Source organism: Jaculus jaculus, chromosome 3 (genome assembly GCF_020740685.1).
Source record: "Jaculus jaculus isolate mJacJac1 chromosome 3, mJacJac1.mat.Y.cur, whole genome shotgun sequence".
Classification (NCBI taxonomy): Eukaryota; Metazoa; Chordata; class Mammalia; order Rodentia; family Dipodidae; genus Jaculus; species Jaculus jaculus.
In genome coordinates, this window is record NC_059104.1 from 152,612,375 (window position 1) to 152,684,463 (window position 72,089).

Here is a 72,089-nt window from a genome sequence, read left to right on the forward strand (position 1 = left end):
CCGACTACAGACATACAGCACATGGGCAGGGTGTCTCAACCTTCTTTGTGGATGAAGTGCTTTGTTTCTAATGAACCCTTTGTTTGAAGGTAGCAGGGAGAAGAATCAAGATAAATGCAAAAGTAGCTTTTGCCACTGCCTCACAAACTCAGGATATGAATGTTATTTCAAAATATAGAGCTGGAAGCATCCTCCATGTGTCTTCTTGGCTTTCCTCACTTCTCATCTTGAGAACTTAGATTCCATGGTTTTCTGGCAATGCAGTCTCTTATAATTGTCTTCTTGGGCACCACCATCTGAGAGCAGGCTGCTTCTGTGAACACGCATGGAAATAATTACAGAAAAACGTTGCCAAGACGCATTGGCCAAACAATAAATGACAAAATGCCTTTGGGCATAAATCTCGAAAGGGCACATGTGAATTGTAAATGACACCACACTGTTTCCCTCCCAAGAACAGTTTTTTTTGTGGGGGGGACTGGTTGAAGCTCTGGAAGCTGAGGTGGTCATCTCTGTAATGTTCATCAGATGGGTTACACTTTGAAATGGAACCAACATTGCTCACACAGCTTGGGAGCCACTGTCTTTTTTTTTTTTTTCTTTTTCCCCACTTGAATACCAGCTTCTCCAAAGAGAGTATAAATTTCAGATATGTTCTCTTCCTGGGCAAAAGTCCCATGGAAAATGATTCTTGAGTGGACATTCAAATGTGCCAGTGACCTACATAGGAAGACTTTGAGCCCGTCAGATTGCCTTTGACACTCAAAATCTGGAGGAAAAATGGAAAATGTGTATTTTGTATGTTGTATTCCAAAAAGCACTAAGAATTTTTTCCAGGACTTTTTTTTATAAAAAGGTGACTTCTTAGGGGTTATTTTCTTTGTTTTTGTGGCTTTGCCAAATGCCACACTGAATCTACATGTGGTTATTCATGAACTAGTTAAGGTGTGAGAAGATTGTGTTTGGTGTTTTAGTTTAGAGTTATGAATGATTTGAGGCAGTAGCTTTAAAACTTCAGACTCAATGAAATGGAATATGCCACTTTCCTTGTGGCCAGGGGTGGACGTGACAGCTATGGGATGAATAATGTTGATTCGTCTAGATGGTTGAGGAGGGCAGAAAGAGATGGCATTTACCTTCTGGAGACCCATGATGGATGGAGGCACTCACTGATAATGTGGGCTTTGTGTCTCTCTCTGCATGGGAGCTTTCCTTTCCCATGTCCTTGGTATCTCTACCCGCAGATAAAGATCGTGCAATTGTAATGGCCCCTGGCTATAGTTCTTGGGATATCTGAGATTTGTCAGACAGTACAAAAGTGGTTTAGTGTGATGGCACATGTCTGTAATCCCAGCACTTGGAGGCTGGGGCAGGAGGATGGTGCATTTTTAAGGTCAGTTTGGGATATGTAGTGAGACTCTATCTTGAGAACTAAAGCTGTTAAACAAAAACAAACCACCACCACCAAAAAAAACCCATGAGGGTAAAAGAAGCCTAAAATCTTGAAAGGCCCTCAGGCACATAAGAGTTAGCATCATGACCAAGCTTTGGTTTTGTGCCATGAAGAAAATCAAGACATAGAAAAACCATGAGGAGATGGCTGAAGAAAGAGGAAGAACAGGAGTGATCAAGGAGTTTGTGTGATTTAGAATGCCTTTACTTTATAGTAGGTTATAAAGAAAAGCGGGGGTTGTGGTGGGAGAGAGGAGGCTTATTAGAAGATATATGAACCATCCAGGCAGACAGAGAGGGCTGAGCAGCACTTTCCCCTCCTGGTTCTCTTTTCCTGAGCTTGCCTTCATTTGCCACAGGCCTTCTCCATGCAGCTGAGGAAGCTGTCAATGGCCAGGTGTCTGCGGCTCTCAGAATTCTCCAATCTACCTGTCAAGGGAGAACTAGCTGATCGCCTATTTGGGATCTCCCTGGATCAGCTCACTCCAAACCACACTGTTGCATGAACAGTGCAGAAGTCTAGTCTGGGCAGAGGAGAGACAGATCAGGACACTTAATTGGCAGACCCCCATCCCCAGAATCACTCACTCGAAGTCAGGAGATGGTTCCCCCTAGGAAAACTGTGCTGAGAGCACATCACAGGTATGGAAAGTCTGTGGCAGATAGTGACGGTGGCCATTAGAAGGCATCATCTCTATCCCTTTCTCAGAAAGTTACTTCACAGCTATGGCCAGGGATCTACTTCTGCGGCAGGGTTATTCCATGCTCTGAAGCTCGGTGACAACAGTGAGGAGTGAAGAATTGCCTAAGTTGCCTGTCTATGGCCCCGTAGGAAAAGCAAGCTCAGAAAGTGACATTTCTAAGGCTACCATGTGAGTCAGAGATGGAACTAAAATCTGTAAGAGTTTCTCAGAAAGAGGTGATCGGAGATGGCTGTGGCCAGGAGATGCCAGTGGCCAGGCTGCTTATGCGGGGAGGGGCTTCACGGCCAGCTGTTTCCGGCGGCAAGTCTAGCCCTGTCTATCTCAACATCTCTCTTAGACTACGGCTGGCTGGAGCCCTGCGTGGATTATCCTCCAACTGGTTGTGGAAAGGCTCCAGTCAGACTGGGGGAATGGCAGAAAGCCGGCTGAATCCCGTCCAGCACCTGAGGCCCCAAGGAAAGTTGCAGCTTGGTGAATTCCCAGCACTGGGATATCATGCCCAGAGACCAGGGTAGGTCAGAGCCCATTTGGGTGTCAGATCATATTTTCTTCTGCTCTGGGGTTGGCTGGGGCTGAGCCTCCACATTCGAGAATGAAAGGAAGAGATGGTGAGCTGCAGATGGTATCATCAAGACAGGAATGGTGGAAGAACAGAGGGTCACTTCTCTGTGACCTGCACCTTCATATTTCTCTTAATTCAGTTCTACTCTGAAGCTAGAGGCTGTGTCCTCCCTGTTTTGTCATTGAACCACCTGCTTCAAGTCACCCAAGCTGATGATGGCTAGAAAGTTAGCATCTCAAGGGCTGGGTTGGCTCCCCAGGCCCCATGGAAGCCTCCGTCTCCCAAGGCTGGCTTCAGAAGGCTAACCTTGCACTTTAAGTAGATTCAGCTATTTAAAACTCCCGTGACTGCCTCAGGCAAGCTGCCTGCTCTTCAGTTTCCTCCTGGAAGCCCCGTACTTCTGGAATCCAACTTCTCAGCCTCTGACCCACATTGTTTTCCTGTCAACCACAATGCATTGTCCTTAATTAACCTGGAGGTATTAATGCTGAGGGTACAGATTAGAAAAGCTGTTGTTTCCGAAATTACATTTCACTTTTGCTCCCCTTCTAGGAAAGGTTGGGGCAGCCAAGAATATACAGGTCATGTTTCCAATTATAAAACACCAGTGATGCTATTTTTCCTTCTGCACTAATAAAAATAGAAGCAGACAAGGGAAGCGGAGCTGTCTGTAGGAGGCCGGCAGTCACCAACATGGCTGCTTCCATGCCAGTTGTCAAGCACCAACTGGTGGACTTGCTCATGTGACAAGATGGAAAGTGCCAAGCAGCCAGAGAGAACTTTTATGTAGCAGAGTCACTAGGTGGCACTCTCAATAAAGAAGGATTTAACAGTGCTTCTTGCCACCAGACCTGAGAAAAAGTCAATTAATCAGAGAGGGTAATATGTGATTTAAAGCAACCAAAACAGCAAAACAACTATTGGCTTAGACCATAAAACAGTGCAGTATCAGGCAAGCTGTATCGGGCTTTTGAGTTCCTAGAAAGTAGATGCTTGGCAGTGGCCAACGTGAGTTTGGGTAGTCTAGGCAGAGGACAAAGTTTGGACAGACTGTCATGCACAATTGTGCTTTATTTGTGGAACCTATGTAGTTCCCTTCTGAGGTTTCAGCCTCCTACGAGAATAAGGGAAAGTATGAAGTTGGAAAGGAATAGGGTGATGTGGTCTAAGGTGTTCAGGTTTTACCAGGGGAGCCTAGGAGGTGACTGAAGCGGGAGAGTGACCTGGTGTTCAGGTTACAGGTTCGATGCTAGACTTACTGGGGCTGAACCAACTCACACAGATGATGAAATGGAACTCGGGGAAAGGCTTAAGGGGGAACTTCTACCAGAAACCTTTCCCACTGAGGAAGAGCAATTGTTGGTGCCTGTCTCCCTTAAAGCAACTTTTAATGTTCCGTTAGTCCTCTAGATTGCTCTGGTCATCTAAGAGGAGACTATTTGTTTGGAGATCATTGAGATATTTTATACAAATGCAGCTACTCCTGGACACAAAGGACAAACCACTCTCGGAGAAGCCCTCAGCTAATGGTCAGTGGCACTCAGTGTAAAATGCTATTTCTAGACCCCTCCAAAAGGGAGTTAGCCAAAGCACCTGTTTCTTATTTTCGCCTTGTGTTTTATTAAGCTTCAGCTATTCGCAGTCATAACTGGTTTTATCGTGCTTTCTATTCAGTTCCTTTCCTTCCCCATAATCCTTTGCTGCTCACCTGCCAGGGTTTTCTGGGATTGTCTCCCACTCTGCTTGCACATTAGCCTCTTGTTGCCTCATATGAAATATTATCCTATTAACTCCAGTCTAGAGAAAGTATGACTGAAAAGATATTTGGACCCAACCTGTTTTTCTAGAAGTGACACCAGCACCATCTGGTAACTCGTTAGAAATGTAAATTCGCAAGCCTATCCTCACACCAGCCAATCACAAACACCGGCTCAGGGCAGGTAATTTATGGCTTAACCAACCTTTGGGTTGGCTGAGGTTCAACAAGTCTGAGAGTCTCCACTTTAGAGAATCCTGGGTTTTTGTTGTTGTTTTGCTGGTTTGTTATGTTCTTCCAGGTAGCGTCTCATGTTAGCCCAAGCTGACCTGAATTCACAATGTTGTCTCAGGGTGGTTTCAATCTCACAGTGATCCTCTTACCTCTACCTCCCAACTGCTGGAATTAAAGGTATGTGCCACCATTCCCAGCTATAGAATACTTTTGAGGAAAGGTCAGACATGAATTTCCAGAACCTTCCCATGACCCTGTCTCTGATGTTGCCCTCTTAGGGAGGGGTACATCCTAAGTTTTCAACATCATTTACATTGAGTCCCACAGGAAAAATCCTGCTGCAGGTCAAGATAAACCCACAGGGTTATAAGATTGTCAGGAAACCTAGTATTGAAGATAAAACTCTCTTAGCTATAGTTTCCCCCCCCAAAAAAAAACCCTTCCAGATTTCGTTTCCCCAAGCTATCCGCAACTGCTGGTGACAGCCACCACAATAGGATGTGTGGCAGCAGGACACCCATTTACCCTTATCATTTGTATAGTCTCTGTAACATTATTAGGAGAAGCTAAATAGGTGAGGAGCTAGTGACATGGAGAAGGGGGCCTGCCTTGGAGGTGCGTACTAATTTCCCCCTATCTTTGGCTCTTCAAATGATGTGTCACAGGTATGTGAAAGACTGCTGCAAACACCACTGAGCTTTGGTAACACTGACTGTACATCTTCCCGAACTCCACTGTCATATTGTGGTAGAAGAAATGAAGCTAAAAGTTGAACTGAGTCACTGACTTACTGAAAGAATTAATTGCTGAGGAGGTAAACTTACCTTTGTCAGCAGATAGAAAACTCCCAAAGAGGAAACAGTGCAGAAAGGGCCCCGAGGAATGAGCAGAAAGAAAGCCAGTGTAGGCTCAAACAAAATAAAATAGTGTTCATTGTTGGGGTGGCCTGACTACGGAGATGATGGATATCAAGTTCTAGGCACTTGATTTTGTGTTTTCTCTCGCCTTCTCTGTTGACCTCTGCTTCTTCTGAAACAGTTTAAAATCCTCCTACAGGCCACCTCATGAGTTTATGCTGTTCTATGTTGCTTTCACTCTGGATTATCCACCCCGTCTTTAGCCTCAGTGAAGACTCACTTGGTGCTCGCCTTCCCCGTACAACTTGGGCACCTAGCTAGCATTGCTCTTCAGGGCGCAAGCCAAGGCCACGGGGACAGTGGAGCTGATCTGTGCATGTGACAGATGGTGCAAGGCTGGCCAGACGGCATGTGTTCAGGAGCAGTCAGGTCCCATTTGCTCTCCAGTCATGGAGCGGCAGAGAGTTCGGGGAGCGTTGTCGTAGTGCCACAGTCACCGTGCTCTCGTCTCCCTCTCCACCCAGCCAGGCATTCCTATTCTTTGCCAGTCTCCTCTCGCCCATGGCCCCTGAGCAGCCTTCCAGACAGGGCAGAAAGAAGGAATTGATGGAGGCAGAAGACACGAGAAGAGCAAAGCACAGAATTGAGTGCATTCAGGATCCGAGACCTGGGCCCATATCCGGGGATTGAGGTTTCTACAGGAGCGGGTGATGGTGAGATCTCCCATCACTTCATCTAGAAATCACTAAAAATAATAGTGAACTGAAAAGCCAGGTGTGGTGGTGCACGCCTTTAATCCCAGCACTCTGGAGGCAGAGGTAGAACCGCCGTGAGTTCAAGGCTACCTTGAGACTACATAGTGAATTCCAGGACAGCCTGAGCTAGAGTGAGACCCTACCTGAAAAAAAAAATTAAAAAAATAAAATAAATAAAACAATCATCATAATAGTGATCTAAGAAGGTGATAACGTTGCCAACCAGTATGCCAATGGCTGCTGGGCAGGAAGCCTAGGCATACTTGCCAATGATCACACGTCACCTCCATCCCCTGATGCCCAGATGGAATTTCCTGGCACCTTCTGAGATGCTCCCTGTGTAGCAAGTCCTCAGATCCTTTCACCTGGTCGCTGTCTCTCAGAGTTTATCATTTATTACCATGTGCTCTTAGCCTCTGCTCTCCAGAGTGAAGCCAGGCACAGGGGCCTAATGCAGAAAGTGGGAGCTCTAGAAGCAGCATCACATCTGCAGCTTTTACTAACTTGTTTAGGATTCTTGGGGTTTCTTAGTTTTATCCATCTCATCTGCACTGGAAAATGGTGATCAGAAGAGAGATTCTTTGCTGATAGCATTAGCCATCTCTCTGCCTCACCACCATTACACACTGCCTCCCCAAGGAGGGCATCCTGGCTGAAACGCGGTTGTAGTCTCTTCTCTTCCCTCCCTTTCTCGTTATTTGGTTAATCCCCCTGCAGCTGTGACTTTCCATTTTCAATCTCTCCTTGCTTCTAAACTCGGGGATTTATATTTCATTCCGTGGTGCAAAGGACAGTGTGTGAAAGAGGGAAAGAGTTTAATTGAAGTCAAGTAAATGAAAGAAAAGTTTTGGGGACCAACCCTGCGATTATTTTCCTTTGCTTCTTGTTTAGACCCAGAATGTGATTTTCTCTCTCTTTTTTTTAAAAGATTTATTTATTTATTTGCAAGCAGAGAGTGAGAGAGATTAAGAGAAAAGAGACAGACACAAAGAAAATGGGCATGTCAGAGTCTGTAGCCATTGCAAACGAACTCCTTGTGCATCTGGCTTACATGGTTCCTGGGGAATCAAACCTGGGTCCTTTGGCTTTGCAGGCAAATGCCTTAACTGTTAAGCCATCTCTCCAGCCCCAGAATGTGATTTTCTTACACTCCTGTCTGCCTACCCCAGGCCAGGCATATCCACCTTTCCATCTTTACTCTTCAAAGCTCACAGATTCTGTTGTGCATTTCTGTGGGGCTTGGGTAAATGCCAGTGTTAACCAATTCCGGATCTCTAAACCAGCAGATTCTGACAATATGAAATAGCCAAAAGGCATTTCTCACAGTGTTGGCACAATGGCGCAAGAGTCTGACAGCTAAGTGGTGGGGTTCCATTACTGAGCAAACAACCAACTCGGATCTCAAAGACAAGTCCAGTGAGACCTGGTCAGGCACGCTTTCATACCTCTTCCTCCCTGACCCAGCAAAGCAAACTCTTTGATACTATTTTTTATTTTATCATTATTATTATTATGATGATCATTATCTCAACAAACTTGTCCTTCTCTTGTGGTGTGTAGCAATTTCTTTCTGAACAGAAACATTCCAGCCTGGAGGAAGGCTCCTCATTAAGGCTGAGGAAGTAAACGAAATTTACAAGAGTTGGAAAATAACTTACAAGTTTCAGGAAGCTCCTGGAAGAGAAGGTTCGCAGGCCCCTCTGCAAGGTTACACAGGAGGAAGAACTGCTGGGGAGGCTTTCCTAGCAACTGAGCTGCCTGCCAGTGATACACTGAGCATCAGGGATGTGGCGGCTGTTATCACCCACACTGGGGTGGGTGTTCTGATGATGTAGTGGCTTTTGAGCCATCCATACTCCTGTAGGTAACCGCAGTAAAGTCACTGATTCTCCAGGTTACACTTCAATGTAATCTTTACTTGGGGCTGTTGTCGATACCCAATCTGGGGTGAATAGACATTAGCTCATATCTCTCCAGGAAAGTTAGCACAGCACCCTCACTTTATCCCTGAGTAGATCCCTGAAAATATTGAGGAAGGGTCATTGAAAGAGACCTTGGGGGAAAATTACATAAAATTATTCTCACAAGTAAGAAGTGAGTAATTATTAGCACATAGATATTTATGCTAAATGGATGGCAAAGTACTGGAATATATTATAGAGTGTCTGTTTTAATATCTGGATCTTGGCCGTTGCTAGGTTGCACGGGTACTTTTAATAACATGAAGGGAGCCAGAAATACTTGTAGATAGCTCCCATTGAAAATATTACTGGCAAGAAAAGGGACATATTGCTGGCGAGGACAGTGGGATATTATAAGCTTTCTGTTGCTCATTAAAATGCATCTTAGCTGTTCATATTATGAGAACTTCAGTTTAGAAATTTTCTTCAAAATAGATGTACTTTGTGATAACGAGACCTGGGTGGTGAATAGCTCTATCCCCCTGAAACGGAACTATATTTAGCGTCATTCAGTCTTACTCTCTTCCACCCTTCTTGATTCAGGAGAACTTTAATGAGGACCTACTAAGTGCTCAGCACTTTTTAGACCCTTGGGACACAGATGTTCTAAATAAGGTGGTAACGGGACTTTTTATTGTCAGTTAGTAAAGCATGTGATTTTTTTCCTTAAGGACAAAACAAGTGATGTTCCTTTATTTCTGCTCAAGAAAGTATATTCTCTTTTCATTATTTGCATACAAAATTGTGGAGCTTAAATTAGCCCATGGTCAATAGAGGAAGGACAAGCTCACCACTGGTTTACTCTAGGAAAGATGCAGTAACAATTAATTCAAATATGCCCTAGTACTGCTCTAATTGGGTCTGAATGAATCTCATGGAAGCACAAAGTTAGTGATGAATTTTAACTTGGTGAACACACAATAAAGAAAACTGGCAACTTCAAAGAAGTGGTGGTATTTGAACAGGATTTGAGAGAAGATGAGGATTTCAAGAGAGGGAAGGTGGGAGGAACATTTTGGCAGAAAGAGAAGGGTGTCTCATCAGGGGAAACGTGAGCATTGGTTCTGTAACCGCCAACATTCATTAAGCACCTTGCCTGCACTTTAACTCATTTAAAACTGAATAGATACCATTGTCACCATATGGAAAAGGGCTAAGGGTGGTCAAATAACCTGGTTAAGGTCACAGGGTTCATAAGTGCGAGGGATTTGTGCTTCCAATCCATAGAAACCATTTTTGAAGCCTGCACTTTCATACCTTCTCCCTGGGGTAGGCAGTCTGGCGTGACAATATGCATGGGATGGAGAGGGAGGCCAGACTGGGAGGTAGGATGGCCCCAGACCACGCATGGGCTTAAGTGACACATTCATCGTGTTTATACATAACCTTGAGATGATAAGAAACTGAGGAATCACTTCCCACGGGGGAGTCCTAGGTCCTCAATCCATAATTAGGGAGGAAATTCTGGTGAGCCCATGGTTTCAGAAGTTTTGGTCTATGGTCATTGAGTCCTGTGGTCCTGGGCTCGTGGTGGTACAGGACACTACGGCGGTGGTGTGTGGTAGGCCTGCACTCAGGTTCTGTATCAATGGTTGAACAGCACCGTTTAAAACCTTTGCCTTAAACCAGGAGCGGTGGCGCACGCCTTTAATCCCAGCACTCAGGAGGCAGAGGTAGGAGGATCACCCTGAGACTACATAGTGAATTCCAGGTCAGCCTGGACTAGGGGAGTGAAACCCTACCTTGAAAAACAAAACAAAACAAACAAACAATCAAACACCTTTGCCTTTGCTCCACATGTACAGATTTCTCTTGTCATTCTCTAAGCACTATGGCATACTACTTGTGTGACATTTATGTAGTGCCAGACATTACAGTTAATCTAGAGGTGACTGTCAGGGTACACAGGAAGTGGTGGGGGTGGGTTTTATGCTAATACGCTACCATTTGACATAAAATGTGCCAGCACCCTGACGGGGTCCTGGAGCCAATCTTCCATCGATACCGAGGGATGACTACACTGCCTTTCTTCCTTTCAAAATGATTTTCATAGTTGCTTGTACTGCTTAACTCTTTGTAGGAAAGTCATTACGAATAGTAGTAAGAAGACCTTTTGAGAGCTACTTCTCCTTGTTCCTTACACATGCTACTTGAAACCTTTCCATGCTCTTGACTGTGGCTTCTTCTTGTCCTTGTGTGGGAGCATTTTGTCACATATTTCGCCATGCTTTTTACCTAGTGCTCATCCTTAAGAAGGTCCATGATGACTGAGGGGTTTTCTGGGATAAGGGACTTCGAACTTTATTTATTTCCTTGTGAACGACACTGTTTATTCACATAGATTAACTGTACAACCTAACAGATTTCATTAGGAGGTTTTCATACATGTATGTAATGTGCTCCCATTTACTCTCAGGATAGCCACAGGCAATCAGGAGACATTGCTTTCCTCAAGAAGGAAAAGCTGGCCCCTCGAAAGCCAGCAGGTCACGGCTCCTTTCTCCTCTCCCTACATGTTCCAGGGGATGACTTGGATTCTGGTTATCATACCAAATTTTGATACACAACAACTGTTGAAAACATCCACTCAGATATGGATGGCCATTATTTTTACTGTCATCTGGACAGCTTCTTGTAGAGTCTGGCTCCGTGTTCTGTGAGTTTGCACGCATGTCTCTAAAACTAAGTCTGGCCCCTGTTTCCTGTTAAGCTTCTCATCTCCTGTGCCTGGCCTGACCTTCCTTCAGACCGATGGCTCAGTTGCCACCACTCATTGAGATCCCCTCAAATTCCACTTCCCAGGAGGGCTCTTTGCTGACTGCCCCTCAAACTTTGCAGCCCCTTTTCCCACTGACTTCAGTAGTTTCTCATCACACCCTGTGTCTGTCTCCCCACCATCCTGGAGGCTGCATGAGGACAGGATGGCCTTGCTTGGTTTTGCTGTGTAGAATGTCTGTACATACACTGCCTGCATGCTCAGTGTCTCCTGCAGGGTCTGGCAGAGGCTGAACACTCAGCATGTTCTTGCTAAAGCACAGTAAATGCTCACCCTTGCTCGTTTCTATTGCTATTTTACTGGTATATATTTTCTCCCAGTTTCTTTGTCTGTGAATCCTGACTGATACAGACTCCAAGCTGAGAATGAGTGTTCCTCTGGACAGAAGCCTCCATAGGTCCACAGGTTCTTGATGGAACAAATAAAACACCTCACTGTGATTTCTGTGTAGTTCTTTCATTGCTGGCCACGCGGCTTTGCTTCTACTTACGTTGAGTTTCATTTGCTTTCCAGGTTTGGTCTTCATATCTTCAGGCATCATCAGGGCTCAGTCACATTATTCTTCTGCCCTCGCGGTGGTGGCAAAGGACACATCCATGTCCTAGTCACCCACGGTACTCCCATGAATGCAATACACTGTCAGGCAAGATCCCTGGGGAGCAGATAAAAAACAAACATATGGGGCTGGAGGATTGGCTTAGTGGTTAATGTGCTTTCCTGCAAAGCCAAAGGACTCTGGTTTGATTGCCCAGAACCCACATAAGCCAGATGCACAAGGTGGCACATGTGTCTGGAGTTTGTTTATAGTGGCTAGAGGTCCTGGCATGCCCCTTCTCTCTGTCTGATTCTTTCAAATAAAACTTTAAAAAAAATACAGATACCAGTTAAATTGGGAAATCATCAGTTTAGGCTGACTTTGGAAACATCCTATCCAGCCACTAGCAGAAGGTTGGTCTTTCTTTCTTTCTTTCTTTCTTTCTTTTGTTCTTTCATTCTTTCTTTCCTTCCTTTCTTCCTTCTTTCCTTTCTTCCTTCCTCCCTTCTCCCTCCCTCCCTTCTTCCCTTCCTCTCTTTCTTTCTTTCTTTCTTTCTTTCTTTCTTTCTTTCTTTCTTTCTTTCTTTCTCTCTCTCTCTCTCTCTCTCTCTCTCTCTCTCTTTCTCTCTCTCTTTCTTTCTTTCTTTCTTTAATTTTTCCTGTAGTTAATCATTGTCTTTCCTAGAAAAGAAAATGAGCAAGCAGCTCTGTATGGATGTGTTCCCCAGGGAAGCACTCTGTCTCTCAAGTGAAAGTGAGCTGAGCAGAAGCCCCGAGAAACCTCACTGTGGTCTCTAGGCTGACAGCTCTGGTAGCTTTTCAAAGTGGAGGTGTTTGCTGAGATTTATTTCTGGAAAACAATTTTATTTATTTTCTTCTTGAAGACGGATAGAAGTGATTTGTGGAAAGTTTGGAGGAAATAAGGAAAATTATCTGAAATAAAGCAATTTGGTTTCCTTCCTTTGGGAAGAGGTTTTCTTTCACAAGCATTTATTGAAAAGTCATCAATATTAATGTGTGCTTTCTCAGAGCTCTGAGATATTCAGAGCACTTTTCAACTTTTGTTTTTAAAACCTTATAGACTTCCTCTCCAAGCTTTTGATTTGGAAACAAAATTCTTATTTATATTGGAGAATTCTGTTATAAGCCACATGGGTTTCTGTAATAGAAAACGTTAAATGAGGAATGAATTTCCCTCCTAGACCTACACCTGAATGGGAACACCTACCTTTCACCCCATTTTCTGACCTTTATATTTTATTCCCTGTCTTCATTGTGACAAAGAAATGATATAAACTATAGCAATACACACATATTCCCAGCAGTATGGCCAGTGATGAGTGTCTGCAGTAAATGCTATCCATTATATATATAAAAGGATATATATATATATATATCCTTTACTTGCAGCTGACAGGAGCAGTAATCTGTGGGTACAAACACAAATGCTTAGAGAGAAACTTGACATGCATGTGTATGGTTAATAAAATGAGCATTATCTTCCCTTACAATGTCTAGGACCACTTGGCTAGCAGTTTCCATCTTGGTTTACCGTAGCAAACACGGGCGTTCCTACGTGGAGTGGACATTAAGCCCAATCAGAAAGTAGTTGATTGTGTCCATAATACGACACCACTATTGTATAGTAGGCACACCTTGTCTGGCATGCTAATAACATACCATGTAGTGTTCAAAGCCAAGCAGGACCATTGGTGACAACTCCCCCCAACAGCACTGTGCATGCCAGTCAGTAGGTAGGAAGCTCCCAGCCCAATCCCAACTCAATTTTTGATCCAAGAACCAGAGTGTGTGGTGTCTTCAGCAATAGGAATTTGCCATCTAATTATGACATGTAAACAATAGTGGTGACAAAAGACTGTATAGTGAGTTAAACCTCAGGGGTCTCTCTGGCGATTAGCTCAGAGAGGCAGGTCATGTCTAGCAATGGAGTTTTTATTCACAACCTTGCTGGGGATGGAGAGATGGTGTAGCAGACAGCTTCAAGTTCACTGAGATGAACTTCCAGACCAGGCACAGTTATAGAGGAAGGGATATTTATTGAAGCCTACAAATCCAGGGGAAGTTCCATAAATGGCAGAAGAAGCTGGCCTGCCTTCACAGGACCAAGCAGAGAGAGAGAGGGAAGTATAAGTCTAAAGCCACACAGCACAGCACACTGCAGGAACTCCAGCTAGGCACACTTTGCATATCTTTAGATTGAAATCTGAAACCCACCACCACACCTTAAGATTCACCCAGTGACACTGCCGCCAGCCAGGTGGCTGCAGATGAAAACTACAAACAAATTAATAAAAACCCTGAATATATTTGGGGCCATCTATTCAAACCACCACAGATGGCTTAGTGGTTAAGGCGTTTGCCTGCAAAGCCAAAGGATCCCAGTTTGACTCTCCCGAACCCACGTAAGCCCACACATCTGGAGTTTGTTTGCAGTAGCTGGATGCCCTGGCACACCCATTCTCTCTCTCTCCCTCTTTCTCTCAAATAAATAAATAAAATATATTTAAAAAACCCTCTGATTTCATTGTGTGCATTTTCCACCATTTAAACTCTTCCACTACTGTTTTTACTCTTCTTTCAGAAACTTTTCTAAATCTTTAAGATGCTCAGAGGTTATCATTGTGTCATCCGTGCTATGAAATGTTTTTACACAGTGGGGCCAGGACAACAAAGCATGGTCCTGGCCACGATTCCATGATGAATGTGAAGGCAACCTTGGGGAAATCTAGTGAATGTCCACTACCATCAGTTCTAAACAAGTGTGAATTAGTCTTAGTAGTAATTTGCTAATGATGCACTTAGAAGGTGGGGCAGTAAAGTTCAGCACAGCATGGAAGCAGGAAAACATCCCATACCTTGTGTATGTTGTTCTGTGAAAATAGAAATGCAGGGTACAGCTGCATCAGTGAGAGAACTACCTTATTTAGTTTTCTGTACTTCACAGTAATGCTCTATGAGCCATCTGTCCTTAACAGCCACATCTGACTGGTGAAAGGGCTTTGGGATGAGCTAGTAATCTTTATGGTTACAAGCTCCCAGCATGATTGCATCTACAGCTTTCACCCTCAGATGAAACTCACCTGTGATGGGATACAAGGTGTGTCCTGACCAGACATCTTCCTCCGAGTATCTTCCTGGCGTACAGCATTCTCTCAGGGAACACAGGCTGAGATTTATCTTTTCACCTTCAGTACTCTATCTCCATGTTCACTTACTGCTGCCCATTTTCTCCAGTGCCTTTTGGGAGATGCTACTGTGTTTGTTGAAGCCCATGTGTTTTGCATATTAGTAGGGAACCCATAAATTCACAATTCAACATGGGGCCTCTGGTCACCTTTTATGGTCCCCACTTGCAGGCAACTTGACCACCCCAGTAGCAGAGAGGCTGATGTGGTTCTCACTCCATGATGTCTCCTTCTCCCACAGGAGGGGATTGCAATGGGGGTCATATGCATGTCCCTGTCTATCCTTTCACAGGCTCACGAGTATAGCCTTTGGCCTTTCATCGACTTTTCTCCTCAAATCTTGCCACATTGTTTTTTTTTTGACCCAGGAAGACCCCTTTGTCTCCTTTTTTTTTTTTCTTGTTCATGCCATCTTAATTGCTTTAGCCCTTTATACACCTGACTTATGCACTGATGGAAGCCATGCAGGTCTACCAGAGTGCCTTTCTCTGGAAGAGCAAGTCTTGCCATAGGAGGTCAGCAAGGCCACTAAAGGCCCATACCTGTCCCAGAGACCCTGCTGAACTCACTTGTCCAGTGTGGAGAGTTCTGTCTGGCCTGGTGAGCTCTGCACCAAATGCCACCTCTCTCATGCCCAGTTCCCCCAGTCATGCCTGTCCTGGTAGCAGTATCAAGTGTCCCTAGTGGTGTTCAGGAGCCAGCCCATCAGGGACTGCCTTCCCTCACACTGTTGCAGATTATGCATTGTTTGTCTCAAGGAAGGATGGTAGTTATTTATTTATTTTTTTCACTTCCACAACACTCAGATGGATCCCATCTGGCCCCATGTCCCACAGGCTCCTGAGCCAGGATGTGAGGGGCTCTTTCATTTCTTGTTTAAAAGTCATTCTAAATGCAATCAATTCAGAGACAGAACATTCCCTGATTATCTTAAACTCCGGTACTGGGCCATTATTAAAACCGCCGTTCGCGTGCTAAATCATTGATTTTCCCCTTCGGGACTAGTGGTGGAATCTGAGGGTATCTTTCATTACTTCTGTTTCACGCTCTTGTTGTCTGGTCCTTCCCACACGTTTGAAGGTCTTGGGCTCTGAGAGAGGCCGTTAGCACAGACCTAATCCGTGCTGTTTCCCTTGCCCTCCTCAGTCATAAGAAAAGGCGAGCTAGCGGCTTTGCCTCCTTCCTGCCTTCCCATGGGTGGGAGCTCCCCGTACTCTCTCCTCTTCTCTTCTCTTACGTGTTTTAACGTCTGTCTATAATCAAAGAAAAAGAAAATAATGGCAAGCCAGCACTTCCATCTCCTCCTCTCTGTAGTTTACCTGGCAACTCCTGCTAAGGTGGAGGAGATCGCTTGCAGGCTCGTTTCTCATTGATTCCTCCCTTATGTGAGTGAGTTGCCCTGGTTAAATACCTCACACTCCATTTCCTGTCACAAAGGTGCCACACGCAACTTTTGGGGTTTGTAACACATTGATACACTAGTCCTTCAGCCATTTGAGGGCCATCCCCATGCTCACCTTGCAGACCACGTTCATCCAGGGGGAGGAAGATGGTCAACTTGGCATTCCCCTGCGGACTTTTCCTCTGGGCAGTCAGTTTAACCCTAGCTGCATGTCATTGCCTATGACGGAGTCCATGCCACCGCCACCACAGTAAAGAAGCATGCAGCCCTCTGCTGTACTGCACCTCTCAACAGGAAAGCTCTTTCTAAGCCACAGGAAGCAGCTATTCTGCACCATTCCTCCTTCCTGACCCCTTCTTGAACCTTTCGGAGTGGAGGTCATGCCTTCTTTTGTGCAATTGTGTGCTGGAAATACATAATTCTTTGTCTTCACAAGGGCTCACAGTTGAGTTTGGTTTGAGTCTCTGAAGAAACTCTGAACTCGGGGCCTTTTGAACAATATTGGAACTCTTCAAGATGGTGGAGACACTCGAGGCTGGACTAAATGGACTTCACGTTATGAGATGGCCACGAGTCTTGGCTTCCAGGAGCTTCATGTTGTGGTTTCAATCTTAAACACCCTCCAGAGGCTCATGTTGTTATTTCAGCTAGGGCCTCATGCAGAAGATGGCAGGACCAATCTTGTGCCAGCGATCTCAAGTGCCGCCAGCTCGCGTGCAGAGGTGACGTCACGCAACAAAGACAGCATTCTACCTGACTCGGCCCCTTCAAGTCATCCATTCTTTCTGCCCCCTCCCCTGGTCTTCTTGAGTCTTGGAGGGGTAATATAGATGTCTCTCATTTATGGCTAAACACTCGACGGTCATTTATTTTCAGCACTTGGACCAATTTTAAGTCTCTCCAGTTATCGTTACTCACTGCAGAAAAGGAACTTCTCTGATGGAAGCTGACAGCAATCATTATCTATGGGTGTAAACGTAATAATCTAGAGGGACATTTGATGTCACGTTACGTCCATTTAGCAAAACAGCAGCAGCAACTTCCGCACTAAGGGACTATGTTCTCCCCAACCTCAGGCATTTGAGAAGCATGGTTTCCCTCCTGTGGAGTGGACTCCACCTTCGAGTTGAAGGCGCTTGGTTATCACGCCATTACGGACATGCCACTCTTGTACCAGTGAGCACTTCCTCCTTGGCTGATTGGTACAGTAGCACACAGGGCCCCCAGAAGAGTAAGACTTTTGATAATAACTCTACCCCAGCAGCCTGCCCAGCACCTTCTGGCACTATGAGAGATAAGCAGCAGGAGGAAAGCTTCCATTCCCGTTCAAGTTGACTTCTCTAAAGCTTCTAGTGTCTTGAGCAATAGGATCTTATCATATAGATCTGGTGGGCAACCAACAGATGTGGTAAATCAGTCTCACGTTTTGAACTTTTGTACCCCAACTGGGGTACAATTTTGGGAGCATATGGAACCTTTAGGATGTCAGGGGAAATAAGTCACTGGGGGAAGGCTCTTGAAGGCTGCACCTACCTCCTTGTTCTGGTTCCTCTCTCTGCTTCTTGGCCTGCCACCAAGGGAACAGTTCCCACCACCGACTGCCACCCCCATTCATAAAGCTTTTCTTCCATGTCTTCTCCACCATGATGGACTGAAACACTCTGGAACCATGAGCTGAATTAAATCTTTTCTCCAGTAAGTTGTTTCGGTTAGATATTTTGGCCATTTCAATGAGAACAGTAACTAATACAAGATCCTAATTTTTGTTTTCTATCTTGGGCCTCATATGTCCCCTAGGATTGGTATCTTCTAGCAACAGGCCTTCTCCTGCACCCAAGCCATGGGTACAGGAATTCTCAGCTCAACATTGTCCAGAGTTGAAGAGTGTTCATTCCAGATCCTTAACCATCCTGTAGGGAATTTCAGCCTGTCATCCCAAACTGGACCTTAGCATTCTAAACCTCATGGCTTTGGGAGTCTTTCTACTAGTGCCAAGTGGACACATGTTCCTTCAAGTCCACCCCTCCTTCCACCTGCAATGACCAATATCTGTGTGGTCTACACCCATGTGAAGGACAAAAGAACAAAACCCAGTGATTTATTTCTTTCCAGGAAGCACACTGTGTGACTATGTCATCCCTCCAACAGAAACTATCTGAGCTGGGTATGGTGATGCATGCCTTTAATCCCAAGACCATACCTCAAGAAATAAAAATAAAAACATAAATTAATAAAAGAAACTGTCTGACCCCTTCCTATCCTCCAGTTCCAGAACTTTCTATGTATGTGACAAATATGAAACAGCTCTTAATGACCTAAGGCTCCTTTTTCTCCTCTTTAAACAGAGGCAGTCAGGGACCGTCCCCAAAGGACAGAGCTTACTGGGAGGACTAAGCACTGAGCAGTAGCCAGGCAGGTCATATGCTAAGTGCCAGTAGTGACTGTCACTGCTGACTTTGTCTGGCAGGCCCTGTTCACGTTCCTGTGAATCACCCCTGAGCTGTACAAAGAAATAGCAAGATCAGACCAGTGAGGACAGGGTACCTCCCCTCCAGTCTTCTCTGTAAGGAGAGAGGACCATAAGGCACAATTTTCCACCTCTTGTCTGTGGCACACCCAGGTGACTCTGTCATCCAACCTCACCAACTGACTGTGAGTAGATACAAGGCAAGGATTCTGACCACTGAGGCGCCCAGGACCCTTCTGGACATTTCCACAAGCAGGAAACAGGGGGATCACTGCAGGTGTGGGTCTTCAGCTGAAGACGCTGCCGGCGGAAGGGTGGCTGGAGAGGGTTCTGCAGGCTGCAAACCACACTCATTCTCTAGCTTTCTGCCCTGACTGCCAGGGCCACCCAGGTCAGCTGCTCCTCCCCCGGGAATGGAACAGTCTGTCTAGTGAGACACACCAGGCCCAGAGCACTTAATTACTCCCCTCTAGCCATGTACCACAGTCTTTGCTTTTATGATAAAATACATATCCTTAAAATTTACTATTTTAACTTTTCCAGTGGGAACAATTTAGTGACATTTAATATATTCGCAATGCAATGCAGCCACTGTCATCTAATTCCGGAACAGTTTCATCTTCCTCAAAGGAACCTCCTGCTCACCTAACAGGTATTTCTCATTGTCCTCTCCTTTCTGCTCCTGGCACCTGCTAATCTCTCACACCATTTTAAAATAATTTTTCAAAAAGAAAACTGCCATGTAATCTTCTATCCACTTGGTCTTTTGTTAACTATTCCATCTAAGGCATTCTTGAGCATCCCAAGGTCTATCCCTGCTAGATCCCCAAGGATCCTGGGATGCTAAGTGAATGGTCCCTCCTTTAAGCGAGAGAAGTAGCAGAGATTTCCAACTTACCGTGTTCCAAAATCTTATTTTTCTATCCAATCACCCTTCCTTCCACTTTGTCATTCTTTCCTGCCAAGAGCAGCCATGAGGAGAGCTTGTTACAAAGCAAACTGAGGGACAATGAAATTTGAAAGTTTATTTGACTGAGAAGAACGAATTAGAGAGCACCAGGCTGAAACAGGCTCCATGCTCCAGTGGCAAAATTGCAGAGAAGGTATTCATTGAGAAAAATGGAGAAGTATACTAAAGAAATTGGTTGCAATTATAGAGTGGCTATATTTGGACCTTCCCAGTGGGAAGTACTCTATTATGTTATTGTAAATTTGTAGGCCACTTTTTTTGCGAGAGAGAAAGAGAGAGAGAGAGAGGATGGATGCACCAGGGCCGCGACATTGCATGCTTGCATCACTGCTGCGTCTGGCTGTACCTGGGATCTGGAGACAAGTAGGAGTCCTTAGGCTTCTTAGGCAAGCGACTTAATGGCAAAGCCAATCTCTCCAGCCTTTTTTTTTTTTTTTTTTGAGAGAGTGGGGGGAGAGAGAGAGAGAGAGAAAGCGAGAGAGAGAGAGAGAGAGAGAGAAAGAGAGAGAGAAAGAGCTGTAGGACACTTAAGATCTGTTTGTACCTATTGTAGCAATTTGTAATAAATGACTAAATTCTGCACACCAAGCAAGGTTAAGGTTTCTTAGGTATTGCAGTTACCTTCTCAGTTCTGGGACAAAATACCCAAGCAGAGGCTGCTATTGGGAGGAAATGGTTTATTTCGGGCTTACAATTTTGAGGAGAAGTTTCAGCATTGCAGAGCAGACAGCTGGGGTGTCACATCTCCACATGAAGCTAGAGGGAAGTCTTGTGAATGAGCTAGTTCTGAAAACCCAATGGACTGGACCAAGCAACCCCAAGGTCTGCCCGCCCCTCCCCATGACACACCTCCTCCAAGAAGGCTTCATCTCCCAAAGGCTCCACCAGGTGGAGACTAGGTAGAAGTTTACTCTTAAACATTTGAGGTGGTGGGGGACACGACATTCAGCCCACCATAGGAGGCATGAGTAGTTCTGCCATTTCAGGTTCGTAGGGAGCTGGGGAGATTTCTCAGCAGTTAAAAACATTGCTTGCAAAGCCTGATAACCAGGTTCAATAGCCCAGGACCCACATAAAGCCAGACACACAAAGCAGAGTGTGAGTTTGGAGTTTATTTTGTAGCGGGAGGAGGCCCATTCTTTCTTTCTCTCTTTCTCTCCCTATCTATTTCTCTCTTATAAATGAATGAATGAATGAATGAATGAATGAATAAATAAATAAATATTTTTAAAAGTAGGTCTTCTGGATAAGGTCTCTCACTGAATCTGTAGCTCACCAGTTTAGTTCGACTAGCTGGCCAGCTCCAGAAATCCTCTTGCTTCTGTCTACAGACATACATTGCTGTGCCCGGCTTGTATGTGAATACTGGGGATGTGAACTCAGGTCCTCATCCTGGCGCGACATGTACTTTACATACTAAGCCGTCTCCAAAGCCCCTCCATTTTAATTTTCACATGTTCTAGGCGCTTCTAGAGAAGCAGGTTGGTATGGTACAAACTCTGAGAGGACCTCTGTCTGTCTTACTGTCACCAGGTTTCCTTCTCCTCAATCTCTGGAGGCTTTCTGTGCCAAGCTATAGTTGTGTTCATTCCCAAGGAAATGCCCATAGTTTAATTCACAAAATCTGTGACTGTTATTCTCAAAGCAAGAGCTGTGTTCAAATGACTGACCTTGAGAGGAGGATCTGAACAGTCTAGTTGGCCCTAAATGCCACCCCATGTGTCCTTGTAGGGTATTCTGTGTAGGGGAAAGATGAAGGGAGTTCTGAGCCCAACACGTGGAGGAGAGGCTACACTGTCTCCACGGGAGCAGATGTTGGAGTGATGCAAGCACAAGCTAGGGGACACCAAAAGCTGGAAGAGCAAAGGAACAGATCCTCACATGGGCCCCAGAGGATGCACAGCCCTGCCTGTACCCCGGTTTTAGTCTTCTGTCCTCCAGAATATTATTTTAGCTCTTTTAAATTCTCCAATGTGTAGTAATCTGTCATGCCAGCCTAGGACACCAATGCATAGAGTATAGTGGCTTTTTGTTCAGAAACCATAGGGAAGATTCCTAATGCCATCTTTATCAGATTTCTATCACTGTGACACATGACCCCAGAGTTAGAGGTATAAAACAATACATAATTTTTGCCTTGTGATTCTGGAGATCAGAGGTTTTATATGAACCTTAAAGGATTAAGAACAAATTTCTGGGGATGGAGGGATTGCTTAGTGGTTAAGGCACTTACCTACAAAGCCAAAGACCCATGTTCGATTCCCCAGGACACACTTTAGCCAAATGCACAAGGTGGGACATGCATCTGGAGGTCGTTTGTATTAGCTTCAGGACCTGACATGCCCATTTTCTCTGTCTCTGGCTCCATCAGTCAAGTAAATAAATTTTTTTAAAAAAATTAAAAACTAACAAAATTGCTGTCAGGGGCAAGTGCCTTCTGGAAACTCCAAAGAAGAAACTTTCCCCTTACTTCTAAAGAATCCTGATCTCACACATACCTCTGCTCCTGCCATTACTTCTCCCTCTCTGACTCTGACCAAAAGCTTTGATTGTGATATACATTACACTGTTATATCCATTGTGATCCCATGAACATAACCAGGACATTTAGTCGCATTTGAAAAGACCCTTTTACCATGTACAGGAACATATGTGGAGGCCTGAAGACCAGGGTGTAGGCCTCTAAGTCTCTCAAACCATCCTTGCTTTGAGACCCGAGATGACCACTCAGCATGCCCTTTTGTTAATAGGAGACATTCCCAGCTGTTCCAGGAGTCAGAATTCAGTTAGGAAATAGATGACTTTACGTCGTTCAAGCAGGAAGGGTTACATATCTGGGTAGTAAATGGCTTATGAGAATTGGAAGCACTTCAGGAATTCATTCGACACTGGATATATAGCAGCAGCTCCTAAAGTCCCATGGTAAAGCTGGGCAGCTAAGGTGCCACCAGGTCTTTGTTCTTTACTCAGAAGGGTGACCCATACCTCCATTCTTGAAGATTCTAGACTTCTCACCCTGTCTTCACTATATTGCAGTTTCTCACAGACCTCAACTTCTGGGGATGATAATGTTATGAGGTGTCCTAAAGGACATCTCCCATACTCCGTCACACTCTTCCTTACCTCCATTGTAGAGTAGTAACTTAATTGTCCCCCTGTAGATCAATCACCCACTTAAACTGCAACTCTTTTTTTAGCCTGTCAACTCCAGGGCATGAGAAGCCCAAAGTAGCTGAAATAAAATTATGTTTATATAAGAGCAGAAAACTGTGTATGCACAGTAAAAACAGGGGGACTCATAACACACTGAAGTCTTGAACTTGAATGGAGGTGTTTCAAGCAGGCTTTGTTGGTGGTGTGTGTTGCCATGGCATGCTCAGTGCAAAGTACATGCGTCGTGTGTTTAGAACCAAGGCTGAAGTCGTGCCATGCCACGTGGGTGAGTAATGCCACAGATACCTCACAGTCATCGTGGGTTTGAATATTTGGTGGTGGTGTGTTCAGAAACCTTTTACTATTGCCAATTTTTTTTTGAAAACTCCTCATTCAGTTATGTGACCCTATGTAGGGTCACGACCCACAGTTTAAAAAGCTTCACTCTACAGGAAAAGAGACATTAGAATGCATGTGTATATGTTAGCAAGGGATTCAATTGGATTGGCTGACAGGACAGAGGCCTGTAAATCCAATAGCAGCTATCTGCACACTAATGAAGCAGAGAACCCGTTATGGTTTTTAATCTGAAATGTTCCCTATAGGCTCATATATTTGATCTCTTGATCCCAGCAAGTGACAGTGGTTTGGAAAGCTGTGGAACCTTTGAGATGTGTCACCTAACATCAGAAGTGAGTCTGGTTCCATCCCGAGCTCTCTGCTTCCTGGTCAGTACCAAGGGAGGAGCTATCAATGCAAGCTTCTGGTGCCACAGACTGCTCCACTTCAGCGCCCATGCCTTCCATGCTGACTGTACCTGCTGGCGTGGTGAGTTGAAATAATCTGTGCTTCCTTACATTGCTTCTGTCAGGGTTTTTTTTTTTTTTTTTGTCACAGTGAGGAGCTAAAGAAGATACTGTCTAATCCAAGAAGAGGGATGTGAGGGCAGTTCCCATCTGGTGCTGAAGGCCTAGAAGTTTCCTGAGAGTCACTGGCTTTTGAGTCCATATTGAAAAGGCTGAAGCAGGTCAATGGACAAGGACAGCAATGATAGACAGACAGGCTCATTCAGAAAGCTTGCAGGTGCCTGTGCTCCCTTCTTCAGACTCCTTTTCTCATCAGGGCCATCGGTCCATCGGTCAGTACTATACATATTTATTGACTTGTGGTGAGTCTCCCCCTCCTCTCCAGTCAGTGTCCCACATGATGATCCTCTCTGGAAATGCCCCCACAGACACTCAGGTGTGTGTAACCAATTCCAGGCATCCTCTGATCCAGTCAGGTTGATAACCAAGACCAACCATCACAGTCCCTGTTAAGGCTCGCTGCTTGTGAAGCAAAAGCTTGGCTCCTCGGTATATACTCTTCCTTTCTCTCCCTTCCTCCTCTGCTTCCTTGTGAGCTCAGCATAGATGACATTCTGTGGGAACCAAGCCCTCTACCCCATCCAGGATTATTGTTCCCTCCAAACCCTCTGAACTGTATTTCATCACCATCTCTGGTGTATGATGCTTTCATTTCAACATCCAGGAGTTCTGAATGCCTGTGGATGTCATGAGGACAGAGGAGTCCATCTTTGTCCCCGTAGACATCCAGAGTAGTTGGCTCATAGAGTTCCACCAGTGCTTTCCCAGTCACTTAATTTCTTGGGATTTGCTTCTTCATTTGAAGTTATGATAAGGGCATGGTGTCACCACAAGCAAGGGTAACCAGAGACATTTGGAGAGGATCATATGAATTAAATAGTGTTCATCAGGAAGTGAGCTGTGTTCTGAGAGGGTAACAAGTTTATCATTAACCCCCCCCCACACACACACACACAAACATGCAGTACCATTTATTTGCAAAGCCAGATGTCTGGTCAGCTCTCCACAGGTGAAGGAAGCACGCTCCGAGGGGCTATGATGGTAACCCAGCTAAGCCCTTCTGGAGAACAGCTTGCCTGCGAGACCTCCCTCACAGATGTTCCACAGGAGCTGCTGGCTACCTTCTCTGGTTCTTTCAATTTCAGTCTTTGAGTGTCTGTGCGTATGAGTGCATGTGTGTGCATGCACATTTGGAAGATAATTTGGGTGTCATTCCTCAGGCACTGCCCACCTTTTATTTTGAGACAGGGGCTTTTCCTTGTCTAGAATGTACCATGCAGGTTAAATGGCCTGACCATCAAGACCCTGGGGATCCACCTGTCTCCACCTCCCTAGTGCTGGGAATATAGGAGTGCACCACCATACTGGCATTTTTAAAATTTATGATGAAGAGAGAGAAAGAGAGAGAGAGAAAAAAATGGGTGTGCCAGGGCCTTCATCCACTGAAAATGAACTCTAGATGTGTGAGCCCCATTGTGCACATGCACGACATTGCATGCTTGGGTCACTGTGCGTCTGGCTTATGTGGGAACTAGAGATTCAAACATGAGTTCTTAAGCTTTGCAGGCAAGTGTCTCAACCACTAAGCCATCTCTCCAGCTCCATACTGGCTTTCTTTTCTGAGGTGGTGGGGGGGTTTGAGGTAGGGTCTCACTCTATCACAGGCTGACCTGGAATTCACTATGTAGTCTTAGGGTGGCCTCAAACTCACAGCGATCCTCCTACCTCTGCCTCCTCAGTGCTGGGCTTAAAGGTGTGTGCCACCATGTTGGCTTTAAAAAAATCTTATTTATGAGAGGGAGAGTGATATATAGAGAGAATTGGCATGCCAGGGCCTCTGGGCACTATAACTGAACTCCAGATGCATGTGCCATCTGATGTGCATGCACAACCTTGTGTGCGCCCATCATCTTGTGCATCTGGCTTATGTGAGTTTTGGGAAGCTGAACCTGGGTCCTTGGGCTTCTCAAGCACTAAGCTGCCCTCCATCCCCCATGCTGGCTTTCTTAATGTACTTTCTGGGGATTGAACTTAAGTCCTCATGTTTACAAGGCGAGCACTTTACTGCCTGAGCTATCTCCCCAGTTACCTTCTCTGATTCTTGATTGCTCCATTGGGAAAATTAGAGATCACGTAAGTGACTTCTGGTGCATCATAGTCTGTTAGACAAAGGGTCATGTGACAAGTGGACTGGGCTTTTTCTTGGCATTTATTCTGGAGCAGAAGTCCTGGTTGCCAAGTTACAAGTAGTAGAATGTCTAATGCACCTCATTTCCAGTTGGCTTTTATTCTAGCTGGTCTCTATGGAACGATAGCCCGTCCTCAGGCAAGAGAAGTGGAAAGGGCTCTAAGAGCAGCAGCGTCCCCAGCACAGAGCAGAAGGGCTATGGTAGTTCCTTTCTGCAGCCCATCCTCCCTGCCCCCGACCCTAGCCTTCCTCGTGTTACCTGACCTGTCATGTACTATTTACCCGAGTCCCCAGAGTTAATTGCTAATTAAAGACTATTCCAATGTCGTGGGTAATGGACATTTGCTCCATTGAGATAGATGTCCTTTGTCAGTCATTTCTGTTCATGGAGGGAAGAGGCACCTTGGACAGCACTTCCACATGTAGTATCACCCTTATTGGAGCTCAAGATGATCTAGGATGACACCTATAGTGATCTAAGGTGATATAGGCAGGTGAGTCACTTTGGTCCTCTTCTGATGGTCAAATGGACTGAATCAGCTGAAACTGGTATAGTTTCTGTTAAAAGCAGAATAATGTCCCCCAAAGATGCTCAAGCTAACATTAACATAACTGTGTTGTATACAGGAAGGACTTGTCTACAAGTATTGAGGTGAGAGGATGATCAGGGTCATTTGGGAGTACGCGGATTGTCAAGTCTACAAAAGCATAACAGGGAAGTAGGAGAGTCTGAGCAGACTCCAGGCTTCTTGTCAGGCTCATAGTGAGACAGCAGAGGTCAGGAGGATTCGTGGTTGGAGCCAGGAGGAGTCTGGGCTGCCTCTAAATGCTGGAGAACACGGAAGGCAGGTCCCTGTGTCCACACTGATCTCGGAAAGTGGCCGGGGGGACACTTATTTTAGTCAAGTGAGAACCACTCTGACTTGTGACCTCCAGAGTTATATCATGATAGATCTGTGTTGTTTGAAACCAATAAGGGATTTGCTAAAGCAATGACAGAAGGGGAGTTGGGATGCTCTGCCTACAAGAGAGCTCACACAGTTGCCAGAGGTGAGAGGCAGCAAATTTAATTCACTCAAGAGGATATAAAGTAAGGAAACAAAGAGTAGGACAGCTGACTTTCCTGTTGCCTCTGTCCATTCTGAGGAAGGTGCCATTCCCCTTTGCTAAGCCCAGGATGCTTGATTGGACCTGCACCATGGCTCTGCCTAATACCCCATAAACAGTCTAGCCCAGTGTTGGTGCTCCTCTGCTCTTGACCCTGTCATATGCCTTCCAGATGATTCTATGCTTGCCCTTCACAGGCCTCCTCTGCTCCCTCTGGCTACTCCCCTAAGGTCAGAGCCCCCTTAGGCCTGGTCTGCACATGTACTGGCTCCTCTAGCACCTACTGCTCTTCCCGAATCCTGATCTGTTGCAGGGGAACATCTGTACATCTGCAACACTCCCCATGCTTCTGTTCGCCCCACCTCTGGCATTGAACTCTGGCTTCCCCTGGATGGCTCAGATGATCTTGGCCTGGCCGGCTGCCCTGGCTTCTGCAAGAGAGGAGATAGCTCGTCCTCTGTGCTTCTGAAGAACTGCTTCTACTTCTTCAGATCTGTGGACTTGCAGGTCAGTTTCTTCATTGGAGCCCTTGCCATGTTCCGACATTAACTTTTATTTACTTGGACATCAGTCCCTGGAGCAGGGTTGCTCCCTCGGCAGAAAACCCTGTGGATATTGTGCGTGGCAATCCCTGAGGCTTATTCTTCCAGGGTTCCTTCCCACGTAACCTGTTCTTCCACCCTGTGTAAAGTCCAGGCACCAGCTTGCTGACTTTCCCTCCTGTATAACCATGTTCTCATCAGTGGCTCCCATGTTGCTTTGTATGCTCCCCCCAGGATTAGCCATGGTTGTAAATAAACATCAGACAAACCCAGTCCAAACTTATAAATGACATCAGTGATTTAAAGAAAATTTTATGTATTGATTTATTTGAGAGAGAAAGTGGTAGAGAGTGTGTGTAAGAGAGAGAATGAGTACACCAGGGCCTCCAGCCAATGAAAATAAACTCCAGATGCTTTTGCCCTCTTGTGCATTTGGCTTCTGTGGGTCCTGAAGAATCGAACAGGGATCCTTTGGCTTTGCAAGAAAGTGCCTTAACCGCTAAGCCATCTCTCCAGCCCGACATCAGTGATTTCAACAGAGAAAATTTAAATTGAATAATTGTTCATTATTTACTAAGGAACTAAAAAGGCCATAGTAAACTACTTGTACTTTTAGTATATTAAGATACAATGAATGTAGGATAAAAAGCTACCATCATTAACACGAGGGGAAGCAGAAGTTGAAATTATCTGAGTGAAAGCTCAGGCTTCTATGAAGAAGGCCCTACTGAGCTGGCACTGACATCCCTGAATGGAACCCTGGTCTTGGTCCCAGCACCCAGACTTTGGAAGCAGGGCACCAGCAAGTTGTTGCTGTGGGGTTTGCTGAGGATGTAAAACCCGGAGTCTCCAAACTGCCCTTTGGACCCAGTAGCTTCTCGTGGAACACACCACGGCTGCTGGGGCAAAAAAAGGGTCTGGGCATAACACTGTCAGACTTTCTCTTATGGTTGTAAGATTTAGCCCAGCTAAATTAAAACTTCAGATTTTCTTTTTCATATAAATATACCCCAGTCAATACTTATGATATACTATGACTAAAACTTTTAGCTGCTACTGTTGTAAAGTTCACATTACTTGGGTTCCTGTATTTCATGTGCAGTTCTCCTCCCCTTCTTCCTCCTGCCAGATCCACCAGGCTGTAGTATTTGGCTGAGCAGAAATGTGGCTTGCAGAGTTCCCACTCTGGCACCCTGAGGGCCTGGTGAGTGGATTTGTAGCTGAGATGCATCTTAATTATTGGCAAAGTGGGTTCTTCTCCCCTCAGCCCTGACGTCCTCCATAGACTTTCAGATATTTACCTGATTGCCGTACCCTTAAGAAAGAGATACTAGGGGCTGGAGAGATGGCTTAGCGGTTAAGCACTTGCCTGTGAAGCCAAAGGACCCTGGATTGAAGCTCAAGTCCCCAGGACCCATGTAAGCCAGATGCACAAGGTGGTGCATGCATCTGGAGTTTGTTTGCAGTGGCTGGAGGGCCTGGAATGCCCATTCTTTCTCTCTCTGCCTCTTTCTCTGTCTAGCTGTTGCTCTCAAATAAATAAATGAAAACAAACAAAAGAAAAGAGATGTTAGTATGGACAGTTATGGGAATGGGAAATACTAAACATTCCAGAAATCTCCAAAAACTACCAGAAGGTAGGGAAGAGTCAGCCACACATGGTATATAGGTTTCATCTCAAGTCTCTCCTCAGATTCAGTCTTATACCCTCAGCTTTTCCTGCCCAGAGAAGCCCGAGCAAAGTGATGGTGATGATCATGAGGAAGGATCACAGCGGGACAGACAGGAAGGGCTGATCCCCTCCATGAGACTCACAGAAGTCGGCTTGGATTTCTTATCTTGAGAGATAAGTTTTCACAATAAAATAAACAATCCTGTTACAGAATGGATAACCTTCTATGAGCAAACACAAACATATTCCAACTGAGGGAGCTGGCCTCACAGATTCTGACCATTCTTTTACTTTCTGGTCACTCTACCACCACTAGGAAACTAGGGACACAGTCAGCATATGTCGTGTCAGGTGGCCGCATGGCTTCATTCACTATCTTTCCTTTTTGAGGTGTTTCTTTCTGTAGTTTGACATTCAAGGCTTTCCTAGCTTGACGCCTAACAACCTTATATTCCACGTCAACACTAACCATTCTTAGTAGTAGTCCAAGTGGAACACACATTCCTGCCCAAATATGTTGTTTATTGAGAAGAACATACTTAGGAGATGAGATCTGTCCCTAAATAATAGCCAAGTAAGTGTAAACATAAGCCCTCAAGCAGCCGAAATAATTCTCCTGAGATATTAACAATGCACTTTTATTTTCTAAAATGGAAGTGACTTCAGTGTTTCTGAGTGTGAAAGCAATATGTATTTATAGTAGAAAGCTGAGGAAACAAGGAGTATAGAATAAAAATTAAAATTATGAATATCCATCAGCTGGAGAAAGTCATAATTTATGTTTGAAAGTTGCATTTTCCAGATATTTTGCTGAGCAACACACACATTACACACTTGAGGATACACACACTCTATTTGTTGTGGTTTTGTGTTTAAAGACAGCGTATTACTCATGCTGGTTATGTTTTGCTACAGGAACAAATTAACTCTGGATTCTCAGTGGCTTAATGAAACAAAGATTTATTTCTAGTTCATGACTTCTTTTCTGATACAGGTTGGCGAGGCCTCTGCTCTTCACTGCTGTTCAGCACATCAGGCTAGCAGAGACTCCACTGTGGCCTACAGCATGGACCGCATGGCCTTCCTGGCTACTGAAGAAGGGGAGAAGATGAGAGGATGAGGCATCAGCTTTTAACTTCCACAGCCAGAACAAACACAGGTCACTCCTGTAAGCTTTTCACTGGTTAAAACTAGTTGCATAATTCCACCCTTCTAACAAAGCTGAAGCAGAAGACTGCACAGGCCCATACTGGTATAGACAAGTAGTGCTTTCCAGAGACAAGTGTGGACTATATGTAGGAATTTACCCTTTATGGTTAGCAGCTAACGATTTCTCATGGGTGCCCTTTCATAGATACTATTATTGTTTTTAAGTAGCTGTATAGAACTATGTTATGAGGTCAGAGCACACTTTACTGGAATAATTCCTTATTTGCTAATCATTGATCATTACATTGCTTTAATATTTTTCTAATGAAAAACATTCATAAGAACAATCTATATGTATTTTCTAAATTATTGTCCCAGCATAATTTTTCCAAAATAAAAGCTCCCAGTGAAACAATGTGCATGTGTACATGTCTTTTATATTATATTTACAAAAAGCTTTTCAGAACAGATAAACCTATTGGATCCTGAGGCCATTGGTTAAAATATTCATGCTTCTACTCTTTTCCCAGAACTAGATATTGAAATTCTTTGCTAATAAAATTAATACAAAATGGTACTTGTTCTAAGTGTTCTGTTAATTTGATCCTTGGGAAAAGAAAGGTAATGTGTTTTCTAGGACTTCAAATAACTTATTTTATGAAATATCATTTTATCCCTATGGAATGGTTATCTTTTCACTTATTAATTAGTGAGAGTTCCTAGATTTTAAGTATATTATCATTTCACAAAATACATTATAATTTTTTTCCCATGTCCTATTTGTCTTGTAAATTTCTAGGGATTTTTTTAAATTATAAAGACATTTTAATTTCCAAATGATATATTATTTTTCATTGTATTTATCTTGGTGGCATAATTGTTGCAGATTATAAAAATTATTTAAATTATCTTTTATTTTATTGATTTTTAAAAACATTTCAATGTTTAGGGATCTACAAATTCTTTCATGTAAAGAGAGAATCAGAAAAAATACATCTTTGAAATGGGATCGGGCAGAAATATGACCTTTAGCTTATAGTTATAAAATACCCTTTGCTTGGAATGTTAATGTGCCCAGTCACTGGGTGTTTATATATTCTGGACAGTGATGCATGTTTTCTGTTGCCACATCATAGAGTTGTGTGCTTTTTATAAAACAGCTTAGAATTGAGATGGGAAGATTCCTCTCCTTTACTCTTCCTTCTCCAGTCATTTTTGTCCATTATGTATTTCTTCTTACAGATCTGTGTCTTTCAAAAGTTTTGGTTTTTGGATTCTACACTTTTAAACATGACTTAGTTTTTGTTTCTGTGTTATGGCACTGACATTTTCCCACTGTAAATTAAAAGTAAGAAATATTTAAAGTATTTAGCAAATCATTTTAAGTAAATACAATATGATAATTATACATTAAGGCAAGTATGTGATTATTTTATTAAAGAAAGTTGTACTTTCCAAATGAAATACTGGTAAAGAGAGAAGTATTATCTTGGGTTTTCATTTATTTTTAATTTTTCTTTATTTATATTGTGTGTGCTTGTATGTGTCATAGTGTGCATGTGGAGGTCAGAGGACAACTTTCAGGAATCTGGGCTTCTTCTTTGAGACAGGGTCCCTGGCTGCCACAAATAAACTGACGGCAAAGGAATATCAGACTACCTGGCCCACGAGCTTTGGGTTCTCCTGGCTCTGTCTCCCATTATCTTTCATTGCATCTGGCTTTATGTGGGAGCTTAGAAATTGAACCCAGGCCAGCAGACTTTGCAAGCAGATACCCTTAACCACTGAGTCATATCCTCAGCCTCTTGCATTTTTGAAAGTCCCTTTAATAAGCCTGACTTATTTAAAGACTCTTGAAATAGCAGTACATCTGATGCACCCATCAGTCTAACGCCATCTGTGGCTTTGGTTAAGGCTTCTGAAGAAACTCTGACCTCATACGCATAGGTAGTTCAAAGAGGGAAAAGCATTTTATCGGCCTTTTCAGGCAATCACAGACATTCTTCTTTGATATGAAACCCAAACTCCACAAGTGATAGCATCTTATGGGCTGTCTGTACTGCAGCCTCTGAAATCTTATCAATAAATGTTTTGTTCTTTCAACTTTTTATATGTTAAAAATTATTTTTTCTATCCTATCCTCTGAAATGATTTTTTTTCTTTATGGCTGTGGTAATGTTGCATGCTGGTAACTTTGGAAATATTGGCTCACTGGGTACATCTTCCAAATGCTGACATATTTCATTATACAGATTTTTTAATAAGTCACATTCATGGTAACTTCATAGAACATCATCCTTCATGACTCTAGATTTCTTCCTCAAAATTAGATTTATTTTAGTACACATAAAAATTAAAAATTATCTGAGTTCTAGGAATACTGTATTTATTTCTTATTTAGCAAGTAATACCTCTTACCTTTCATCATGAGTGTTTGCACCTGACCACTCAGTCCATGCTCTCTATAACTTTTCTTGTTTCATATTCTACCTCCTTAATAAGATCGTGATGTTCTGGTGGATTAAAAGCCATTATCAGGGATAGAGAGATGGCTCAGCAGTTAAGGCATTTGCCTGAAAAGCCAAAGGACCCGGGTTGGATTGCCCATGACCCACATAAGCCAGATGCACAAGGTGGTACTTGAGTCTGGGGTTTGTTTGCAGAGGCTGGAGGCCCTGGCATGCCCATTCTCTGTCTCTCTCTCTCTCAAATAAATAAATAAAATAAAATAATCTTTTTTAAAAGAGATTTTAGTTCTTTCTGAACTTATCAAAGTGTACTGCAGTCCTCAAAGCATATAAAATATAAGCAGGTATGACATTCAACTAATTGTGGGGTTGTTGCATCCTTCCTTTGTAGTGAGTTGGTCGATGCCTTAGCTTTTGTGAATGAGAAGATTGCTATTATTTATTATTATTAGTATTACTAATTAACTGTATTGCATGAATATGTTGCATATTAGTCCTATTCCCATTAGGTTACACTATTTTTATATATTTTATTTTTATTTATTTGAGAGCAAGAACAAGGCAGAGGAAGAGAGAGAGAGAGACAGAGAGCGAGAGAGAGAGAGAGAGAATGGGCATGCCAGGGCCTCCAGCCATTGTAAATGAACTTCAAATGCATGAGACACTTTGTGTATTTGACTTCCGTGGGTCCTGAGGAATTGAACCAAGGTCCTTTGGCTTTGCAGACAAGAGCCTTAACTACTAAGCAATCTCTCCAGCCTGCATTATACTCTTACATCCTGTCTTCCATACCCTGATTCCACTGAGGGCCCTCCTCAGTGGGATAATTAGTATTCACTATAGAGTCAGGAGTGTACCAGCCAGTTTTTGTGGTAGGGGTAATGCCTCAGAGTGCACCTTCTTATCCTGTGGCTCTTACAATCTTTCTGGCCCCTCTTCCACAATGTTCCTTGAGTCTTGGCAAGCACATTTAGTGTTGAGCTCTGAGCATCCTCTGAATTTCTGCTTTCATGAATTTTGAGCGTCCTTAGTGTCTAATGCCTTCTTCCCGGAGGAGACTGTGAGGGTGGCAGGACAGCAGAACTTGTATTTAAATCATTCCTTCCTCTGTAATGTCTCCTGGACCCTGGAAGATGTGATAGAAACAACTCCTCTTGTGTTAGGTAGTCAGCTATCTTTTCTTATTGCTGTATCTTGGTTTTCACCAGTATTCACTACTGTCTGCGAAAATCAGATTCTCTTACTAAGTGTGAGAGCAGAATACATCGAAGGGTATAAGCATAATCATTTAAAAGACTTTTTAAAAATATATTTTCTTTCTTTATTTGAGAGAGAGAGATAGAGAGAGTGTAGAATGGGCAGGCCAGGGCCTCCAGCCACTGTAAACAAACTCCAGATGCATGTGCCTCCATGTACATCTGGCTTATGTGGATCCTGGAGAATTGATCCTTTGGCTTTGCAGGCAAAGGCCTTAACCTCTAAGCCATCTGTCCAGCCCTTCAAAGACTTTTTGATGGGCATACCCTCTCTTCTTAGTCAAAGGACAATAGAAGCTTCTCTGTGAAGTCTGACATTCCTATCAATAGGATTCAGTACTAGATATGAATTCCCTCCCACTATGTGGGCCTCATATCCAATCAGAGAGCAGTTGATTACCCCTATTGTTGCCTGGATTGTTTATTTTGTAGCCTGCTGGATCCCTTGGTTATTCATGCTATTGGTGAGCATTATCCCCCAGCAATACACATAGCAATTTCCAGTACTGAGGCTAGCCAACAGGGAGCTGGCTTCCTTCTCAGTTCCAGTTGGTTCTCTTGATAGCCTGTGACCACATACTGTGGTGTCTTCAGCAATACTGTCTTATCAGTTTAGTTCTGGTGGGTAACCAAGTGCTTTGGCAGTGGCCTGCAGTGTTCTGGAGACATCATGGGCCTCTCTGACCAACAGATCAGTGAGGGCAGAAGGGTTAACCCAGTTCTGGCACTGAGAGAATTTTCCAAACTTTTCAGTTATTACTACAAAATATTACAAGTTACAGTAGTTCTTGTTTACTTTGGCACTAGCATCAGGAAAACTGTGTTTTAATGTAATGACTGACAGAGTGAAAAGTGTCATTAAAGACAAATAAGAAATAATAAGATCACACAAGAACACAGTACTAGTACCAGGAGCAGATTGAGTTAATTTCCCAAAATGCATACATTACTCTCTACTGCTGTTGAATAGCCTAAAAGAGATTTCAATACACAAGTCCACATCTGAACCCTCAAGTGATGATGCTATCTTATGTCACACAGCTTCTGAAAACATCACTGCTCCCTTGTGAAAGTGGCAAACAGCACTTTACTACTGGGAAGAGAATTTTGTCCTGCAAACCTCTCTATAAGGGCACTGAGGACACTCTGAGGTCCCTTGTCACATTTTAATAATCATTATTCCATTGTGTCATTTTTTGCAATGATTATTCCAATTATTTTAATCAAATTAAAAAGCTAATCCTGTAGGGAATTTGGTTAGAACGACTTCAACTGAGCTCTTTTATTCTTGACACTGACTATTATTTCATGTTTTTCATGTGTATGAGTGGGGTGTGCATACACTTGTATGCATGCTTATGAGTATGCATATGTGTGATTTGCAGGTGTTATGGAGGCTGAGGTTGATGTCATATTAAGTGGAAAATATATTTATATATGACTTTGAGCTGAAGAAGACAAAAGTATTCAAAGCAAGCTCTCACGTTACTTTCAGCAAAGAGAACAACAGTGAAAACAAAATCTACAGCAGAAACAAGACTGAAATTTCAGATTCTCATGTATTAAAAAAAGGATCCAAAAGTCTTCAAGTTTTGGATGGGGTCACAATAATTGGACCATATTTCCCACAAATGAAAACAGATGTTAGAGGGTAATAAAACCAAGTTGTGAATATTCTGTGGAAAATTGATGTTGAACTTCGTATCTAGCCAAGCTATCAGTCAAGACAGAAGGTAAATAAAATTCAGCTGTTCACTTATTGGAACATCCTATCTCCTATACACCACTTCTGAAGACATAACTTAAGATTATGTTCCATAAACATGCACAGACAGCCAAAGAAATAAGATTCTAAGAGATATAAGATGCAATATGAACTAACCAAGAAGTGAAAGAGAAGAAATCCCAGGACAATAGTTCGACAACTGGCTGAGGAAGAGAGTTGAGGAACAGAGAAGTATCTTATCAGCACGTAATGGAAATAAAAATTGGAAGAATACATGAACATCTTTTGTTATTGGTTTGAGACAGGTTTCATGTAGCTCAGACCGGCCTTCAGCTTGCTGTGAATCCAAGATGACCTTGAACTCCTGATCCTCTTGCTTCCATCTCCCAAGTTCTGGATTTATAGGTGTGTAGCACTGTGTCCAGTTTATAAAATGCTGGGGATTGAACCTAGGGCTTCATGTATTCCAGGCTAGCATTCTACCAGCTGAGCTATATCTCTCCAGCCTATGACATTGTTGTCTTGTGTATGTGTGTGTGTGTGATTTCTGTGCGTGGGTGGGTAGTATTTGTGGGTGTGTATGGGTATTGTTTATGTTGGGGTCCTTCCCTTCCCCCTCGTTTGAGGCAGGGCCTCTCTTGTTTGCTTCCTGAAAGGCCAAACTAAGCTGCCTGTGACCTTCAGTGTTCTTCTGACTGGTTCCCATTGTCATAGGCATGTAAGACTACAAACGTGCACCAATGCATGTCCAGCTCTATGTGAATGCTAGGGATCAGGACTCTGGCTGGAAGGCTAGCAAAGCAAACACCTCTAACCACTGAGACACCTCCCTAGTCTGCACATCTTTTCTTAAGAAAAAAAAATCAATTTTCAGAAAAATTAGATAAAAATTGCAATCAATCCATAGTTCGAATGAAAAGTACTATTTCAGGCTACCTGTAAACTATAATCAGGGCTTTGCCTCCTACCACCTATGTTCTCACTTGAAAGACCGCAATTGCTTCTTCAGGTTTCTCCCTGCTTTCACAGCTTCACATGGCAATTGGAACAATCTTGTAACATAGGCTCAACACCCACTGATTGTCCTGTCTCTGAGGACAGAAGCTGTCTGTACAATGTCTGCAAGGTCCCATATGCTCTTGCCTCTCACTGCCTCTGAGATGTCCGCTCTACTCTCTTCTACCACGTGACGCCACTCTAGCCAGAATGGCCACCTCGCTTCAGGATGTAGCTGAGGCTATATTATTCTGGGATAGTCCTAGCTCATGATAGAACAGTGCATGCTAAGGCCAGGCCATTTCTTTCCAGTGCAGTCTCCTCTGGACAATCTTCTGGAGAGTTCCTGAAGCTAACACAGAGTTCTGTAAGACTTACAAGGCAATTGGAAACTAATTTGGCCCCATTTTGCTTGTTTCTCATATATTATTTTAAATATTGTGTTTATTTATTTAGTTAGTTGAAAGAGAGAGAGAAAGAGAAAGAGGTAGATAAAAAGGGAGAATGGGTGTGCCAGAGTCTCTTGCCAGTGCAAATGAACTCCAGATACATGTGCCACCTTGTGCATTTGGCTTACATGGGTCCTGGGGAATTTATCCTGGGTCCTTAGGCTTCACAGACAAGCACCTAAACCACTCTTCAGCCCTTCTCATATATTTTTCACAAGAACATTCTGTTTGTAAGAAAAGTGTAAGAAAAAAAAAAAAAGAAAGAAAACACTGAATTTGATCTCTGCAGACAGATTGTTTATTGAGAGAATAGCAAGGGGCTCAGCCTTCCTGTCGGGTGAAGGTAGAAGCACTGGGCCAGGCTAGGGTTCAAGCTTATAAGGAGGATCCTAAGAAAAACAGACTGTGTGAGCTGCAGGTCCAAGGGAAATAGATAAGGAACTGTAGTTATTTGTGCCCATATAAAGAATAAGCTTTTTTAGCCAAGTTGTTTAGGTAGGATAACTCACCAAACAGTTTCTGTTCCCCCAAGGTTTCCTGAGTTAAGGGAAGTTTATTGATCTAGAGTAGCCTGTCAAGGCTGCATGTCTCTGTGACTTCTTTATTGCCTGCTAGTTTTAGGGAAAGTTATTAACTCCTTAGTACTCTCTAGTTTTCAGGGAAGGATTTTAACCCTTCAATCTGGACTCTTGAAGGATAAAGGAAATGGGGAAGAACTGGGGGTGAGTGGGACATTTTTGGGGAGGACTGTATGGGCTGGAACAGGAGTCACAAACTCTTATACTGCTTCCTGCTTGGGGGAGGGGGCAGTAGAGCTCTCCTGTAGTCCTGTGGAAACTGGATGTTCAGGGGCTGATATTCAGAGGACATGAAGAATTCAGTAACTCTCTGTGACGTGAAGGCATGTATTCTGTCCAGGAGGAATTCAGTGAGGCATCTGAGTATGTAAGGATTAAAAGAGAGGGTGAACATTATCATAATCAGGGGAATAAAGTACATGTCAGAGACAGGCTAGGGTTAACTTGAAGGGAGTAGAGCTGTGAGATTTTTTAACTTATAGTAATAGGCACCGTAATTGGTCATAGAGAGATGTCAGGTCACATGTAGAGAAATAATATTATTGGCCAGTAAAAAGGCTAATACAGCCCAAAATATTTTGGCTGCGACTGATAACATTCATCTCTCCATAATTACTTTAGTCCATCATTAAAGTCTTAATCACACAGGTGTGATTTGGGGAGTTTTAGTTTTTAGTTTCCCATTTGCCAAACTTTATTTAGAAGTTTGTGTACATAGTAGGCTATTATCCCACGTTGATCTTCTGAACAGGAAAGGAGGCAACTCTTCAGGAGTGTAATAGTTATCAGAGCCATTGGGAAAGAAAAACCTATATCATGTCAAATTAGCCATTAGGATCTGGTTATTATCCATGTATGAGTTTTTTTGCATGTGACATGACATTTACAGGTGATATGAACATTATATTTAAGGTAGAAAAACAATAATAATATAGGAGATAGGTAAGGAAGAAGGAGTTGTTAACTTGGATGGGAAGTTAATTGGAATTTGTGGACATATAAAGATTTGATTTAGGCCAGGTAAGAAGTATAAGAGATTAGTATTGAAGTAATATTTGAAGTATCTTAAATTATTTTAAATTTAAATATGATAGAGATTAAGAAGATAACTAATTCAGAAGTTTATGTTTAAAGGTTTTTTTTGTGTGTGTGAGTGTGTGTAAGTCTTTAATATAGAAGGTTCATGGTCTTTACTTCCTTGGTCCAAAGATCAAAAAGTCCTATCGTTAAGAGAACTAATGAAAGTATGTTAAGCTGAAAGACTAAAAGTTTGATTAGTCTTGATAATTTGTTATCAGTTGTTTATTTTATAACCATAATGAAACTACATTTTATATAATTATGTTTGTTGTATAATACAATGAAATATATTTTATATAATTAGGCCCAGTTTTATTTATTAGAATAAGTTTATAGCAAATAAATAAAAGTCTTATCCAATAGGAAAACATATAAGAGTAGAATACTTAAGAAACCTATTGTTGAAAACAGGGGTCATATGCAACAAAATAAAGGAAGGCTTAATTTTGATTTTTATGTCGCATTTACATAGAGTTTAAATAAACAGACAAAACTAGTTAAAATATCTTGCTTCTGTTAACCTTGATATTGATATGGGAAACTAAGGCTTATAGAACCAGCACCAGAGATGAAGTGGAGAATCTATTTTTACATCAGTGTGAGTCCCAGGGAAATCTCTTCCAAAGCTTGAAAACATGGTTGACTAGGAGAGGGATATTTGTAGCTGTGTTATGGAGTTAAGAAGAAACACAAGATAATTTTAGGACTGGACAGAAGCTATAATACAAACTATGGCCTTGAAACAGTACAAAAAACTTAAGTGCCAGACAAAAAGACTATGTAGTATGGGACATAATTAGCATAAAAGTTTATTACAGTACAAAACATAACTTTGGGCCAGAGGCATTTAACTTTTATTGTAATATAAGGTATGACATTAAAAAATAAATTTATCACCTTATTATAGAGAATTAAGTTTGACCTACGTAAATAAGGCAAGAGAAATACAGATGATCAGTCTTTTAGAAGGTAGGCACATCTTATTTTTGGATCATTATTGGATCATTATAAGTACAGTCAGAACATGCCAAGTAAGACAGCATCAAGCTTTGGCATTTGTATTTGGTAACATCTCTGATTAGTTTAGATACCTGTGAGGGTACCGATTATCCCACACACTAGAAGCAAAACAGGAGTGTGGAAAATAATTTTTCTTGAGTCGGGGAGCATGTCTTAAGTATCAATATATCAATAAGCAATGAACTTAAGATACAAGAAATGGGACAATTACTTAAGTGAAAACTTGACTGAGACTGATTATATATAGCTTAAGAATACAGCCAAACATGGTCATTGTTGAGCTAAATTAGTCTGATTTTAACATGCATTAGAGACATTATGATAGACATAAAGTGATTTCTTCATCAACTACCTTTAATCATTGAACTATTTTTAAGTTTAATATAAGGCAATATTTATGATTCATAGAATATATGAAGCCTAGACAAACTATCCTAATGTTGTTTGTTTATTGCATTCTTTCCTAGGATAAGAGGAGATTCCTCAGTTTCCCTAAGAACAAAGTCACAATGACTAAATCAACTTTTATAAGACTTAGACAATAATCTCAGTGATAATCACCCAGTAAAACAGCATGAGCAGGACAGCAACCATTTTAAGGTTACAGTTCTTTCTTTGTTTTAAGATATAATAACCTTATTAAATAATAAAAGATTGAAAAATGGAGGAACATAGCAAACTTGGTTGAGGACTTTAAAGCCAGTCTTTCACAATCATTATCATGACCAGATTAATATCAGTGAGTTAAAGATTTTTTTTTTTTCAGGAGATAGGGTCTCACTATGGCTCAGGCTGACCTGGAATTCACTCTAGTCTCAGGGTGGCCTCAAACTCATAGTGATCCTCCTACCTCTGCCTCCCAAGTTCTGGGATTAAAGGAGCATGCCACCACGCCCTGCTCAAGTTAAAGTTTTAAAATTTACAACCTGAATACCAGCCAAGGTCATCCTTTGTTAGTCTGATGTAAGCCCTAGGTAAATAGTCATCTTATATATCTCAAGGAATCTGTAATCTGATTACGTACTTTAAGACTTAATCAACTTTGATTTAACCTTCTGTTTAAACTTACTCATACCTTCAACCACATACTTAACTCATATCTTCATCTATACACTCCGACCTTACAATCTATGTAACCACTCTGTAACCATCTTTTTCATCAAACATTTACCAACATTTAAAATTTCCTCTCTGCTTTATCTTCCTTAATCAGTTCGTCTCATAATTACCAACAAAATCTTTCATTGTCCTTACCTAAGACTTTTAATATGACCCCTTAAGATATTTTAAAATTTTGCTTTTATGGATTTTTGGCCTTATGGTTAATTATAAACAGACTGCCAGAATTCTGATTGTCTGTCTTCCCATTTTGGGGGTCAGAAGTTTTCCTAGGCAACCCTCCCCTCTTTTTAAAATTTAGAAGGTCAGTTATATTAATTTTATGTCGATATGAAGTTTAAATAAACAAACAAGCTCATTAAAAATGAATACTGAATTTTTAAACAGTTAGTTCTTTTGCAGTAGTAAGAGTTTAACAGTAGGAGATATAGGTATACTTCAATTTAACTTTGATTTGAAACATGACAATATAAATAAATTTATCAACTCATTACAAAGAGTAAAGTCTGAACTATATGAACAATTAAGGTGAGAAAAAATATGAAAAATGAAAACTTTTAAGTTAACCAATTTTACCACAGGTAACCCAAACCTTCTTCAGTCTAAGTCCCATAACCTTTCCATATCATTTTCATATCCTTTTAATAACATACCTTACAACAGTCTTTTACCTTATAAAGTCTTTTCTGATCCAAAAATCATATCTCTGTAGAAGCAACGTTAGAGTTTGGCATACAAATATGTCTATTACTATAGTAAGCATGAACAAGCATGTTGTCAAAAACATAGAGGTTAATTATCTTAAATATATTGTAAATATGGTTTTAATAATTTAACATAATTTTAAAATATATTATCATCAGAACATTTAATGACTATAAGCACTGGAACAATTAATAATCATAAATTTAATCATGCATAAGGACAGACTACATGAAACATAGAACACATGACATGACATGGTTGGCCAACATTAGATATAACAACATGAGACATAGAGAGACATCCTTTTAAGATTTTAGATCTGTCTTAAATTTGTGAGAACTTAATAGGGCAACAGTCGGTGGTTTGAATTTTAAGTTGACTTTTTTTTGTGGTTTGTAATGAAAAGAAGGGAAAAGGGAAAAGAAATAAAAAAAAAACTGTAGAAGCTGTATCATGATTTTAACTTTTAGCAAGGAGAGTAAAATTAGATATCCATATGTAGAAGAAGTTAAAGATGCTCAGTAAAGACAGGAGTTTCTTTAAGAGGGCAGGGTTTGTATTTGATTTAGTGAGATGGCTTGAATTTGGAGAAGGAGAGACCCTGGCAAGCCCTACTCAGATGGCAGAGCTGTCTGTGAGGGAGAGAGTTTTAGAAGGTGCAGGGTTTTAGAGGGTTTTTGGTGACAGGAGAATTTGTTAGATAGAACAAGAAGTACAAAGGGAAGGGCAGTCCTGAGGTAGGGAACCTCAGACCACTTTCCATGTTTTCTGAGGAACTTATCAAGATCAGTAAGAATATTAAAATCAAAAGTACCAAATTCAGGTCAGTGGTGGCCATTATCTAAGGAATATTGTGGAAAAATTTAAACAGAGAGCCTGAGTAATTTGCCTGGCAGGGAATTTGAGTTCCTTTAAATTAGCCTTGAGACATGCCAATGAAGTCTTTTAGAACAGATAATCTAGAGCCCATTTTGGAGGACAGGGACTAAAGTGGCCACTCCTGCCACCAGGGACATCTCCCAGGCTTGGGGGGGGGGGGCGCAAATGAAACCCAAGAATTAGGAGTGAGTGTCCCCACACTCATACTGTCTGGGGTGTCCAGTGGAGCAATACATGGAAGGCTCCCAGAGCCTCCGAGCATCCATGGACTGAAAAGTGAGAAACTCCTGGAGTTTCTAAGGTCTGGGGTGGGGAGCCTGCACCACAGACTGAGAATGAATACCTTGACCTGAAGTTGTAATTTGATGAGGATGTGGCTGTACTAGATCACATGGTGAGTGGCCTGTAGTCTGTAGTTCAAAAGTCCAGTGGGAGAGGGTGAAATGAAGGAAAAGGAAGAAGCCCCAAAGTATCAAGCTGGAAAGGCTGGAGGTGTCAGCTCACAGGTGGCTGTTTTGTTCACAGAAGTGATCACAGTGAGTTTTTGTACCTCTGAGGGAGTGAAACATTGGCAGGGAGGTAGAGAGGGGAGAGAAAGAGAAATGGAGGGCATGGCCCAAAAGCCTCAGAGGGCTTTGATCCATGACACAGAACCAGAATTTAAGGAACGTGTAAGAGAAAAGCAAAAGAGAACACTTGGTCTCTACAGACAGACTGTTTATTGAGAGAAACAGTGAGGGGCAGCCACCTTCCCGTGGGATGAAGGCTGAAGCACTGGGCCAGGTAGGGGTTCTAGCTTATAAAGAAGATCCTAAGCAAAACAGACTGGTCCAGTTGCAGGTCCAAGGGAAGTAGATAAGGAACTGTAGCTATTTGTGTCCTTCTAAAGAATAAGCTGTTTTAGCCAAATTGTTTAGGGTGGATAAGCCACCAGATGGCTTCTGTTTCCTCAAGGTTTGAGTTCAGGGAAGTTTATCAGTCTGGAGTAGCCTGTCAAGGCTGCATGTCTCTGTGACCTCTTTATTGCCTGCTAGTTTTAGGGAGAGTTATAACTCTTTAGTACCCTCTAGGTTTCAGGGAAGGCTATTAACCCTTCACTGTCAATGTCAATGGGATTGATTTTTAACATGGATGGGCATGGCATATGCAGGAGTCCATGTGATACACTCACATTTCAGTGCATTATTTATATATTTAGTCAGTTCTAGCTGGACATTCACATTCTCCTCTGTGTCACCTTGGAGGAAAATGGGCCTCACTGTAATCTCTCAGTGTAGGAAGGACCAACTTTACGTTGTAAAGAAAGGTATAACAAGAGACCAGAAAGGACATCAACCTTTTCTAAGTTGTAACTCTTAATTTTCATTTCCCGAGAGGCGGGGTAACTCTCGTGTACCGTGCATGATGTCGCCTCTTCCTGGTCTCGCCATCAGTCTCATGACTGTAATTCCTGCTTTAGTGACAAGGAAACTGATCCTCATATGTTTACATCATCTTCAGATCCTGGAGTTAGCAAGTGAGGAAGCTGGATTTAGTTATCTGTGACCTTAAAATGCAGTTAGGAGATTTGAAGGAAAAAAAAGATTAAATTCATGGCAACACTGAGGAAGGTACTGAGGTGGTTGGACTGTGTCTGCCCAGGAGGGTTAGTCATTTTCATTTCATAGGGGAGGACACGAGGCTCCAAGATGGTGAGGGGCCTGCGCCCGCTGACGCAGCTACTGAAGCTTCCTCCCAGGACAAGTGTCCACTCCTGTCTGTGGGGCTGCCACTCTGACGGCAATGTTGTCAGTCTTGCATGTGTAATGAGTCATTAATTAGCAGTTACCAGAGGGCTGGCCTGATAGTTTACAGAAAAAAACAGTCCACTGAAGAGGAGACTAGCGTCATCGCAGACTTCATTGCATGACTTTTTTTTCCCACTCGTATGCCACTCAGTGTGTCTCATATATTTTTTAGTGAGAACGCTCTATTAATGCCAACAGGATTTATTTTTAAGGAAGCATTAGAAGCAGCAAAGAATAACTCTTGTGTCGAACTGACTGAACTCCATTACCCTGTCACCCTGGTCCCGAACTTAATGTTAGCCAACAGAGAGAACTAGGACATGAGTGTTTGTAACTCCAGCCTTGGAGAACAGCAGAGGCCCATGCTGCATGGTGATGAGCGCAGCGTCCTGCTGAGCGGCCACCAAACCAGTCTGCTCGTGGACAGAGTGCAGAATCTGGGGGAGCAGCCTGCCCCACCACATGCTTCTTGCTTCTGTTCCACCGCCCGCCAGCCACAGAGGACTCAGAGGCAAACACAGCGCAGTGCAGACTACCGGGAATGGCTGCAATTCTCAATTCTCTCTGGTCTTGATTTCCTCACCTACAAAATTGGCATAATTATCACACCTAACTCAGACAGGTCTTACAAAGACTAAATGAGTTCATGTATGGAAAACACAGAGAGGTACCTGGCATATAATAGGAGCCATTATCATTGCTGTCGATATTCTATCTAGACATTATCACATCTTATAGACACGTGATACAGATGTGGACCTTGTAGTTATTTTATGTCTATGCTAATGAGAGACATTCTTCTACCTTCAGTGATAGAAGTTTAGGATGACTTTGAGGAACTTTTTTCTCACCAGAATTCTCTGGTCAGTCTTTATTTGTACAGATGTGCCATTGGTTAATTGTTACTGGTAGAAGTCTGGGAAGGGGGTGATCCACAGGCCAATCAGCTTATGTCACATAACAGTGCTGCTAACTGCTTTTTGTGTTTGCTGAGTCTCTTTCCTTTAAGCCTTTTGGCACTTGAGCCCTTGAGGGTTGGGTGAATATATCTTTGGCTGAGCTGAGAGTTGTCCTGGATAATAAAAGCCTGAGGAATTTGAGGTTTTATGGACCACAAGGATATGTCAGCAAGCCAGGGCTGCATGCTCAGATGAGGTGAGAAAGAGCAACAAAACAGCCTCACGGAGCACAGTCTAATGCAAGGTGTGGTTCCAACACAGCATGCTGACAACATGGCATTCTGAGTGGCTTCTGGTAGGACGTGGAGTATAAATTCTTTTTATTTTTGTTCCTCCCATGAACTCATCATAGAACCATCAAATTCACAGAGTAAAATACATTTCTCTTTAGCAATAACAAGGGAGATGCAAGTGAAACCAATACTGTGTATATTATTTAAAAAGTAAAATGAGAGCTGGAGAGATGCCTTAGAGGTTAAGCCGTTTGCCTGCAAAGCCTAAGGACCCAGGTTTGATTCCCCCATTCCCATGTAAGCCAGATGCACAAGGTATATCTGGAGTTCATTAGCAGTGGCTGGAGGCCCTGGCATACCCATTCTCTCCCTCTCTCTCTCTCTCTCTCTCTCTCTCTCTCTCTCTCTCTCTCTCTCAGATAAGTAATTAAATCAAATTAAAAAGTAAGATGAGGCCGGGCAAGGTGGCACATACCTTTAATCCCAGCACTTGGGAAGTAGAGGTAGGAGGATTGCCATGAGTTCTAGGCCAGACTGAGACTACAGAGTGAGTGCCAGGTCAGCCTGAGCTCGAGTAAGACCTTACCTCATAAAACAAATAAACAAACAAAATAAAAAGTCAAATGAGCAGCATACTAGTATTAGAATTACATAAACATTGCTCATATCCAGGTCATCTGGGGCAATCTTCCAGCAACCAATTGCCAGTCTCCATCAAAGTCATAAACCACACACATCCTTGAACTCTAATCCTATTTCTGGGAATTTATCCCACAGGGAAAAATTTTTCTCAATTATGGATGATGTTGAATATTGTTTGCAGAAAAAATAAGAAAAAAAATTAAAGACCATCTCTTAGAAAAATTCTTTAGAGTTTTATAACCAGTTTATGAAAGTATAGGTGGTCATTAAATAGTATGTTTTAAGGCAAATGGAAAATGCTTAAGATATGATATTAACTCTGAAAAAGCATAGCATATAATTATATTTATACCATAATAAGCATGCAAGCTCTGCTTTCTTATCAACAGGATTAGATGGGACTACAGAAAAATGAAGGGATGGAATTGATATATCTTGGTACTTGAAATTTTCAAATCTTTTATTCTTTTGTGTGTTATGTGTGTGAGGGGCTGCATGTGCATGTATGAACATATATGTAGAGGTCAGAGGGCAACCCTAGATGTTGTTCATCAGACACTGTCCACCTTTTTCTAGACAGGGTCTTTTTTTAGACTGGAGCTTGCTAAATAAGCTAGGCTAGCTGGCCAGCAATCCCCATTTCCAACTCCCCAGCTCTTGAATTACAGACAGGTACCTCAATGCCTATCTATTTTTATGTGGGTTATGGAGGCAAGCCCTTTACTGACTGAGCTGTCTTCCCTTGTGAAAGTATTATAGGTGTTTTTTCTCCCTTCCTTGGCAATGAGATGGGCTAGATGTGAGGCCCAGCCACAGAGGGGCTCAGGAGACAGGGATGGGAAGGAGATTAGGTAAACATTCGTGGGCAAGAACAAGAGAATCTAGGCTCTGCAGCCTGAGCCCAATTGCAAGATGAAAGACAGCTCTTCAGCATAAGGTTTAGGAATCTAGACAAGATAGAATAGAGTGGATAGAACACTCAGAAGTAAAGCGTGGCTGGGGTCTTTTAGGATAACTGTCTTTTGGAAAAGAACCACGAAGGATACAGAATCAGAGAGGCATCTGTGCTGGCAAGGTCTGAGTTTCCTTTGTTGTCTTAGAGGCAGGCATGGTCTGATTGGTGGTTTAATCATGGTGGCAAATGAGTTACCCTGACAGTCTTTTGAGTTGTGTCCTTCCCAGACAAGAAGACACCTGAATTGCACATGACCCTGTTAAGAGTCAGAAGTCCCCCGCCGCCCCACAATATAATCTGACTCCTGGTTCAGTGTTACTGGGCAGGATTGTCACAGCTTTGATTGGATGGGGCCGTCAACATGCAAACACGAAGTGCTAAAGGCATCTAGTGGACAGAGGCCAGAAATATGCTGCTGCACATCTAACTGCATGCAAGATAACAGTCCCTGGAGACAGAAGGTGAAATGTAAATAGCTCTCAGGTTGAGGGATTGTGCTTTAGACCCAAGCCATTGACTAGGATGTACTGCTCCATGGCCAAAAAGAAATGCAGATGATTATGATGATATCAAAGGAAGAGGGTAGATGACAATTATGGTGATGATGATGGTGTCCCAAACATTGAAAGCTCTCACAAATGTTCTTGCACTTTTCTTTTTGAGCCAAGCCCAATGAGCTGCTCTTTTTATGAGAAAGAGAGAGGGTGAGAGGGAGGGAGAGAGAATTGGCATGCCAGGTCTTCCAGACAGTGTAATAGAAATCCAGATGTGTGCACTACCTTGTGTACATGTCCGATCATGCATCACCTTGTGTGTCTGGCTTACGTGGGATCTGAAGAGTTGAACATCCTTAGGTTTTGCAGACACGTGTCTTAACTGCTAAGCCCATCTCTCCAGCCTTGTTCATGCACACATTAGTTCACCAAACCTTCCAATCTGATGCAGCGAGCAGGGGTAATAATTCTTATGGTACCTGTTGCTCGGGGGAGGATTTCTAGGTTGAGAGAAGGCAGTGATTTGTCCCAAGTTGCACTCATAGCTAGTCTAGTGCTGAGCTGGGGGGTCAGAGCACTGGTGTCTCATGACTTCTGACCATGGAGCTGTTGAACCCTGAGAACAGAGGTGGCAGGACTAAATGTTGCCCAAATCCCCATTTTTTTTTTTTTGAGGCATTAGCACATTAGTGGTGGAGCCAGGATTTGTCATGCCCAGACTATTAATAACACACACAGAAGGACTGACAGGGGCCGTGGTCTCCTCACCACGGCCTCGTGACTTTGCCGAGATGCGTGCTTATCATATCCTCTGCACATCTGAGATCAAGTAAAAAAGTCATATGCAAAGTGTGGTACCCATGGATTTTTTTCCTTTCTAGTAGCTGCTCCACAGTGGCTCTGATAGCCAAAAATTTTATAGATTCCCCCCCCCCTGCCACAAGGTTAAGTATGAAGTAAGTGTGAACTTGTTTAATATTTCCTTTATTTGTCCACATGAAGCTTCAATTGCATTGCAGGCCTTAGTGTGGAATTTACCTGCTCATTTTCATGAAGCTTCCCCCCCCCCAAACCATGTCCCACAGCACTAAACATGATGTCAACAGTGCTTCACCCAGGTGAGGTGCCCTTCCTTCTTGTCTGTGTGTCGCAAGGTTAGGGTGCCATTGATTGATAATGGGTTGTCCTGAAAAGTTAGAAAATTGGAGTTAAAAACTCCAACCATCCAAATGGCTGGTCCAATGCTCTAATTAGCCTGCTATCATTACAGCAAGAGAGAGAGAGAGAGAGAGAGAGAGAGAGAGAGAGAGAGAGAGAGAGAGAGAAGGGAGGGGGACGATTAAAGCAAAAATGCATGGGCAAGTGAAAGCCGGGTGAGGGAGGCTGACCCAATGCTGCTGATGGTTACCTCCGGCAGCGTGGATGGGCGCCATTCCTCAGAGTGCTACGTGCTGGCAGACTGAAGCAAGCTGAGTTATGCCCCGAGAGGAGCAGGTGTGTTCATAGGGACTCCTTCACCCTGCAGACACCAGACGATACTGCTTTTAAAATTACCATTCATGAGAACAGCTGGGACCAGGGTTTAGGATGGGGCGAAGGAACATTTAGAGCTCCCAAGCTATTGCCAAACACTCTTGGCTCCTGTCTTCTGCGTATGCTAGCTCTTCCAGGACAACTTGCTCCACATGGCGGAAGGTCTTTAGGTCACAGCTCTGCACTTTGCCACCGAGAGGGACGGACCCTCTAAGCCAGGGCTACTGAGAGAAGCCCAAAGGGCATGTTATATTTAGTCTCATGAGTCATCTGCCCCCCTCAAGCTGTGGCTGAGGTGGTTGCCATGATAGGTCTCCCCTGCAGAGTAATGCTAGCCAGATTTATGGCCTGCCCAGTCCCCCGTGGCAGTTGCCCAGCACACTCCTGAGAACTGGCTGATCCTCGTCACAGCAGGATGAGAGCCACGAGGTAGGCGCTTTCACAACCACTTCTGTTCTAAGCTCGTGTAGACGGAGGCACAGAAAGGTGAACCGTGTCCTCTGAGGTCACACGGATGGTAGGTAGTGACCAGGCAATTCTGACACAAAACTGTGCTTTTAACCACTACCCATACTGCCTCGGGTGTCCAATGGACAGGACAGGTGGAAAAGCCACCTCAAAGAAGATTAGATAGTGGCCCCAGAAGGAAAGGATGTGGGGAAGACCAAACAAGAGCTGTGCATGACTCCATCGTCACCCTCGTCATATGGAAAGTGGGGGTGACATCGGCACTGGGTGGTGTATTACAGGGCATGTGAATGAAGTTACCACACATGGGGCTGGGTGCTGGGGTAAGGCATGCTGTGTATGTGTGTGTGTGTGGGGGGGGTCCATGCTTACTGCATTCATATTTTCAGAACTATTCTCATCTTATTTTTACCTGGCATCTGAAGGGTGCTTTTGAAGACTCCTGGCATGTGAGCTAGAGGAAAACAAGGGAGAGGGCTGGGTCGTGCCCAGTAGGGGACACTGTGCATCCTCGAGACCCATTTGAAGTCGCAGCAAGAATGGGGAAGGGATCTGTCAAGGAAAGAGGAGACGCAAGAGGAGCGCTTGGGCCTTGTGGCTGGGCCACTGCTCCCACAAAAGGTATTTGTCTGTAAGGGCTCCAGCCTTTCTCTTAAAGAAGAAGCTGGGGACCCTCCTAGGGTCCACAGTTAAACAGTGGCTCTGTACCTGCCCAGACTGCAGCATATCCTATGGGGTATATGTGAATAGATTTATTAGAAGGTAAGAAAGTGAATGGTTGGGGAGTGGGCATCCAGGCTTCCAGGGATTAAAGCTGGCCACACAACCTAGAGCCAACATGGAGAATATTTGGAAGGTGTTTGCCATGGTTTCCCTGAGAACTGACACTATAGACTTTGCCTTTTCCAGGTCTAGAGGTTTGAAGTGAGACAGAAAACTCCTTCTATTTGCCCAGTTTGCTCTTCACTGCGTGCAAGTTGTGGGGAAGAACATGATTTGGAGAGGGCAGACATGCAGGTCTGGGTGCCTGATGTTAGAATGGGTCTCTCTTCTGCCTTTGTTTCTTTTATTTTTAATTATTATTGACAACTTCCATAACCATGATAATTTCCCCCACCCACTTTCCCCTTTACAACTCCACTCTCTATCATATCCCTTCCCCCTCTCAATCAGTCTCTCTTTTTATTTTTATATCATCATATTTTCCTCCTATTATAATGGTCTTGTGTAGGTAGTGTCAGACACCATGAGGTTATAGATGTCCAGGCCATTTTGTGTCTGGAAGAGCGCATGGTAAGGAGTCCTACCCTTCCTTTGGCTCTTAGGTTCTTTCTGCTACCTCTTCCTCAATGGACCCTAAGACTTGGAAGGTGTGATAGAGATGTTTCAGTGCTGAGGACTCCTCTGACACTTCTTGGTACTATGGTGCCTTTTGAATCATCCCAGGGGTCATTGTCATCTGAAAAGAGAAGCTTCTCTAACAGTAAGTGAAAGTAGCATTTATATATGGGTATGAACATTAAGAAAAGTACCTACTAGGCAGTTTGGTGAGTGTAATATATACATTTAGGCAGCTACCAGTAGGCGTTACATCCCTAGGGCTCATGACTTCCCCTTTTAAAGGTTTTCAATATCAGGCACGTATTCTGCCCTGTGGAGAGAGAGCCTCTAATCCAATTAGTGAGTGGTTGGTTTCCACCATAACAAACATGCCACTATTGTACCCATTGGCTCATTTGGCCTGGTTGGCCCATCTTAAGGCTTGTTGTGTTCACTATTCATTATCTCCAATAACAACTTCTTTCTCCTCCATGGAGCTTAATACAGCATAGCTTTTCCCAGCTTTCTGTCAGCTGGTCTACACAGAGGATATTTTCATCTCTGTACCAACAATATTTCTCAGTGATCTTGTAGCCCAAGCATGGGGACTCTATTGCTTCAGCAATAGAGTCTTACCATCTATTCCTTGTGGGAAACCAAGAGCCTCAACAATGGCCTGGAATGTTTTGGGGGGCATCAGGGACCTCCCTGGCCAACAGGTATCCTGTCCCTGACACTGAAAATTTTCTAGTAACAATTTATGGCTTCTGGATGTACCATTGTACAAAATGTAGGTTTCCATATGACTTATTCATGCCATTTTAGATTTTGATTAACTTTCCCCCAACCCTTCCTTTACTCAGTCTCTTCCCCTGACCTCACTTAGGCCTTTCCACCCCCAGTAATCGGTTCTTCTACTACTTACATATATACAATATCACATCCTTACGTCCTCCCTGCTCCTCTCTCAGTTATAGCCCTTTTATAGCTTACTGGCCTTTGCTACCTAGTTTTATTCCTACTTGCCAAACATCTGTAACTAGGATTCATATATGAGAGTGTCTTGCTGGCCTTTGTGTTGATACTGACTGCCTCTCTGAGCTTCACATCCACTCCACATCTGAAAAGAGTAGTATTGTAGAACTCTGACTATTCAGTCTATGCAAAGCTACATCATAGACCTTTTCCCAAACACAGGGTCATCCTTATCCCAGCATGGCTCTCATTTCTGTGTAGACTTCACTGTGCCCACCCTGGAAGGCTATGGGGGTATGCATACCAGGGGAGTGATTCTGGTTGTGAAAAGGAAGAGGGGAGATGAGTTTATTAACCCTACCAGAATTTTCTGTAAGATTAAATTTGTGCTTTAAGAAAAACAAAACAAGCCAAGTGTGGTGGCAAATATCTTTAAACCTAGTACTTGGGAGGCAGAGGTAGGAAAATTGCTGTGAGTTTGAGGCTGCCCTGAAACTAGAGAGTGAAGTCCAGGTCAGCCTGGGCTAGAGTGAGACCCTACCTTGAAAAATCAATAAATAAATAAACAGTAAGGAAGGAAGGAAGGAAGAAAGGAAGGAAGGAAGACAAAACAAAACAAAGAGTTGGATTCACTCCACCCCAAATTCACTCTGAAGTGACTTTAATACAACTTATTTCTTTTTATATTTTCTTTCCATAGATCAAATGGCATTGCAGGCTCTACCTCTTATGACTTTGGCATGCTTTAGGCATTTTTTTTTTTTTTAAGTAGAGAAGACTATGAATTAGATAATATTTCCTCAGGGTACCTGAGGCAGGAATTAAAGCAATATCAGGAAAACTGAGTCTTTTTAACTTTTAAATGTGTCAGGATTGATTGAGAAAAGCACTTCCTTTGTTGATGTATGTTGAGCAACTAGAAGAGGCTTAATCTTAACCCACTGTGGAGGCAGATCATCTAGTCCTTCATCAACTTCAGCAATGCCACCCACTTCTTGTGCGCTTACGTCACTGGCTTCCAGCACCAGGCTCAAGGAAAGAGAGTATCCTCTACCCACCAGGAAGCAGCCTTTCATTTGAAATAGGCTTTCATCCATTTAATCCTGCCTACCATAAGCGTTGTTTAAGCAGCTACTGTGTGCCAGGAACTGTGGGAGGTACAAGACAGTGGAGATGAATGAGACTCAGTCCTGGCCCTCAAGGCATCCATAGTTCAACAACAACAACAAAACATAACCAACCAATTACGAAGAAGTGTTCAGATGCCTGACCACTTTGGTGGAAATTTCTAGGGGGTGTGTGAATTGTGCCCTGATGATCAGAGAAGATGTGTCTTAAAAAATAAAAGAGCAGCAGTTTTAATATATAAAAAAAAGTGGAGGGTCTGGAGAGATTTCTCAGTGGTTAAACATGCTTGCTTAAAAACCTGACAGCCTAGTTTTGATTCCCTGGCACCTACTTAAAGCCAGATACTCAAAATGGCATGTACATACAGAGCTTTTTTGCAGGGGCAAGAGGCCCTGGTGGGCCCATTCTCATTCTTCCCTTCCTCTGCTTGATAATTAATACATAAAATACTTTTTAAAGTGGAGAAAGGAATGAAAAGTATGAAATAATACAGAAAGTAAGGGACACCTGGGAATAAGAGTAGCCTCCAATGAACTATGAACCAGAGCAAATGATAGATGGTGAAGGGAAATAGTTGGTGAGTGTGAAGTAGAGAAAGAAGAGGAAGGGAGGGATTCTTACAAGTCTTATCAGGGGGTTGGGTTTTATTTCATAAGAGCAGGGAAGTAGGAAATAATTTCTGCAGAGGGAATGTTCAAGGTGCACGGTCATTCATGGATTTTAAAAGCTAGCTATAGTATTAGCCCAGAGATGAGCCTGGAGAGCAGAGAGGCAGCAGGCAAGGAGACTGCTCAGAGATAGGGACTGGGCGAGCCAGGAGAACTTCAAAATGGAACACATCTGAGCAGAGCACCAAGGGATCAGCTTCTGGGAACATGGTGAACACATGGGGGAGCGCAGAGTGTAACAGAAAATCAGTTTAATTACTCAGTATTGTGGTTTGAATGTGAACTGTCTGTTATAGGCTCATATGTTTTAACTTTTAAGTCTTCAGCAGGTGACACTGTGCTGAGAGACTGTGGACTGTTTAGAAGGTGGAGGAAATGGGTCAGTGGGGGCAGGCCTGGAGATTCTATAGCCCACTTCCCCTTCCTGTCCACTCTCCACTTCATGACTACAGATACAGCATTAGCAGCTGTCTGGTGTTCCTACACCATGCCTTCCTGCTGGGATGGATTTTAAGCACCAGTTTTGGGTGTGTGTGTGTGTGTGTGTGTGTGTGTGTGTGAGAGAGAGAGAGAGAGAGAGAGAGAGAGAGAGAGAGAGAGAGAGAGAATGAAAGAGAGAGGGAGGGAGAGAGGGGGAGACAGAAAGACAAGGTCTCCCTTTGTAGGCCAGGTTAACCTTGAACTCATGGCAAGCCTCCTGAGTGTTATGATTGACGGCATGAGCCACCACTGAGCTAGCAGTTTAAAAGCCACACTTTATTCAAGCCTTTATCTTTTCAGTTTCGGGGTACATGGATATCCTCTGATAATGATGAAGTAGGCTTAAAGGGTCTCTCCTGGATGTGACGTTTCAGTACTAAGTTTATAAGAATAGCTAGAAGACCCTGGAGAGGTGGGTTAGGTAAAGGGTTACATGTAGCAAATAATGGAACAGAGACATTGGAGTGACTCTACCTGAGATGGGAGACCCCCAGCTCCTCTCTGCATGGCCAACAGCTGCTCTTTCTTGGCTGTTGTTTTCAAGGGAGGAGAAACAGCTTCCCTTACGTGGTTCTAATGAGGGTTTCTCAACCTGACGCTGTCCATACTCTGGCTGAAGAGCTCTTTGTTGTTAATTCTCTCCTGTGTAAAGATGACACTCCTGGTCACTCTGCCCACAAGACATGAGTATACTTCCAGGCATTGTCAAATGTCCCCTCGAGGGCAAAGTCACCCCCAGTTGAAAACCACTGCCTTAAAATATGCAAAGGCACTTCGTAACTCTGAAATGCATTGCAGATGTGTGGAATTAACTCATTTATTACTTCCAACAGTTGAATTTTGTATAGATGGTGAAACAGGGCCAGTTGTCTAAAGTCCTTGAGGAGCACACTGTAGCTCCATCTTAGTCTGATTATCTGGAGATACACAGCAGTCCCCAGGAACTTTTAAGGGGCTGTACCCATCCTCATATAGGAAAGGATGTCCCCAAGTCACCTCTGGAGGAAGGTGCTCTTTCTGGGTAGAGGGGATGAGAAGCCCATGGCAGCGGCCAGCATATGTGCATACGGTTCCTAAAAGACAACGTAGGAGTGCATGTGCTTGCAAAGAAAATGAACCCGGGTCTGCCCAAGGGAAGGCTTACTTCAGGCTACACTCTTCCCAGGGAGGTGCATGGCATGCAAGGGTTAGATGCTGGCATTAAAATGGCATCCATGCAATGTGTGAAAGTCCTACCCCCTTCTGTGGTCTCCAGGGTTAATCTCACTTGGCTTGCCAATGCTGAAGGCTCAGCTAGTGTAACTAAGTAAAGCCAGGGCCGCCTAGTCGGTCCCTAGCGCCGCTCTCCTTGCCCCATCCAGGAATGGCTTTTGTGGCCCAGTGAAGGGTTCAGCCCCATGCACCATGAGTTGCAGAAAATGTCCCATGTTGGGTTAACTGAACTCTCCCGCCAGCAGAGCTGATGCCATCTGCCCATTTATTGACAGCCTTGTCAGCAAAAATCTGGAGTCTGAGGGTGGGCAGGCAGCCAGCGTGCCTTCCACTGTCTCTCCTGCGTCTCACTAACAGATGTGCCTCATGCCTGGAGCTGCTGTTGGCAAATCGCTGCATGCTCATGTTATTTCTCAGAGGGTAGAGGGAGGGCAGGAAGGGATATATGTGTTGTCCAGGAAGGAATTTGTATTCCCTTCCAGGTTCTCTGTTTGTAGATTAAAAAAAAAAAAAAAAAAAGCTCATTTGAAACTGACTTTAAAAAATGTGAATTAATCAGCTTATTGTTCAACAACACTGGAAAAAAAAAATCATTCCAAACTATGCAGTTATCTGAGGAGCCAAATCACAAATTAAACAGGTCATGTGCACTTGAATACTTGCCATAATGCATTCCCCTTAGGACCTGCCTGGTGTTGGAAGATGCTTTTTAATTGGACTGTCACACAAAGGCACTGAGTGGGAAGGATTTGCCCCCCCACACAAATAATGCCTCACTCATACTGAGTTCTCACTGCTAACCACTGGAAATCAATCGACTATCTACTGAATGAGTAAAGAGTGAGGTGTGGGTCCGTGAAGAGACAATGCATGCAATGCTCTTGACAGAGGGACTCTGTCAGGAGGAAAGGAATAACTTTTAGAAATGACTTGCAGCCTTTTATTTATCTATTTTTTTCTGGAGTTTTGCATGTTTGTCCTGACAAACCATTCTAGTTTCACTGCCCCTCTAGGAGAGCTTCACCAAAGCTGATCTTCTTTTTAATTTTTTACCACAGGTGTGTGTTCTCTTAGATGTGGGGCCTTAAGCCATTGGGTCATGCCAGCTCTAGGTCTGCCCAGTCAGCCATAAGAAAGAGTCTTGGAAAAGGACAGCAAAACAGTGGCGGAGAGGATCAAGCCACACTGACCTGGTGGAAGGGGGAATTATTCCTGCCTTGGCCCCGAAGAGGCGTGGGGAGGCTGGGGGCTCTGGCGGGGCATCCCCAGTCCCAGGGAAGGCAGGCTGTGTTTCTGTTGCCTTTCCTTGCCATGCACACAGTAAAGACAAAGCCTGTGCCTGGGCATTGGAGACTTCACCCTCCCAAAGGGATCCAGGGCACAGCCTGGCACCTCACAGGCACCAGAAGTCTCTTCTCATTGCTGGAAGTCCAAGTCAAACAGGTCAAGCAGCAAATCCCCAGGGGACCTGCTCGCCTGCATGCGGTGCCTCCCAAGAGCGGCTCTAAGACAAATGTCACTGGCCGCTAATGAGCTGGTACCAAAGCAGAGAGAAGACAATCAAAGCCTGATGCAAATGAATGCAAAGTGCATCTGATTGCGAACTCCCGAACGGTGGGAGAACGCATAATGTACACTTCTCCCTGAAGATCTGAAGCAGTAGTACTCCGAACCACCACCCTGGCATTTGGCTTGCATTATCCTGTTAAGCGTTTTTCTTTCACCCCTCATTTTCGTATGCAATGGAAGGTTTTCTACCTGCCTGGTGTCCTGGCCAGACCATCCATTCTGGCATTTCCCATTATAGGATGATGGCTTGGTTCTGTGCCTTGCAGGCTAATAACATCTCAAAGTAGGGGTAAGAAATTTCAGCGTGAGCAGGCGTGAAAAATGTGGCCGGTGCTGCTGACCTGGGTGTGCTGATGTTCCGAGGGGTAAGAAGAGGAATCCAAGGTGACTCCCCATGGCAGGAAAGGTGCCTCTTGATTGGATAGATGAAGACCTGGGCTTTTGGACTAAATAAACGGGCAGCAAGGAGGCAAGGCTGTATTGTGTATCAACCCAAACTCAGGCTTGTGGGACGCAGGGGTGTGAAGTCACTGCGAGGGGAGCGGGGAGGGGGTGAACAGAAGGTGATGATTAACGAATGCACCTGCTGCCCCGAGGAGCTATTTCCAAAGAGCATGATTGGGCGTCTCTGCCAGGCAAAACAGCAACCTCCCCCACTCACACCTCTTAATCACTTGGCCTCCCAAATAGTCCCGACAACGAAAAATAAGGGCGGAAGTCCAAAGGAGGGGGGGCACATTTGTTCCTGGTAGAATGAACAGATACAGGCTGGCCTAAGAACTGGGCCACACAGCAAGCTTTGTCTCTCCAGTCATTGTGAGCTCTGGGGAAGGGCTTCCAGGGCCGGGGGCAAGGGTTGCGTGCAGGCCTGTCTCCTTACCTGTCCCGCAGGGAGGGTTCTGCTTGCTCTCGCCAGCCTGCGCTTTAGGTTAGGCTTCTGTCTCCACTCGGCGCTCCCCCCAAGCAGCTGATGGGATGCCCATCTCTCTGTCGTGGAGCGGGCTGCCAGAATCAAGACAAAGGCCATTTGAAGGCTGGGCGAACAAGGGAGCCAAGAATAAGGCTTGTGGCTTTATCAGTGAAGCCGGGGGAGACTTCCTTGGCCATGCAAAGATGCTGAGAGGCCACCTGGGCTGGGGCTCCTCTGAGCACTGCTGCCCTCCCTTGCCTGCCAGGGAGGATGCCCCCTGAGCATGGGGACCTAGGGACGGTCCTCTCTGCTCTGCATCTGCATACTGCCTCCGGGGCTCTTTGGACCTCCGCGTTTCTAGCTGGTGCACAGAGCCCGTTGCTAAGAGGCCACTGGGTTGGAAAGGAGCGGCTAGCAGATGTGGGGGGGGGGGGCGGCCTGCTCTCTGGGCCTGAGGCTGGCAAGCCTGGAACCGAACCCACATGCAGGGCGCAGTCACCCCGCTGACTCCTGTCCTCCTCTGAGCCAGCCCAGCTTGGCTGTAGCCTTGCGGCCACGCCTTACCTGCCCCGCGAAGCTGCCTGGCTGTCGGTGAACGCCCCTTCTCCTGCTCCTTTATCAGGAAGAGGTTGAGGCCATACCACACCCCTGCCCCATGTGCTCTGGACCCTGGCTTGGTTCTCAATGTCGCTCAGCTAGCTGGCTCACTGCAGGGAACGTGGAGCCACCCGTGTGCCAAGCCAACGGTGTCCCAGCACCCGCTTGCACCTGCAATTAAAAAATAATGAGTGCAACAGTCCAGGCGCAAGACTGGCTTCGCGGAGACAGTCATGGCTGTCCCATTGTGAAAGAGCACCGCGGTTCAGGACCTAATGCTGTCATCTACATCACCAAGAGCAGCCAGAAGTTCTAATTTTGGTATAAAATTGTTCAAGTTTTCACATACTGGCAACGAATCTCTTTTGTGTGTGTGTTCAATTTGGATTTTTTGTTGTTGTTGTTGTTTTTGAGATGGAGTTTCATGTAGTCCATACTGACTTTCAACTTGCTATGCAATAGAAATCGCCCTTGAACTCCTGATCATCTTGCCACTACCTCCCAAGGGCTAGGATTCCAGGTGTGCCCCACCACACCTGGCCAGCGAACCTCATCGTAACACACCATGAGAGCCAAGTAAACCGCCTCTACAGAGCCTGGGGGTACAAGGGCTTTCCCTGGGCGACATCTGCTCTAAGGAAGCCACAAACCCTAACTTGTGCCTGACTGGGGGCATCTGTGTTGGCAGAGGGTGACTGCCGTCTGTATTTTTTCACAGGGGTTCTGAACTGGGGTGAAGGATGTGAATCAGTGGTAGGTTGCTTGCCTGGCGCACAGTGGCCCTGGTTTTGATCACCAACACTTGCAAGCAGGGGTGTATATGTGTTCTCTTCCCCCCTCCCTGCCTCGATCTCTCTCTCTCTCTCTCTCTCTCTCTCTCTCTCTCTCTCTCACACACACACACACACACACACTTTCAATAGTTCCGAGGAACTAGATTGTGAATTAAGAGACTTTTCGAGGTTCTAGTTGGTCTGAGTGTATTGGTTTCCGTGTCCTGTGGACCTGTGCTGTGGGATGAGGCTCCTTCAAGGTCACCCGGAGACCCACTCTTACTCTGAATTCCTCTTCCTTCAGGGGCTCCTCTGCTTAGTTCATCCCCACTCAAGACGACCTCCCTCTTGGTTGACTTCAAGACAACTGATTAGGGGCTTTAATCATTTTAAGAATTCCTTCACTGTCTCCATTCAACATAATCCAGTACTAAGAGAGAAACCTACCATGTTCACAGTCCCCTCCACACTCAGGGAGAGTGGCTTAGCCAGGATGTGAGTACCAGGTTGGAATCCAGGTGGCCAGGCAAACATTCTGCCTGTGTCACTAAGAAAAACTCCTTTCCAGTTTCTTTTGTGCTATCCATTAAATGAAGACTATGCCAACATTTTAATATTTTTTATTTTTATTTATTTGACAGAGGGAGGGAGAGAGAGAGAGAGAGAGAGGGAGAGAGAGAGAGGGAGAATGGGTTCATCAGGGGCTCCAACCACTGCAAATGAACTCCTTATGCCCCTTGTGCATCTGGCTAATGTGGGTCCTGGAGAATGGAACCTGGGTCCTTTGGCATTGCAGGCAAATGCCTTAACAGCTAAGCCTTCCCTCCAGCCTGCCAACAACATTTAAAATTGAAAATGTTTTAGAGTATCTTGGATTATAAAAGTTATTTTACTTTCCACTTAAAGAACCACAAAGATCAAAGTTAACTTTATACAGAAGCTATTGCTTCATCCAGTAACTTGTGTTTTGTTGAGCTCAGGGACAGATGGATTTAATGAATGCCCAGGCATCGGAACATTTTCAGTTGCAATGATCCAGATCTGGGTTTCACCTACATAGGTAAGGCTAGGCCACAGGCTCAATTGCGTTTGGTGCTATCTCAATTGCTTCTGATCTAATGCTAGAGAGAGGCTTTCTGGACAGTGTGAGAGTATTGTCTGTGTAGTTGAGGCTCTCCCACGAGCATCTTGCACTCAGGTGAGCAGAGGAAGGCGGGAGATAGCAGGAGTCTGTCCATCCTCTTCCTGCCCTTCCCTCTCCTCCCAGTTAGTCGCCCAGTAGTCATACTTGTACTCTGACAGCCTTTCCCCTTGACTGTTGGTGAGATCTTCAGATTAGCGGAGGATGGAGGTGGCATTATATATCTGTGGAGAAGAAAGAACACGAAGGTGTCACTATGCACACAAACATGTCCTCTTTTAGGATAGCAGGTTTGCCTGCATTAAAGAACAACCCCTTAGTAGCCACACTTCTCCACATCTTCCCCTGATCACAAAAGCTCATTTCTTAAGAGTGAAGTCCTAGCTGAGTCTAATGCTCTCTGCTGTTTAGCAGCAGCACAGACAAAGCCTAGCTTAAGACTTCTGCCAATTTGCAGAGAACTTCCATGTCTCCTGTTTCTAAAAGGAAGTGCCAAGGATTTAGGAAGCTCCTTGTTCTAAATCCCCAGCCTGTCATAAAGGCCTTTAATGGTAGAAGGAAAAGTTTGAGAATCTTTGAGAAATACTTGTTCACTTTGTAAGGAAACACCTTTTTGAAAATCTTTAGAAACATAAAAGTGGCTGCTCTTTCCCCACGTTGTATTTTTTAAAAAAATTTATTTATTTATTTGAGAGCGACAGACAGAGAGAGAAAGAGGCAGATAGAGAGAGAGATGGGCACGCCAGGGCCTCCAGCCACTGCAAACGAATTCCAGACTTGTGCGTCCCCTTGTGCATCTGGCTAACGTGGGTCCTGGGGAATCGAGCCTCAAACTGGCGTCCTTAGGCTTCACAGGCAAGCGCTTAACCGCTAAGCCATTTCTCCAGCCCCCCACATTGTATTTTAATGTGGCTTCCCCCGCATCATGTTAAATGTTAAAGCATATGGTACTTTCATGCTGATAAGCAAAAAAAAAAAGCCTCCGATTTGAATAAAAAAATAAATTGTTAGTAGCTAGGAGATAAAATCAAGCTAGATGTTCTTCAACTCATGATTGGATAACGAAGATGCGATATATTTATGCAATGATGTTTTATTGAGTTGTTAAAAACAAATGAAAGTATGAAATTTACAGGGAAATAAATGGTTGCGGAAAAGATTATACTAAGTGAGGTAACTCAGGCTCAGAAAGTCAAATGCTGCATGTTCTCTCTAATATGTGGATCCTAGCTTTAAAGGCTTAGATTTACATGTGAGTTGGAGCAAAAGTCAGTAGTAGGGATCAGGAAGCTAGATCGGGGCTATGAGGGAGGGAAGAGAGGAGAGGGGTTGAGGGGAAGAATAGTGGACATGTAAGTGGAGGGACAGAATACTTGGAGGGGAGGAGCGGAGGTGGTGGAAAGAGGGTTAATCCAAATGTAAGGTGTTATTAATAAGCCATATAGAAACCTTCTTCTTCACCAACTAATAATATATATGCTACAAAAGAATAAGTTTGGGTAGAAGTCCCCTGTGCAGGTGGATCCCAGAAGCCATAGATTGTTATTATAAAATTTTCAGCGCCAGACACGCATTCCCTTCCAGAGAGAGTTGTTGGTCAGGAAGGCCCCTGGTGCCCAGAAAGCACTATAGGTTATGCCAAGGCTCTTGGTTGCCCACCAGCACTAGATGGTTAAGACCCTATTGCTAGAGATGCCACATGTTTGGGGCAGGTCACTGAGAAATCTAGCTGGAGCTGAGCTGGAAGCCTCTTCCCTCTTGACTAGCTGTCAGAGTGCTAGAAAAGAAACCTATGCAACCTGTTGAGGGAGGAAAGTACTAATGATATTAACCAGGAGTGGACTCTGCAAGCTTTATGGATCACCGAAAAGGACAAATGTACCAACTGATGTGATTTGTGGCATATCTTTTATGGGGGAAACCAACTTCTCTCTGATTGGACTTGAGGCCCACTTCACAGGAGGGAATTCCTGCCTGGTACTGAAAACCTAATAAAAAGCCTATAGTTTGGGAGGTCATAACTCTTGGGGGTGGTGAATGGCTGCTGATTTCTGGTTAGATGGATATATCATGTCCACCAGACTGCCCTCTAAACACTTATGTTTATGCCTATGTACTAAGGCTACTATCACTTTCCAATTTTTATGAGAGTGAGAGAGTGAGTTGGCACAGCAGGGCTCTAGCCACTGCAATCAAACCCCAGACACTTGTGCCATCTTGTGCCACCTTGCACGCTTGTGTCACCTTGTGCATCTGTCTTACATAGAACCTGGAGAGTCAAACACGGATCCTTAGGCTTCTCAGGCAAGTGCCTTAAGTGCTAAGCCATCTCTGTAGCCCTACACTCACTTTTGAGTAGAGAAACTTTTTTTTTTTTTCCAGATAGTGGTGACCACTGGAATAAATCAAAACTCACCAAAGTCCTGAGAAGTGACAGTGGAGAGTTCAACACTAAATGAGACATCTCTATCATACCCTCCAAGGCTCAGGTACCATTACAAATGGGGTGGTGAAGAGAATGTTAGAGCTAAAGGAAAGGCAACAGTGCTTACAATGCTGTCTTCCAGACACAAAATCACCTACACAGTCATGACCTTACAGTGGCTGACGTGACCTACTTAAAACCTTCATAATAGGAGGAAAAAATGATGATATCAAGTTAAAAGAGAATCTAGTAGGAAAGAAGATAGAATTCGGTGGAGGGGGATTTGGGAGGGCAAAAAGGGAAGGTGGTGGACAGAGATTATAACTATTGTGTATATTTTATATTTGTGGAAGTTGGTAATAAAAAGTATTTTAAAAAATTAAAAAAACAACAAATTGTTACCATATGAATATGAAGTGAGACCCTTGGTTTCATGTGTTTCAACTTAGTTGGTTTTCACTTGGTGGTGCTAATCGTGGTGGTGGTGGTGGAAACTTTAGGAGGTGGTACTTAGCTGGAGGGCATACATTTGAAGGTTCTACTTGGCCCTGAGTTGCTTTTCCATCTGCCATGAGGTGACTAGTTTCTGCCACACGCCAGAGAAATGATGCTCCGAATCAGTCCAGCCAAGGACTGTAGACTGAGACAGCTGAACTCTCCAGTCCAAATAAATCCTTCCTTCCTCAAGTTGCTTATGTCAGGCATTTTGTCATAGCAGTGAAAAAAATAAATAAAATAAAATAAAAACCTAACTTGCAAATGAACTTGGAAATGAAAACCAGAAATCAAACAGAAGTACAACCCCCCAAACCATCAGTTTCCTTCCAAATTCACATCCTATCTTCCATCTTGAGGAACCTTGGACAAAGTCCAATGACTTTGCCAAAATACTTTTGACATGGAAGAACTGAGAAGATGAGTATAAATAGACTGCGTTGATTCCAGGCACAGTTATTAATAGTTTCACAGTGTTCTCTATAATTGCAGGTTTTGCATTAACTCTCAAAAAATTCAGTTTACAAAAGATATATTTAATCAGTTGATGTATTATCAGTTGGAGACAGGAACTACCTTCTGGTGCATTGTACACTGGACAACAAGTTGGCAAAATTGTATTCTGGTTCCAATTAAATCACTAACTTCTGATGCTGATGCCTTGACCCTGAGCAACCCCTGATCTCATTCTCTACCTCTGTGAAAGGAAGGGAGCTGTATCCAATATATCAGTTTTTTTAAAAAATTATTTATTTATTTATTTGAGAGCGACAGACACAGAGAGAAAGACAGGTAGAGGGAGAGAGAGAGAGAATGGGCGCGCCAGGGCTTCCAGCCTCTGCAAACGAACTCCAGACGTGTGCGCCCCCTTGTGCATCTGGCTAACGTGGGACCTGGGGAACCGAGCCTTGAACCGGGGTCCTTAGGCTTCACAGGCGAGCGCTTAACCGCTAAGCCATCTCTCCAGCCCTCAGTTTTGAAATTTCACTTCTTAAGGCCTTAGGGTTCTCAGGAAGTCTCTGAGGCCCCCAAAAGGAGAGAGAGATAATGATAAAAAGGAACAGTATGCAAATACTAAGCGCAGTCTTGTAGACTCTCATAGTTCCATGTTAGCCTCATGCTTTCCAGCCATGGTGGCATCAAGTCTTTTGTAGGAGATGCCCCATCAGTCTGTTCCTACAGCACATCTAAACCCTTGCTACAACCTGGAGTAGAGCCTCTCAAACCAAACAGATCTGTGAGCAATATAGAAGTTTTTTTTTGTGGTTATGAACTTCTGAGGTCTTGATATTGTTCATAACATAGCACAGTTGCAGCAAAAGCTGACTGACAGAGTGCCCACATGGGCCGCCTCTTGACCTCCAACTCTATCTTCAGCCAGTGCAGCAACAATCTTCATACCAGCTTCTCCATTAGATTTCTTCTGAATAAAGGAATCTGCTGCTAGATAATCCAACAAAACACCACATGCATTAAACTACTATCTTTAAAAGTTTTCTTTGGCTTATGGTTTTAGTAGTTTGCTATTTTGAACACATCCATGCCTGGTTTGACTGCTTTTCATTTCTATTGATGAAAATAAGTAATAAGAGACAATAAGGATCCAAGAAAAATAAAAATCAAATAAAAAGTAGCTTTCTCTCTTTTGTTCTTATTTTATTACTAATCTCCAGAAAGTAAACTGGTGAAGCTATTTAGATATTGCATGCAGCTGATACACCCCAAAGAAAGGTTACTTCTTTTGATGTTGTTGATTTGATGTTGTGTCTTATGTAGCCCAGGCTGATCTTGAGCACCTGATCTTCCTGCATCCAGCTCCAAATGGAGGGATGGCAGGGTATACCACCATAGACAGTTTAGATTATTTTTCAATTCCTTCTTCTATCTCTGTTATTTTAAAAGTTGGGGATGGAGAGATGGCTGAGTGGTTAAGGCACTTGCCTGTAAAGTCTAGGGACCAGGCTTTGATTCCCCAGAACCCACATAAGCCAGATGCACAAGATGGCACATGTGTTTGGAGTTTGTAGTGGTTAAAGGCCCTCATGCTTCCATTCTCTCTCTCTCTCAAATAAATGAATAAATAAAATATTTTTAAAAAGTCAACAAGTTGTAGTTTTCCCTACAAAGGAGCTTCAATAGATTTGGAGACTAGAACAATGGCTTAGTCATTCTCTAGGCTGGTCCCAGGCACAGTGTGGAAGGGAGCGTGCTTCCATACGCCCTGGCCCTGGGACAGAGCTCAATGCTCCCCGCTCACCAGCATCAGTGCTCTAATCCGATGCAGTTCACACAGCAAAGCACTTTACCTTCCTGTCGAGTTCAAACCTTCCTGAATCCCATTAAATCAGAGTCCTGAAACATGACTATGGTAGTTTGAATGGGTGCTTCCCGTAGACTCAGGTATCTTAATAAAGCTTGTAAGTAACTTGGATCTCTAGAAACCTGGCTGGAGATGGTGTTAGTGGGGTTGGATCCTGGGGTTCAGCATGAAGGTATGTTGGAGATGGATCTGAATTTCAGCCAAAAGGTATGCAGAGTAACTGAGCTCTGCCAGGGTCAGTGTTGCTTTTTGATGTGTGCGCTGGTGCTGGTGTTTTGCTTGCTGCAGTTTTACTCTCTGCTTGGGTGAATGGAAGCAACTTTTTCTGCTACCGATGGAACATCCTTGAGTCTGTAAGCTTGAAATAAACCTCTTCCTTCCATTAACTGTGTTTGGTTTGGATGTTCATCCCAGCAATGTGAAGTGGACTACAACAATGATTAATAATCACAGCTAGAGAATGAACTGAGGCCAGGGTATTAAGCATGAAGCAGTGTTAAGGTGTTAACTTTGCTAGAAATTTCATCTTCTAGAATTTTCTAATGTCTGAATTCCAAAGAAGTAAATCAGGGTGGGTGTTCCAGATGCCATGAAAAGCCTGCTAAGGAGCTATGTTTTATGTTTTTGTACTAAGTTAAAGACCACAGTGGGAGAGCTGTCTGCTCTTCTGTGAAGGGAATGGTGCCTGGTAGCTCATGTCAGCCCCAGTTCTTGCCCTTCCTCTTGGGAAAGCCATTTCATTTTGAGGACATGCTCCACATACCACATATCCTAATGGGATTGCTTAAGATATTCAAGCTCTGTAACCAAGTTTCCTCTCAATGACATTAGTGAAAAGAACCCATTAGACTATATGTTTGCTTTCTTCCTCTACTTCTTCTCTATCTCACCTTATGTTATTCTTGTAACAGCAAAAATTTAAAATTTTAATTATAGGAACTTTTGAATATATATATATATTTGAATACATATTATATATATATACATATATATATATGTATATATATGTATATATATAGACACCTGTACAAAGAATTACTTAATATATCCCATACATCCACTAGCTAGTTTGAACAGATGTTGATTTATTTGTTCATATTTGCTCCAAGTCTTAAATACTTAATTCATAACCCAATTTAGAAAATGTTAAAATAGGAGAAAATGTGCCTCTTAAAATTGAAGAGTTATAATACATTAAGGAAGAAAAAAATATACATTAATGAATAATTATGGAAATGAGAACATTACATATGAGAACTAGTGGAAGAGTACCAAATCTACAATCATGGAAAAATAGCCTCACATGCTTTTAGTTGTTTATCGAGATACTGAGAATATAAACTCTATGAAAGCAAAAGGCCAAAGCAGCCATAAGGAAAGACAATCACATAATTAATGGAGACAAAATTAGGTTTAAACCAATCATGCAAAGGATGACACATATCCTAACAGATTTTATAAAATAGAATTAACCCCTCTGGAGGATTCAAAAATATGGACTGCTGCCCAGTTGTGGAGCAAACCTAACTGTAATGCTAATTCCTAACAAAGAGAATAAACCAAGACCATCTATGGCTATGGAAATTCATAAAACTCCCACAGGTATATGATATTTATATAGATATTTAGTTTATCTTTATTGAATTTTTATAACATTTTAAAGTAATATTGTCTCCAAGCAGTGATTAATATATAAAAGAAAATTGGATTGTTGAGAAATCTATTACTAACTACGCAATAGATAGTATGAGCAAAACCACTACTGTAATACATTGACATAATGTATGTAGCAGGTGATCATGAATGAACCTAGAACACAGTATGCTAAGTAAAATAATGCCCAATTATACAGTTCACCTATATGAGGTTTTATGGTATGCAAGTTCATAAAGAAAGTTGAATGGTAGTTTCCAGGGCCTGGGGTGGAAGGGAACATAGGGCGTTATCACACGATGAGTGAAGAGTTTCAGTTTTTCAAGTTGGAAAGCTCTGGAGATGACTTGTACAACATTGTGAATATATCCAGCACTACTGAGCTATATCCATGAAATAGAGTCAGTTAGAAAATGTCATGTGGGGGCAAAGCCAAGGGACCCAGCTTCAATACCCCAGGATCCATGTAAACCAGATGCACAAGGTGGTTCATGTGTCTGGAGTTTGTTTGCAGCAGCTGGAGGCCCTGGGGTGCCCATGCTCTCTTTATCTGCCTCTTTCTCTCTCAAATAAATAAATAAAATCAAAGTAAAGAAAATTTTAAAAAGAAAATTTTGTGCATATTTTATCACAAGTTTTCAAAAAGAGAATAAATTCAGATGTCAAATTTTATGTGAACTAAAATATATGTTTGACATCAAATTCTAACCAAGTCTCCACAAAATGCAAATATAGTACAGTTAATTAGCTTGTCTAAATAGACCTGCTATTAAACTAGTGGTTTGTCTTACATTCAGTGATTTCACAGAAATCTGAAAAGAGTACAGCGACACCTTTTCAGTAACTTCCTATTTAAAACAATAATGTGGATTTCTTTTTGAAAAATGTTTTAATATAATAGTTTCTATTTATTCTTGCTTTTACATGTACTCAAATTTATTTTTAAAATTAAAACCAACATTTTTCTAAATATTTTTATTTATTTATTTAAGAGTGAGAGAGTGAGGGAGAGAAGGAGGCAGACAGAGAGAATGGGAATACCAGGGCCTCTAGCCACTACAGATGAACTCCTAAACCCTCAGCAGAGGTCTCCTCACTGAATTTGGCTGGTGACAGTACATGGAAATAGAGTTGCTAAGACCATGCCACACATTTAATATTGTGGTGGAATCAAGTGAACATTTCCTCCATATGGAAAACTGTCTTTCAGCATATACCACAGTGAGATTTCTTGGAGATCATGGGCTGTTCTCTACCATTGTAACGTAGATTTTTAACATTTCAAACTCCAAGCTGAGATGTGTGCTAGAAATAAACAAGTTTGAAGCATTGCCCCAGTACAGCTTTGCCCTGACCTGCATTCAGACATCTTACAAAACTCCCCTTGAACCAACAGTTTTCTTTATGCCTTAGTCTGTAGCCTAGAAGCTTAACCCACCAACCATGTAAAGGGCCCAAGTTGAAGTCAGATTGCCTCCCAAACAGCCTATAAGAACAAACCCAGGAGGGTCCTGGGATGGAGGAATTTGGAGTGATCTCTCCTCTGTGTGCTGGTGTAATAAATTTTGAGTTCTCTACCAGTGCTTTCTCTCATTGACCTGAACCCAAGTTTTGGCAACACTATAGCATCTTGCGTATTTCAGACTGCCCATAGCTGGCATGATGGGACCAGCCACCTCACCCTCCTGCTTTAATGCCTCCCATGTCATAATGGACTGTATTCCTTCTGAAACCATGAAACAAAATAAACCATTTTTTTCTTCTCTATTTTTGTTTGCTTGTTTGTTTATCTTTTTGACGTAGGGTACACTGTAGCCCAAGGTGGCCTGGAACTCATTCTGTAGCCCCAGGCTGGCTTTGATCCTCTTACCTCAGCCTTCCTAGTGCTGGGATTAAAGCTGTGTGCCACCATGCCCAGCTCCTTTCTTCGTTCTTTAATTTGCTTTTGTTTAGTATTTTGTCACAGCAATGAGAAATATAATTAGCACAGTGTCACATCATTTGTATAGGCAATTTAAATAATTTATTTTTTATTAATTATGAACTTTATGTACAAATGGTATGCTGGTCTCATTCCCCTCTTGTCATCCTCTTATAGCCCCTTTTTTTCTGCCCCCCTTCCATGGACGGTCCTCCTCAGTGGGGTTGTTGGTATTCACCATGGGGTTATAAAGGTATCAGTCAATGTCTATGTGGGGGGTAGGGGCAATGCATCAGCATACTCCTTCCCACTCTGTGGCTCTTACCATCTTTCTCCCCCCTCTTTTGCAATGTTCCCTGAGTCTTGATGGGTGTGTTATAAGTCTACTTCAGTGTTGAGATCTCAGCAACCTCTACATTTCTGCTTTGGTGAGTTAGGAGTGTCCTCATTGTCTATTGCCATCTTCCTGAAGCAGGTTGTCAGGATAGCAGGTGTGGTGGTTTCATTCAGGTCTCCCCCATAAACTTAGGTGTTCTGAATGCTAGGTTCCCAGCTGATGGAGAATTGGGAATTAATGCCTCCTGGAGGCAGTGTATTGTTGGGGGTGGGCTTATGGGTGTTATAGCCAGCTTCCACATGCCAGTGTTTGGCACACTCTCCTGTTGCTATTGTCCACCTTATGTTGGCCAGGGGGTGATGTCCACCCTTTGCTTATGCCATTGTTTTTCCTTGCCCTCATGTAGCTTCCTCTTGAGTCTGTAAGCCAAAATAAACCACTTTTTCCCAGAAGCTGTTCTTGGTTGGGTGATTTCTACCAGCTATGCAAACCTGACTGCAATAGTAGGGAAAGCAATCTCATGTACTTCCACGTGCTGTCTCCTGGCTCCAGGCAGATACGTTAAAGGTGACTTACCTCATGCTAGGAATTCTGCTATCTTTTCTTGATGTACTGATGAATCTTGGTTCTTCCTGATTTCCACTGCCATATGTAAAACACACACACACACACACACACACACACACACACACACACACACACTACACATACCCCAACAACAACGACAATAACAACAACAACAACCCAGATTCTCCAACCAAAAGTGAGAGCAACATGAATTAAAGTGGATAAGCATATTTAATTGAAAGACTTTTTGATGGGCATAGCCACTCTTCTAGGCCAAGACTACTGGGATCTTCTCTCTGGAGTCTATGACCATGGTAAAGAATATCTTGTTAGGTAATTCTTTCAATCCTTTAAGAAATCCCAATGAGACCATGTTGGAATAAGTCTGAAGCAGAAAACATAACATCTCCATTTGAACCACTATAACCCCGTCCCCCCACACACATCCCTTTGAATTTAGAGAGACAAGAATTTCCTGTGGAAGCCATTAGACAATCAATTAAGGGAAGCTCAAGGCTATGACTAGCCTTGGAGAATGGACTGAGTTTGGTAAACCAAGCTATTGGCCATGACATTCTGAGGGACTCACAGAAGTGAATACATGTAAAATAAAGAGAGAGCCATGCTTCCCAGTGCCACAGTGACTAAAAAGAGCACCGTGACCACTCCTTTTAGGCTACCACTCCAAAAATAATAAAAGAATGACATGGCCATGAGCGCTCCGCTTTGCTATGATAATAGGAGCAGTTAGCTCTGTCCGCTGAGCCTTTATCTCCTTTGGATATGTAAGCATGTTCTTAAGGTTTCATGTTCCTATTTCTGAGGATATTTGTCTTTGCAATTTGGGGAATAGATTTATTCTCTTTTGACCTCAGATATCCTTCCCATGTTTATTCATTTTGTTTTCTTCAATTTCAATCTCCTGATCTTTGTTGAGAGCCAAGTGGCTTTTTATTTCTATGGAAATAAGTGATCTTTTTACCCATGGAAACATTAGTCATCCTGCCTCCTCATTTAAAAACTTTCTTCTCTTGTGAAAGTGCCAGGATCAAGGGTGCACACTCACTCATTCCTCCAGGGATCACTCTCAGAATTGTGCTTGTAGCTATCGTTTCTTTAAATTGAAGCATGATACTTTGCAGCCTGTGACTGGGAGTAAAATTAAGGTCTAATGGATGGTTTAGTACGTCAGGCTGCATTCCCAGCCATTTCACTCACAATAGTATCGGATGTACTGAGATGAATGAGTTTCACCCTTCAATGAAAACTGAGCAAAACAGAGCCAAGTTGACTTTCAGATAAATATTAACTGTAACTTCTTAGAAGCAAAGTTCAAGAAATAATACTCAAATACTTGTTTTTACTAACACACTTAAATTACATCCAAGTGGAAAATCCATTCTCATCTGTAAGCGAGCACATTAATCTCCCAAGGAATGAAAGGCCAAGTTGTCATGAGTTTAGAGAAAGAGCTTAACTTACTCCTGATTTCCTCACCACTCAAAACCTAGATGAAGGAGAATGTTCCTCAGCAGGTTCTGGTGACACTGCTTTATAAAGAAGCCTAAGACAACAACGCCACTGAGGCATATGGACAAGTCACTTCTCATTCGGTGAGAGTACGTTAAAGATGAGATGTCCTTCCTGTCATGGTACATACGCAGGCATACATCTGCTGGCCCCGATCTTTATATATGGGTTAGATAACCATGGAAATGGAAAATGTCTGGGAAAAATATGTTTGCATCGTACATTTTTTTCTTGCCACTTACTATATAATGCAGTATATTGACAGTTGATATTAGGTATTAAAAAGTATATGTGGGTTACACAGCTATAGAAATGGAAAATGCTTGGGAAAAATGAATTTAAATTGAACACTTTCGCTTGTCATTTACTATGCAATATGGTATAACAACAATTTACATGTTCCTAAC